Below are 72,089 nucleotides of genomic sequence, written 5' to 3'. Positions count from 1 at the left end.
CCTGTTGCTTATGCATTGTTAGTCGCCTGGAAAGAGATGTTGTTGTCTTGCCTATATACTGAGTTCTTTGGGGCTTACAGTCCCCAAGTGGGCATTTAAACATTCTGGTTGGTGTCTGGCGAGTTTTTCATGAGTAGATTGGCCGTTTTTTTTATTTTATAAATTATCAATTGTATTTTCTGATTTTTGTCTGTAGGGATGACTTTCCTATCAACAATATCTTTCAGGACCCTTTCCTCCGTTTAATGAGCCGTCAAAAAAAAGTTCCTGTAAAATAGTCTTATTGGGGATACAAGTGTTGTGTTCGTTGACTCTTCAGAAGTTGCATGGCGTTTTACCTTTCTTTTTATGATGTCTTCAACAAAACCGTTAGAGAAGCCGTTGTTGACTAGGACTTGCCTTACCCTACAGAGTTCTTCATCGACTTCTTTCCATCCTGAACTGTGGCTTAGAGCACGGTCGACGTAAGCATTGACAACACTCCTCTTATATATATATATATATATATATATATATATATATATATATATATATATATATATATATATATATATATATATATATATATATATATATAACTGAAAACTCACACCCCAGAAGTGACTCGAACCCATACTCCCACAACTGGTATGTACAGGGACGCCTTAATCCGCTTGACCATCACGACCGGACATAAGGAAGTGATAGCCGAGGCTATATGAACCACTTCCCCGCCGGCACTCGGATGGTAATCTTGGGCATAGCATTTTATCAAATCACCTCATTCTTTGGGGCACACGTGAGGAACACAAATGCAAACAAGCCTGAATGGTCCCCAGGACTATATACAACTGAAAACTCACACCCCAGAAGTGACTCGAACCCATACTCCCACAACTGGTATGTACAGGGACGCCTTAATCCGCTTGACCATCACGACCGGACATAAGGAAGTGATAGCCGAGGCTATATGAACCACTTCCCCGCCGGCACTCGGATGGTAATCTTGGGCATAGCATTTTATCAAATCACCTCATTCTTTGGGGCACACGTGAGGAACACAAATGCAAACAAGCCTGAATGGTCCCCAGGACTATATACAACTGAAAACTCACACCCCAGAAGTGACTCGAACCCATACTCCCACAACTGGTATGTACAGGGACGCCTTAATCCGCTTGACCATCACGACCGGACATAAGGAAGTGATAGCCGAGGCTATATGAACCACTTCCCCGCCGGCACTCGGATGGTAATCTTGGGCATAGCATTTTATCAAATCACCTCATTCTTTGGGGCACACGTGAGGAACACAAATGCAAACAAGCCTGAATGGTCCCCAGGACTATATACAACTGAAAACTCACACCCCAGAAGTGACTCGAACCCATACTCCCACAACTGGTATGTACAGGGACGCCTTAATCCGCTTGACCATCAAAGTCAAGTTTTCAGTTGTATATAGTGAGTTTTCAGTTGTATATAGTCCTGGGGACCATTCAGGCTTGTTTGCATTTGTGTTCCTCACGTGTGCCCCAAAGAATGAGGTGATTTGATAAAATGCTATGCCCAAGATTACCATCCGAGTGCCGGCGGGGAAGTGGTTCATATAGCCTCGGCTATCACTTCCTTATGTCCGGTCGTGATGGTCAAGCGGATTAAGGCGTCCCTGTACATACCAGTTGTGGGAGTATGGGTTCGAGTCACTTCTGGGGTGTGAGTTTTCAGTTGTATATAGTCCTGGGGACCATTCAGGCTTGTTTGCATTTGTGTTCCTCACGTGTGCCCCAAAGAATGAGGTGATTTGATAAAATGCTATGCCCAAGATTACCATCCGAATGCCGGCGGGGAAGTGGTTCATATAGCCTCGGCTATCACTTCCTTATGTCCGGTCGTGATGGTCAAGCGGATTAAGGCGTCCCTGTACATACCAGTTGTGGGAGTATGGGTTCGAGTCACTTCTGGGGTGTGAGTTTTCAGTTGTATATAGTCCTGGGGACCATTCAGGCTTGTTTGCATTTGTGTTCCTCACGTGTGCCCCAAAGAATGAGGTGATTTGATAAAATGCTATGCCCAAGATTACCATCCGAGTGCCGGCGGGGAAGTGGTTCATATAGCCTCGGCTATCACTTCCTTATGTCCGGTCGTGATGGTCAAGCGGATTAAGGCGTCCCTGTACATACCAGTTGTGGGAGTATGGGTTCGAGTCACTTCTGGGGTGTGAGTTTTCAGTTGTATATAGTCCTGGGGACCATTCAGGCTTGTTTGCATATATATATATATATTATATAAATTTATATATATTATATAAATTTATATATATTATATAAATTTATATATATTATATACATATATATATTATATAAATTTATATATTATATATATATATATATTATATATATATATATATATATATATATATATATATATATATATATATATATATATATATATATATATATATATATATATATTAATGCTTAAGTCAGGCCTTTATATTAATTTTACCCAAGTTCAGTAGTTGGCCTTACCCTGTATGAGTATTTGTGTGAGCCAGAATTATAGTATCCTCAGCATTACTCCTGCCTGACCTCAATCAACGGTCGGGTACTGTTACCCTGACTAGCAATTAATAAATTCTGAATTTGACAAAAAAAAATTTTTAGTTTGACTTGAGCTATTAGCCAAAACCTGGCATTTTTACGCCAGATTTTTGTAACTAAGTTAGTCTAATTCCAGATTTTATATTATCCTGTCGAGTACTGAATTCAAGTTAGCCTAGGCTTGATTATGCTAATATTTATTTCATTTGTTTCAGATGTCTGAATCTGATTTAATTAAAAAATAACTAATTTTAAATTAAAATAATATTGAGTTTTTATATAAGTTTAAGTACTCCTTAACTGGTGTGTATGGTTAATGTGTGCCTGTATTACCAGAGCTAGGAGTAGCCTATATTAGTTTGATTGATTATATAATTTCTAGCTATTTTAATGGGATGTACAATTAATTATTTATAGTTTTTATTTATTCTGTCTTTATAATAAAATTAGGAATAATATTTGACTTATGACATGTTTAGTTTTATATAGAACTTACTTGACAATTGTCTTGACATACAAGGTTACCATCCACTCACTGTAACATACAAGGTTACCATCCACTCACTGTAACATACAAGGTTACCATCCACTCACTGTAACATACAAGGTTACCATCCACTCACTGTAACATACAAGGTTACCATCCACTCACTGTAACATACAAGGTTACCATCCACTCACTGTAACATACAAGGTTACCATATACACACTGTAACTACTGTAAAGTGTTTTTGTACTTAGCTCATAAATAAGATTGATGTAATGTTGTTTATTTATCCAATACCACTTCTTTTGTGTGTCACCAAATAATTGTATTGTCATAATTGACAGTTGTTAATTAAAACAAAGACGAGAGAGTAATTATCGTGTTATAAAAGTTTCATAACACACTTCATATAAAAATTACCAATTAGCACTCAGTGGTCATTAAAAGATCATTGACTATGTAGCTACTGCATATATAATACTGAAGCATATCACTGGTCTGAATCCCTGCTATGCTTTATCACACACACACACTGTTCACTCCAGCACCAAAGCCTCCTAGCACCCTGAAATGGTTAGCACTGCACTCATTACATTGTAGATGGCATGCTGGTCTTGGAAATAAGAGTATCATTAGGAGACCTGGAGTATAAATTACGAGACCAATGTCACTTGGCCTGATGCTTGTGGACAAAAATCCCTTGAAGACGAAAGAAGGGGAGCAATACTATTGCTTAAATCTTTGTTATGGGCCACAAGGGGTAAAATAATTTAAATGTCCCAATAGTGACCAATTAGTTTCAATATATGATGAATATATTATTGCAAGTTTCATTTAAAAATTAATTAACATGGAAAATGTTACTATATTCAGTATCTAATGAGATATACTCCGTGCAAATTAAAGGGAACTCTTTGGAACACTCGCTGATGAATTAAAAAATTGTTCCACCCATTCCCCGTTCAAAGATAAAATAAAAAAGTACCTAATTTCATCCTCATAGTTTCCTACCTTGTGTTTCAAACTCTCACTGTATCTTGTATATATCCCTACCAATGTAATCACATCTTGTCAACTTATGTTGTAGTTATTTGTTGATATAAAAACCTTGCTACAATGTACCATTTCATCTTACCTGATGTGTTAGATTAAGGACCTGCCCAAAACGACCAACCCATTGTACCTTCTTGCAAATAAATTATTATTATTATTATATCCAGCCCTAATGTTTTACATAAATTTTTATCCCATTACAAAACGGCAAAAATTCTGTTGTGTTCCTTTTTTTTAAGTTAACATACAAAAGTTTACTATGCTAGATAAAAATATAACAATAATAATAATAATTCATTATGATGGGGAACAGGCAATCAGTGTATCCATCTTAAGAGGTTATCTTGAGATGATTTCGGGGCTTAGTGATCCCGTGGCCCGGTCCTCAACCAAGGCTCCTTTGTGTTACACATTCCCAGGAAGCAGCCCATAGCAGCTGTCTATCTCCCAAGTGAACATACTGCAAGGTGAACAGAAGCTTCAAGGGTGTAAGAAACTCTGCCCAATTGTTTCTGCCTGCACCAGGGATCGAACCCGGGGCCTCGGAACTACGAATCCCGAGCGCTGTCCAGTCAGCTGCCAGGCCCCATATACGTTAGGCTTATTTATTTATTTATATACAAGAAGGTACATTGGGTTTGTGAGAATATATAGCATAGTATTTACAATCTTGTAAAGCCACTAGTACTCGCAGCGTTTCGGGCGGGTCATATACTGAGGTCTCCCCCCCCCACCCCCCTTCTCATGGTCATACGGTATTACTTTTTTTTTTTTTTTTTTTTTTTTTTGAGATATATACAAGAGTTGTTACATTCTTGTACAGCCACTAGTACGCGTAGCGTTTCGGGCAAGTCCTTAATCCTATGGTCCCTGGAATACGATCCCCTGCCGCGAAGAATCGTTTTTTCATCCAAGTACTCATTTTACTGTTGTGTTAAACAGAGGCTACAGTTAAGGAATTGCGCCCAGTAAATCCTCCCCGGCCAGGATACGAACCCATGACATAGCGCTCGCGGAACGCCAGGCGAGTGTCTTACCACTACACTACGGAGACTGCAACACCCAGGGTGTTGACCTACTGACCTCACCCAGGGTGCAGCCCACAACAAGCTGACTGACAAAGTACCTACTTATTGCTAGGTAGTAAGAAATGTGCCCAACCATTTCTGCCTCACCCGGGATTCTTGATTGTGAGTCGAGTATATATTAGACCCTCTAATATAATGCCTAAGGAAATCATTTTTAATGAAATATAAAAATACTTTTTTATTTTGCAATACAAAAACATTATCAGGTGTATTATAGAACACTTTCAAGAATCATCGTCAAGGTCTAAATGAGACATTGTCTGAAACATCAACTTTGTGTCATGTCGGTATTGTAAACAATGAGGTTCATATAACATTATTATTTTCATAAGATCTTCAGCACCACAGTGTGGGTTAACACTCAGAGAAATCACATTATCGTGATGTATCAATGAACAAATCCGCAGGAGCCGTGATGAGGGTTCGAACCTATGTGGTGGGTGTTCCCAGATGCATGCTCTGGTTGACTGTACCACGACATGGTCAAAAGAATTGCAACCTGTGTATTGAAAGAGGGGCGTCAAAGGTGGAACTGTTGGATGACAGAGCCCTTGTGCATGGGGGAATTGTGTGAAATCTTGGTTTGGCTTCAGTGGAAGCCTCGGGATCCTTGTGGGTGCAGTAGTACCCCAGGTTGCAAGTCTTTTGACCATAGCAGTCGACTAGAGCGTACATATGGGAACACTCAACGCATAGGTTCGAACCCTCATCACAGCTCATGTATATTTATTTATTTATTTATTTATTTATTTATTTATTTATTTATACACAAGAAGGTACATTGGGTTTGTGACGATACACTTAATACCGTATCCAGGTCTCAACTCGCCTTCTCCTGGTGGCATCTTTAATAAAATATTAATTGAACTAAACTTTCTGAAGTGGGAGGTAATACTTTAATATATATGGTGCATTTCCCTCCATATTTGAAGTATTTATTTTTTTTTTTAGATATATCTGGCAGGTCCCTGGAATACGACCCCCCACGAAGAATCGTTTTCACAACCAAGTACACATTTTACTGTTGAGTTAAACAGAGGCTACAGTCAAAGATTTGCGCCCAGTAAATCCTCCCCGGCCAGGATACGAACCCATGACAAAGCGCTCGCGGAACGCCAGGCGAGTGTCTTACCACTACACCACGGAGACTAATATATTTTCTGTTTAGTTTGTATAATAATGTTGTATTATAATAACCACAACCTCTATTGGTAATACCTTGGTATGGAGGGGCTCGTGTGCTCTGTTAAACCTGAGGGCTGTTGAGTGTGGTTTATGAAGCTGTTCATCCCACCAGAGGTTGACAGGTAGGTAACTTCACCTACTTTTGGTATCCTTTGCCCTTCCCTGGTATACTTGGCCCTTCCCTGGTATACGTGGTCCACCCCTGGTATACTTGGTCCACCCCTGGTATACTTGGTCCTCCCCTGGTATACTTGGCCCTTCCCCTGGTATACTTGGCCCTTCCCCTGGTATACTTGGCCCTCCCCCTGGTATACTTAGCCCTCCCCCTGGTATACTTGGCCCTCCCCCTGGTATACTTGGCCCCTTCCTTGGTATACTTGGCCCTTGCCTGGTATACTTGGCCCTCCCCTGGTCTACTAGGCCCTCCCTGGTATACTTGGCCCTTCCCTGGTATACTTGGCCCTCCCCCTGGTATACTTGGCCCTCCCCTGGTATGTGGCCCTCCCCTGGTATACTTGGCCCTCCCCCTGGTATACTTAGCCCTTCCCTGGTATATTTGGCCCTCCCAATGGTATACCTGGCCCTCCCCTCGGTATACTTGGCCCTGCCTTGGTATACTTGGCCCTCCCCCTGGCATACGTGGCTCTCCCCTGGTATACTTGGCCCTCCCCCTGGTATACTTGGCCCTCCCCCAGGTATACTTGGCCCTCCCCCTGGTATACTTGGCACTCCCCCCTGGTATACTTGGCCCTCCCCCCTGGTATACTTGGCCCTCCCCCAGGTATACTTGGCCCTTCCCCTGGTATACTTGGCACTCCCCCCTGGTATACTTGGCACTCCCCCCTGGTATACTTGGCCCTCCCCTGGTATACTTGGCTCTCCCCTGGTATGTGGCCCTTCCCTGGTATACTTGGCCCTCCCCTGGTATGTGGCCCTTCCCTGGTATACTTGGCCCTCCCCTGGTATGTGGCCCTTCCCTGGTATACTTGGCCCTCCCCTGGTATGTGGCCCTTCCCTGGTATACTTGGCCCACCCCTGGTATACTTGGCCCTCCCCTGGTATGTGGCCCACCCCTGGTATGTGGCCCTCCCCTGGTATACTTGGCCCTCCCCTGGTATACTTGGTCCTCCCCTGGTATGTGGCCCTCCCCTGGTATACTTGGCCCTCCCCTGGTATACTTGGCCCTCCCCTGGTATGTGGCCCTTCCCTGGTATACTTGGCCCTCCCCTGGTATGTGGCCCTTCCCTGGTATACTTGGCCCACCCCTGGTATACTTGGCCCTCCCCTGGTATGTGGCCCTCCCCTGGTATGTGGCCCTCCCCTGGTATACTTGGCCCTCCCCTGGTATACTTGGCCCTCCCCTGGTATGTGGCCCTTCCCTGGTATACTTGGCCCACCCCTGGTATACTTGGCCCTCCCCTGATATACTTGGCCCTCCCCTGGTATACTTGGCCCTCCCCTGGTATACTTGGCCCTCCCCTGGTATACTTGGCCCTCCCCTGGTATACTTGGCGCTTCCCTGGTATACTTGGCCCTCCCCTGATATACTTGGCCCTCCCCTGGTATACTTGGCCCTCCCCTGGTATACTTGGCCCTCCCCTGGTATACTTGGCCCTCCCCTGGTATACTTGGCGCTTCTCTGGTATACTTGGCGCTTCCCTGGTATACTTGGCGCTTCCCTGGTATATTTGGCCCTCCTCTGGTATACTTGGCCCTCCCCTGGTATACTTGGCCCTCCCCTGGTATACTTGGCCCTCCCCTGATATACTTGGCCCTCCCCTGGTATACTTGGCCCTCCCCTTGTATACTTGGCCCTCCCCTGGTATACTTGGCCCTCCCCTGATATACTTGGCCCTCCCCTGGTATACTTGGCCCTCCCCTGATATACTTGGCCCTCCCCTGGTATACTTGGCCCTCCCTGGTATACTTGGCCCTCCCCTGGTATACTTGGCGCTTCTCTGGTATACTTGGCGCTTCCCTGGTATACTTGGCGCTTCCCTGGTATACTTGGCCCTCCCCTGGTATACTTGGCCCTCCCCTGATATACTTGGCCCTCCCCTGGTATACTTGGCCCTCCCCTGATATACTTGGCCCTCCCCTGGTATACTTGGCCCTCCCCTGGTATACTTGGCCCTCCCCTGGTATACTTGACCCTCCCCTGATATACTTGGCCCTCCCCTGGTATACTTGGCTCTCCCCTGATATACTTGGCCCTCCCCTGGTATACTTGGCTCTCCCCTGGTATAGTTGGCTCTCCCCTGATATACTTGGCTCTCCCCTGATATACTTGGCCCTCCCCTGATATACTTGGCCCTCCCCTGATATACTTGGCCCTCCCCTGGTATACGGGCCCACTCCTCTTCTTCTGTACATCAATTACTACCAAACGCCCCTCAATCCCTAAAGCCAGTAATGTTGGCTGATGACACAACCTTTTATTATTTTCTCCCATGTTGATCCACTTATTCTAAATGACTAAATATTGAAGTAAAAAATACTTTAATGGTTGACTACTAATAAACTCATCCTTAACACTGGAAATACGTATAACATATTTTTTATTGTTTAGAAACAAGTACACCAATCAACCTAATTAAGGATTAGCAGTACCCAAGTTGAGAGTAAAATAGATGGGATATTCCCTGCTGTTCACGTTGACAACAAACAGAATTTAATTGCCATATACAAAATATAACTAAAAAGTTTGTAACACAGTTGGCATTCTCTCTAACATTCGACGGTACAGTTCGTACCCCGCTCTGTACGAACGTAAAACTAAGTTTATATTAGTCCCCCGTGTACCCACATCCCACCTACTGTACCGGGGCGCATCCGATCCCACGATCGTCGTCGCCCCTAAATCAACAACACCTACTGTACCTGTGCCTGAGGATCTACAACCCATAATTTACCCGAGGACCAGCACCTGCCTAGTGGCCTTGACGGGAACATGGGGCGTGTCGAAGCTCCCCCCATTTTGTCCGGAGGATTTTCCGTCATTGAATTTTTAATTACAGTAATGTCTTGTCATTTACAACTACGGTGGGTAGTCGGTTTCAGGGGTTTATAACTCTGTGGGGGAAAATGCATCTTCTGTTTTCTGTCCTACATTGTAGTTTGTTGAGCTTGACACCATTGTCCCCCTGCTTGTGTTATGTCTCACCTTTTGCCCTCCTGCTTGTGTTATGTCTCACCTTTTGCCCTCTGCTTGTGTTATGTCTCACCTTTTGCCCTCCTGCTTGTGTTATGTCTCACCTTTTGCCCTCTGCTTGTGTTATGTCTCACCTTTTGTCCTCCTGCTTGTGTTATGTCTCACCTTTTGCCCTCTGCTTGTGTTATGTCTCACCTTTTGTCCTCTGCTTGTGTTATGTCTCACCTTTTGCCCTCTGCTTGTGTTATGTCTCACCTTTTGTCCTCTGCTTGTGTTATGTCTCACCTTTTGCCCTCCTGCTTGTGTTATGTCTCACCTTTTGCCCTCTGCTTGTGTTATGTCTCACCTTTTGTCCTCTTGCTTGTGTTATGTCTCATCTTTTGTCCTCTGCTTGTGTTATGTCTCACCTTTTGCCCTCTGCTTGTGTTATGTCTCACCTTTTGTCCTCTGCTTGTGTTATGTCTCACCTTTTGCCCTCTGCTTGTGTTATGTCTCACCTTTTGTCCTCCTGCTTGTGTTATGTCTCACCTTTTGCCCTCCTGCTTGTGTTATGTCTCACCTTTTGTCCTCCTGCTTGTGTTGTCTCACCTTTTGCCCTCTGCTTGTGTTATGTCTCACCTTTTGTCCTCCTGCTTGTGTTATGTCTCACCTTTTGCCCTCCTGCTTGTGTTATGTCTCACCTTTTGCCCTCTGCTTGTGTTATGTCTCACCTTTTATCCCTCTGCTTGTGTTATGTCTCACCTTTTGCCCTCTGCTTGTGTTATGTCTCACCTTTTGCCCTCTGCTTGTGTTATGTCTCACCTTTTAAAGACATGGTCTAATTAATATCCTCCAACTTGTAAGTATTTTTAAAGTTTTGGTGAGAACAGCCAAATAATAATTATTTCTGGCAATACAGTACGTGTTTATGTCAGTGAAACAGATTAGGTCAATACATGGTGTAAATTGCGTACTTCGCTGTACACTCGCACCTTGGATCACTATGTGCTAAGGTGTTTCGCTACCGCTTTGGCCTGGGTTCGTATCCTGGTCGGGAAGGATTGACCGGGCGCCAATCCTTAACTGTAGCCTCTCTTCATCCAGCAGTGAATAAGTACCTGTTGTTAAACGATTTGACAGGAAGTATTCAGGGAAAAAAATGGTATTAAGGACTTCCCGAAGCGTATCCATACTCTCTTCTCCTCTCTCCGGTCAATCCTACAGATGTTGTGTCCATCATTCACTCGCTAAAAACCAAAGCTGGGAACATTAGTGAAATACCATCGATGGAATACAGGAGTGCCTCCCATGCCCTTGCACCACCCATAGCGTTGCTGTTCAATAAATCGCTAGTGTCATACCTTCCCCGACATCCTTAAAAAAGCAAGAGTAACGCCAGTTCATAAAGGAGGTAACACGGCAGACATAAATAATTACAGACCCATATCGAATCTACCTTTATTATCAAAAATATTTGAAAAAAAATTATTTACAAACAGCTCTACTCCTATCTTGTAAAACTCAATATACTAAGTCCTTGTCAGTTTGGCTTCCGCTCCTAAAAGAGTACCAATGATGCTAGTGTTAGTCTGCTTGACTTAATCTACTCAGCCCTTGACAAAAGTAAGTTTCCGATTAGACTCTTCATCGACCTGAGAAAGGCCTTTGATACTGTTAACCATAACTACCTCTTACTTAAACTCCACCATTATGGAGTCCGCGGCAAGCTGAACTATATCCGATCCTATCTTAGTGACAGACACCAATGTGTAATATGTAACCATCAATGATATAACCTCTCCTACTCTACCACTAACCGTAGGGGTGCCACAGGGCAGCATCCTAGGACCCCTCATGTTTCTTATATACATCAATGATCTGCCTAATGTCTCTAACATGCTTAAACCTATATTGTTTGCTGATGATACTACTCTCATCTACTCTGACCCCAACCCACTCACGTTAAATACTGTTGTAAACAATTAATTAAAAAAGTCCACTTGTGGATGTCAACCAACAAACTCACACTAGACATAGAAAATACCTACTATATCTTATTTGGAAACAAATCAACAAATGTAATTCAGCTTCAGATAGATAGTGTAAACATTAGCAATAAAAATCATGGAAAGTTCCTTGGCCTGTACTTAGACAACAAACACCAATGCCCTGAGGAACACCAATGTTGATGGGTAGGGTGGGAGAAATTGAATTATTCACAGCAACATACTGGAGCCTGTCAGTAAGGTAAGACTGAAGATATTGGAGGGAGTGACCTCTGACTCCATAATGTTGTAATTTAAGAAGAAGGTTTTGATGGTTGACAGTGTCAAAAGCCTTACGTAGGTCAACAAATAACCCAACAGGGAACTCATTTTTATCAAGAGCTGCATGTATCAAGTTAATCATACTAATAATTGCATCGGTAGTGCTTTTTTGGGGTCTGACGCCCCTATTGACAAGAGCTAAGTATATTGTGTTTGGCTATATAAGAGTAGAGCTGCTTGTAGATCAGTTATTCAAATATTTTTGACAAGTTTGGCAGAATTGATAATAGGTCTGAATAAGTTGTTGACATCAATGAGATCACCACATTTATGGACTGGGGTTACTCTCGCTTTTTTTTAGAATATCTGGAAAGGTTTGGAGTTCAAGTGATTTGTTGTAGAGCAATGTAATGGCAGGAGCTAAAAATTTGGAGGCTTTTACGTAAACTAGAATTGGTATCTCCGCAAGAGCACTGGACTTGGTTTTAAGGGAAAGGATTATCTCATTAACATCAACGGAATTAGCAGGCGTTAGGTACAGAGACTATGGATAGTTACCTGTGTCCTGAACATTAGTACGGGAGGATGGAATATCATTTGCATGGGATGACCCAATGGAAGAGAAGAACCTATTGAATTCAATAGCAGTATCAGAAGTTGAAAGCAAATCATCATTATTGGACAGGAGTATTGGTTTTTAATTTAAAATCTTTTTAATCCCAATATTTGTGAAATAGTGCTCCATGTTTACTTAATGTTGCCCTTTATTTGGGTAAATTTATTTTCGTAGAAAATAGACAAAGCACTGGCTAAATACCTCCAGTCGAAAAACAAATTGGGCCACATTTATACTTGGCGCCACATTTATACCTTGCGCCACATTTATATCTGGCGCCACATTTATATCTGACGCCACATTTATATCTGGCGCCACATTTATATCTGGCGCCACATTTATACCTTGCGCCACATTTATATCTGGCGCCACATTTATACCTTGCGCCACATCTATATCTGGCGCCACATTTATACCTTGCGCCACATCTATATCTGGCGCCACCACCAGCCAAACACAAAAAACAACTGCCTGCCGCAGCACCAAGGATCAGCTGACGCCATAAACACATCCCGCCCTACGGTGCGGCAAGTCTCCCTCTAACATTACTGTTTTAGTCGCCGCTCCTCTATCTACAGCACAACGCAACAAGCACTTTTGAAGCTCTTATCATTCTCAACATAAACGCGTCTCCCAACATTTGTACTGGTGCAGTCATCGGGAGGATAAACCCTTCATGCAAGCTACATCTACTATCAAGAAGGACGTCGCCTCCGCCGGACCACTTGACTGGACATTACCCTCTTGGCTCTCGATACCACCGTCAGGCGTTCCTCTTCAACTGTCCGGATTGTTGCGACGCCTGGCGCCTTATCGCCCGGGGCCACAGGGAAGTTTTTAAGTTTTCCGGCTGGTTATTAGTGCGGGAAGACTGTCCGGCGGCGGCGTGGTGGAGTCAGGCGACGCTAATGTAGCCACACGGCTTTGTATTTTACCCTTCAAGGAAACGCCAGAGCACATCCAGCACCGCTGCCATCGTGGCTCCATAATCAGCAGCATTAAGGGAAAACCTTCACACAAACTGCACCTAACATAAAGATGAAAACTCACGAGTGTCCAGAGTGTAGGAAGAGGTTCAGTCGGCTTGAAAATATGAAGACTCACATGTTAATACATACTGATGATAAACCTTATGAGTGTCCAGAGTGTGGGAAAAGATTCAGGTTTATTGGAAATATGAGGAATCACAGAGTAGTGCATACTGATGAAAGGCCTTTTAAGTGTGCTGAATGTGGCAAAACATTTAAGAATCGTGGAGGTATAATACTGCACATGAAAGTGCATACTAATGAAAAGCCTTTCGAGTGTGCCGAGTGTGGCAAAACATTTAAGCATCGTGGAAAAATAGTACTCCATATGTTAGTACATACTAAGGATAAACCTCATGAGTGTCCAGAGTGCGGAAAGAGATTCAGTCAGCGTGGATCTATGAAGACTCACATGGTAATACATACTAATGAAAAACCTCATGAGTGTCCAGAGTGTGGGATGAGATTCCGTCATCCTGGGAGTATGAAGCGTCACATGTTAGGACATACTGATGATACACTTCATGAATGTCCAGAGTGTGGGAAAAGATACAGTCATCTTAGGAGTATGAAGCATCACATGTTATTACATATGTGATTTTCACACACACACACACACACACACACAAACACACACAGTACTGTATATGTTTCCGTCAGACATTTATATTAGTCTTACCTTAGTTTAGTAGTTATACTGTACAGTATTAGCATTACTCTGTAAACGTGGAATGTACATCAGGGAGTTCTTCTGGTTCCCAAGCCGGGCCTGGAGCCAGCCTTCACTTGTGATAACTTTGTTTAAGACCCCTTACTAGTATTTGTTCCAGCCAGAATTATGCACTGTATTACTCTGGCTATATGGTCGTTATGGCTTGGTACTTCCTCCTGGTAGTTACCTTCCCTTCTCGCATAATTTAAGCAGTTTGGTAATGTTACCCTGATTGGCATTGATTTTATTCTGAATTATGAAAATTATTTTAGCCTGACTCGAGGTATTATATTAGCCAAAACCTGGCACTTTTTAAACCAGATTCTTGCCATTCAATTAGTCTGATTCCAGAATTTTTATAACACAATGGAGTATTTCATTCAAGTTAACCCAAGCCTAATTACTGCTAATATTTTTTTCATCTCTTTATTAATGCCTGAATCTGACATTTTTTAATTAAAATATATTTGTTTATATTTTTATTTTTACATTTTTATTCTCTGGCCCCAGACATCACTCGGTACCCCTACTCAAATCTCTGAATATGTTAGACATTAAGTCACTGTACATTCTCTCATGTGTATTATACATATATAAAACGCTAAACTATAATGCCAATCCTGATCTCAAAAGCTTCATAGAAGGTTGTAACAGAACCCATGTGCACCACACCAGAAATAAATACAGTTTTGATATTCCTAGAGTACGACTTAATCAAACCAGAAATGCTCTACAAATCAAGGGGCCCAGAATGTGGAATGACCTTCCCAACCATGTTAAAGACTGTACCTCTCTCAACCAGTTTAAGTTAAAAACGAAGCTATACCTAATAAATTCCCTGTAACCTACCTTACCCCTCTGTTGTCAACCCATGTATGTTTTTTGTTGTTTTTTTCAAATCAACGCTGTTTGAATGTAATTTTCTGTAATAATTTGTAAGTGTATTTGTGCTGCTTTTTCAACAATGTTCCCCCCTCTTTTACCTCTATTTTTATTTGTTCTCAACACATTTTATTCTTTTTACCCATTAGTTTTAAGCTTAGTCATTAATGTTTTTCCTGCCCGAAACGCTTTGCGTAATAGTGGTTTTAGGCATTGTATGTACTAGCTCTATCTATAAAGCCAACAAACCTTGTAAAATCTCTTTATGTATGTACCTTATCTAAATAAAAATTATTATTATTATTATTTCTAATTTTAAATTAATAGTGTTTTTGAATGTTTATGTATAAGCCTAAGTTTAAGTATTCATTAACTGGTGTGTATGGTCATTATGAGCCTGTTTTACCAGGTAAAGTAGTAGCCTGTATTGCTTTGATTGGTAATATAATTTATAGTTGTTTTGATTAATGTACAGTAAATTATAGTTATTGTTTATTCTCTGTCTTTAAGTTATCTATAATAAAATAAGGAGTAATACTTGACTTTTATGACCTGTTAAGTTTTATATGGAACTTGTTTTTACAATTGTCTTGACATACAAGGTTACCATCCACTCACTGTAACATACAAGGTTACCATCCACTCACAATAACATACAAGGTTACCATCCACTCACTGTAACATACAAGGTTACCATATACACACTGTAACATACAAGGTTACCATCCACTCACTGTAACATACAAGGTTACCATCCACTCACTGTAACCACTATAAAGGGTTTTTGTAATTAGCACATAAATAAGATTCATGTCATGTGGTACTAATGCAATAATTATTCTTTTGTGTGTCTCAGAGTTGTTATAGTCATAATTAATAGTTATTAAAGAATTGGGGAAACAGTCAATATAATTGAAAACATAGATGAGGAAGTGATTACAGTATTATAATGTTCCTTAAATCACTTGATAGCAAAATTATCAGTAAATGAGCACTCTGTGGTCACTAAATGATCAATGGTTATACAGGTATATATAATCATGAGGCTTAATTATCACTGGTATGTATCCCTGCTAAGCACACACAAGATGGGAGTCTGTACTATGGGGGATCTAGAATAACATGGATGTAGGGGTAGTAGTTAGCATTAAGGGTTATCAAATAAGGGAGATCTCAAAGGCCCGGCCCCTACTATATAGAAATATATAGAAATAAACTTGTAGTGGCTTATTACAGCAATAGTCAGCCTAGAGGTTGATCATGAGTCTCCTACACAGGAAAAATGGATGCTCCTTTACTAACTTATTTATTTATTAACCCCTTAACAACCCCCCATATACATTCACACCAATAACAATAATAATAATTACTTTACCACACTATCTTACGTTAAAAGCCTTGGTCCACATAAGCAGGATACAAGGTTTACACTCAGAACAAGCTAGGGTAAAGTACTACTAGTGAAGAGCTAGAAGCTTGAGTCAGCTTAGGGTAGGGAGACCACGTGGTTCCACTTGGACCCCTTTCAGAATAACTAGTAATACAAACACTAGGAACACCTAATTCATACACGGTACACACACACACACACTTGATCGAGCCTTGCTTGATCTGATATTTACCCTAAATGAGTCGGATATAAGGGAAGTTAAGTTGGAAGCCCCCTTGGGAATGAGTGATCATAGTGTATTGAGCTTTGAGTACCTGGTTGAGCTGGGAATTATCACCCCCAAAAAAGAACTGGGAAACAAAGGGCTGGCGTACCGAAAGGGAAACTATGAGGAGATGAATAAATTCCTATGGGATATACATTGGGATACAGAACTCGGAACCAAGTCCATACAAGACATGATGAACTATGTCACCCAAAAATGTCAGGAGGCTGTAAGCAGGTTTGTCCCAGCCCAACAGGAAAAAACAGAGAAGCAAAGGAAGAATCCATGGTTTAATAGGGAATGTATGAAAGCAAAGAAGCTGAACAAAAAGGCATGGAGGAACTTCCGTAATAACAGAACACCAGAAAGTAGAGAGATACCAGAGAACCAGGAACGAGTATGTTAGTGTGAGAAGAGCAGCTGAGAAAATGTATGAAAATGATATAGCTAATAAAGCCAAGACCGAACCAAAGCTACTACACAGTCACATCAGGAGGAAGACAACAGTGAAGGAACAGGTGATGAAACTTAGGGTGGGCGAGGACAGGTACACAGAGAATGACAAAGAGGTGTGTGAAGAACTCAACAAAAGGTTCCAGGAGGTCTTTACAGTAGAACAGAGAGAAGTCACGGCGCTAGGAGAGGTGACAGCAAACCAGGTGACCTTGGAAAGGTTCGAAATTACAAGAGATGAGGTCAAGAAGCACCTATTGGAGCTGGATGTGAGAAAAGCTGTTGGGCCGGATGGAATCTCACCATGGGTATTGAAAGAGTGTGCAGGAGCACTTTGCTTGCCACTCTCCATAGTGTATAATAGGTCACTGGAAATGGGGGACCTACCAGAAATATGGAAGACTGCTAATGTAGTACCAATATTTAAAAAGGGTGACAGACAAGAGGCACTGAACTACAGGCCATGCAGTGTCCTTAACTTGTATACCATGCAAGGTGATGGAGAAGATTGTGAGAAAAAACCTAGTAACACATCTGGATAGAAGAGACTTCTTGACAACCCATCAACATGGGTTCAGGGAAGGTAAATCTTACCTTACAGGCTTGATAGAATTCTACGATCAGGTGACAAAGATTAAGCAAGAAAGAGAAGGATGGGCGGACTGCATTTTTTTGGACTGTCGGAAAGCCTTTGACACAGTACCCCATAAAAGGTTGATGCATAAACTGGAGAAACAGGCAGGAGTAACTGGTAGGGCGCTCCAGGGGTTTAAGGGAGTACCTAAGCAATAGGAAGGAGAGTTACAGTGAGGGGTGAGACCTCAGAATGGCGTGAAGTCACCAGTGGAGTCCCACAGGGCTCTGTACTTGGACCTATCCTGTTTCTGATATACGTAAATGATCTCCCAGAGGGTATAGACTCATTCCTCTCAATGTTTGCTGACGACGCCAAAATTATGAGAAGGATTAAGACAGAGGAGGACAGCTTGAGGCTTCAAGAAGACCTGGACAAGCTGCAGGAATGGTCGAACAAATGGCTGTTAGAGTTTAACCCAAGCAAATGTAATGTAATGAAGATAGGGGTAGGAAGCAGGAGACCAGATACAAGGTATCACTTGGGAGATGAAATACTTGAAGAGTCAGAGAGAGAGAAAGACCTGGGGGTTGATATCAGGCCAGACCTGTCCCCTGAAGCTCATATCAAGAGGATAACATCAGCAGCATATGCCAGGTTGGCTAACATAAGAACGGCCTTTAGAAACTTGTGTAAGGAATCTTTCAGAACATTATATACCACATATGTCAGACCAATCCTGGAGTATGCGGCTCCAGCATGGAGTCCATATCTAGTCAAGCATAAGACTAAACTGGAAAAGGTTCAAAGGTTTGCCACCAGACTAGTACCCGAGCTGAGAGGTATGAGCAACGAGGAGAGACTACGGGAATTGAACCTCACTTCGTTGGAAGACAGAAGAGTTAGGGGGGACATGATCACCACATTCAAGATTCTCAAGGGAATCGACAGGGTTGATAAAGACAGGCTATTTAACACAAGGGGCACACGCACTAGGGGACACAGGTGGAAACTGAGTGCCCAAATGAGCCACAGAGATATTAGAAAGAACTTTTTTAGTGTCAGAGTGGTTGAGAAATGGAATGCATTAGGAAGTGATGTGGTGGAGGCTGACTCCATACACAGTTTCAAGTGTAGATATGATAGAGCCCAATAGGCTCAGGAACCTGTACACCTGTTGATTGACGGTTGAGAGGCGGGACCAAAAAGTCAGAGCTCAACCCCTGCAAGCACAACTAGGTGAGTACAACTGAGTACACACACACACACACACACACACACACACACACACACACACACACACACACACACACACACACACACACACACACACAATCAGGAATCATTCAGAATCTTGTACACCACATATGTAAGACCAATCCTGGAGTATGCGGCCCCAGCATGGAGCCCGTACCTTGTCAAGCACAAGACGAAGCTGGAAAAAGTCCAAAGATATGCCACTAGACTAGTCCCAGAACTAAGAGGCATGAGTTACGAGGAAAGGCTGCGGGAAATGCACCTTACGACACTGGAAGACAGAAGAGTAAGTGGAGACATGATCACAACCTACAAAATCCTCAGAGGAATCGACCGGGTAAACAAGGATAAACTATTCAACACTGGTGGGACGCGAACAAGGGGACACAGTTGGAAACTGAGTACCCACATGAGCCACAGAGACGTTAGAAGGAACTTTTTCAGTGTCAGAGTAGTTAACGGATGGAATGCACTAGGTGGTGGAGGCTGACTCCATACACAGTTTTAAATGTAGATATGATAGAGCCCAGTAGGCTCAGGAATCTGTACACCAGTTGATTGACAGTTGAGAGGCGGGACCAAAGAGCCAAAGCTCAACCCCCGCAAGCACAAATAGGTGAGTACACACACACAGACACACACACACACACACTGCATTAGGAAGTGATGTGGTGGAGGCTGACTCCATACACAGTTTCAATGTAGATATGATAGAGCCCAATAGGCTCAGGAATCTGTACACCTGTTGATTGACGGTTGAGAGGCGGGACCAAAGAGCCAGAGCTCAACCCCCGCAAGCACAACTAGGTAAGTACACACACACACACACACACACACACACACACACACACACACACACACACACACACACACACACACACACACACACACACACACGGCTCACTTATGCACCAATGCCTCCTAGCACCTTGAATGGTCAGCACCACACTCAATACATAGTACAGAACATGACATTCTTGTCTATGAAATAGTATCACCAGGAGAACTGGTGATACAAGAGTGCCTCCCATGCCCTTGCACTAGCAATAGCTTTGCTGGTCAATAAATCTCTCGAGTGTCATACCTTCCCCGATATCCTTAAAAAAGCAAGAGTAACGCTAGTTCATAAAGGAGGTAACACTGCAGACATATATAATTACAGACCCATATCGAATTTACCTTTATTATCAAAAATATTTGAAAAAATTATTTACAAACAGCTCTACTTCCATCTTGTAAAATTTAATATACTATAAGTCCCTGTCAGTTTGGCTTCCGCTCCCAAAAGAGTACCAATGATGCTAGTGTTAGTCTGCTTGACTTAATCTACTCAGCCCTTGACAAAAGTAAGTTTCCGATTAGACTCTTCATCGACCTGAGAAAGGCCTTTGATACTGTTAACCATAACTACCTCTTACTTAAACTCCACCATTATGGAGTCCGCGGCAAGCTGAACTATATCCGATCCTATCTTAGTGACAGACACCAATGTGTAATATATGTAGCCATCAATGACGTAACCTCTCCTACTCTACCACTAACCGTAGGGGTGCCACAGGGCAGCATCCTAGGACCCCTCATGTTTCTTATATACATCAATGATCTGCCTAATGTCTCTAACATGCTTAAACCTATATTGTTTGCTGATGATACTATACTCTCATCTACTCTGACCCCAACCCACTCACGTTAAATACTGTTGTAAACAATTAATTAAAAAAGTCCACTTGTGAATGTCAACCAACAAACTCGCACTAGACATAAAAAAGACCTACTATATCATATTTGGAAACAAATCAACAAATGCAATTCAGCTTCAGATAGATAATGTAAACATTAGCAATAAAAATCATGGAAAGTTCCTTGGCCTGTACTTAGACAACAAACACCAATGCCCTGAGGAACACCAATGTTGATGGGTAGGGTGGGAGAAATTGAATTATTCACAGCAACATACTGCAGCCTGTCAGTAAGGTAAGACTGAAGATATTGGAGGGAGTGACCTCTGACTCCATAATGATGTAATTTAAGAAGACGGTTTTGATGGTTGACAGTGTCAAAAGCCTTACGTAGGTCAACAAATAACCCAACAGGGAACTCATTTTTATCAAGAGCTGCATGTATCAAGTTAATCATACTAATAATTGCATCGTTAGTGCTTTTTTTGGGTCTGAAGCCCCTATTGGCAAGAGCTAAGTATATTGTGTTTGGCTAGATAAGAATAGAGCTGCTTGTAGATCAGTTTTTCAAATATTTTTGACAAGTTTGGCAGAATTGATAATAGGTCTGAAGTTGTTGACATCAATGAGATCACCACATTTATGGACTGGGGTTACTCTCGCTTTCTTTTTTAGAATATCTGGAAAGGTTTGGAGTTCAAGTGATTTGTTGTAGAGCAATGTAATGGCAGGAGCTAAAAATTTGGAGGCTTTTACGTAAACTAGAATTGGTATCTCCACAAGAGCACTGGACTTGGTTTTAAGGGAAAGGATTATCTCATTAACATCAACGGAATTAGCAGGCGTTAGGTACAGAGACTATGGATAGCTACCTGTGTCCTGAACATTAGTACGGGAGGATGGAATATCATTTGCATGGGATGACCCAATGGAAGAGAAGAACCTATTGAATTCAGAAGTTGAATTATCAACAGTATCAGAAGTTGAAAGCAAATCATCATTATTGGACAGGAGTATTGGTTTTTAATTTAAAATCTTTTTAATCCCAATATTTGTGAAATAGTGCTTCATGTTTACTTAATATTGCCCTTTATTTGGGTAAATTTATTTTCGTAGAAAATAGACAAAGCACTGGCTAAATACCTCCAGTCGAAAAACAAATTGGGCCACATTTTACCTTGCGCCACATTTATATCTGGCGCCACATTTATATCTGGCGCCACATTTATATCTGGCGCCACATTTATATCTGGCGCCACATTTATATCTGGCGCCACATTTATATCTGGCGCCACATTTATATCTGGCGCCACATTTATATCTGGCGCCACATTTATATCTGGCGCCACATTTATATCTGGCGCCACATTTATACCTTGCGCCACATTTATATCTGGCGCCACATTTATATCTGGCGCCACATTTATATCTGGCGCCACATTTATATCTGGCGCCACATTTATATCTGGCGCCACATTTATATCTGGCGCCACATTTATACCTGGCGCCACATCTATATCTGGCGCCACATTTATATCTGATGCCACATTTATATCTGGCGCCACATCTATATCTGGCGCCACCACCAGCCAAACACAGAAAACAACTGCCTGCCGCAGCACCAAGGATCAGCTGACGCCATAAACACAACATCCCGCTCTACGGTGCGGCAAGTCTCTCTTTAACATTTCTGTTTTAGTCGCCGCTCCTCTATCTACAGCACAACGCAACAAGCACTTTTAAAGCTCTTATCATTCTCAACATAAACGCGTCTCCCAACATTTGTACTGGTGCAGTCATCGGGAGGATAAACCCTTCATGCAAGCTACATCTACTATCAAGAAGAAGGACGTCGCCTCCGCCGGACCACTTGACTGGACATTACCCTCTTGGCTCTCGATACCACCGTCAGGCGTTCCTCTTCAACTGTCCGGATTGTTGCGACGCCTGGCGCCTTATCGCCCGGGGCCACAGGGAAGTTTTTAAGTTTTCCGGCTGGTTATTAGTGCGGGAAGACTGTCCGGCGGCGGCGTGGTGGAGTCAGGCGACGCTAATGTAGCCACACGGCTTTGTATTTTACCCTTCAAGGAAACGCCAGAGCACATCCAGCACCGCTGCCATCGTGGCTCCATAATCAGCAGCATTAAGGGAAAACCTTCACATAAACTGCACCTAACATAAAGAAGAAGCACCACCATTGACCGCCAAGTGCTCACATCAAGTCTTAACTCTAAGAAACAACACTCAAGTCTTGCCTAACCCTCAACATTGACACTACCGTGACGCGTCTCCCAACATCACCACTCGTGGAGTTATCCAGGGAAGCAAACATAAGAACATAAGAACAAAGGTAACTGCAGAAGGCCTATTGGCCCATACGAGGCAGCTCCTATTCTACAAACCTTCACACAAACTTCACCTATCATAAAGATGAAAACTCACCAGTGTCCAGAGTGCGGGAAGAGGTTCAGTCGGCTTGGATCTGTGAAGACTCACATGGTAATACATACTAATGAAAAACCTCATGAGTGTCCAGAGTGTGGGAAAAGATTCAGGTTTATTGGAAATATGAGGGAGCACAGAGTAGTGCATACTGATGAAAGGCCTTTTAAGTGTGCTGAATGTGGCAAAACATTTAAGAATCGTGGAGGTATAATACTGCACATGATAGTGCATACTAATGAAAGGCCTTTCGAGTGTGCCGAGTGTGGCAAAACATTTAAGCATCGTGGAGGTATAGTACTTCATATGTTAGTACATACTAAGGATAAACCTCATGAGTGTCCAGAGTGCGGAAAGAGATTCAGTCAGCTTGGATCTATGAAGACTCACATGGTAATACATACTAATGAAAAACCTCATGAGTGTCCAGAGTGTGGGAAAAGATTCCGTCTTCGTGGATATATGAAGAGGCACATGCTGGTACATACTGATAGAAAACCTCATGAGTGTGCCGAGTGTGGCAAAACATTTAAATGTCGTGGAAGTATAGTGCTGCACATGGGAGTGCATTTAGATGATAAACCTCATGAATGTCCAGAGTGTGGGAAAAGATTCCGCCTTCGTGGACATATGAAGCGACACATGTTATTACATACTGATAGTAAACCTCATGAGTGTCCAGAGTGTGGAAAAAGATTCCGTCATCATGGATATATGAAGACCCACATGCTGATACATTCTGATAGTAAACCTCATGAGTGTCCAGAGTGTGGGAAAAGATTCAGGCTTATTGGAATGATGAGGACCCACAGCGCAGTGCATACAGATGAAAGGCCTTTCAAGTGTACCAAATGTGACAAAACATTTAAGAATCGTAATGGTATAATTCAGCACATGTTAGTGCACTTGGATGATAAACCTCATGAATGTCTAGAGTGTGGGATGAGATTCCGTCATCCTAGTAGTATGAAGCGTCACATGTTAGGACATACTGATGATACACTTCATGAATGTCCAGAGTGTGGGAAAAGATACAGTCATCTTAGGAGTATGAAGCATCACATGTTATTACATATGTGATTTTCACACACACACACACACACACACACACACACACACACACACACACACACACACACACACACACACACACACACACACACATACACATACAGTACTGTATATGTTTCAGTCAGACATTTATATTAGTCTTACCTTAGTTTAGTAGTTATACTGTACAGTATTAGCATTATTCTGTAAACGTGGAATGTACATCAGGGAGTTCTTCTGGTTCCCAAGCCGGGCCTGGAGCCAGCCTTCACTTGTGATAACTTCGTTTAAGACCCCTTACTAGTATTTGTTCCAGCCAGAATTATGCACTGTATTACTCTGGCTATATGGTCGTTATGGCTTCGCACTTCCCCCTGGTAGTTACCTTCCCTTCTCGCATAATTTAAGCAGTTTAGTAATGTTACCCTGATTGGCATTGATTTTATTCTGAATTATGAAAATTATTTTAGCCTGACTCGAGGTATTATATTAGCCAAAACCTGGCACTTTTTAAACCAGATTCTTGCCATTCAATTAGTCTGATTCCAGAATTTTTATAACACTATGGAGTATTTCATTCAAGTTAACCTAAGCCTAATTACTGCTAATATTTTTTTCATCTGTTTATTAATGCCTAAATCTGACATTTTTTAATTAAAATATATTTCTAATTTTAAATTAATAGTATTTTTGAATGTTTATGAATAATCCTAAGTTTAAGTATTCATTAACTGGTGTGTATGGTCATTATGAGCCTGTTTTACCAGGTAAAGTAGTAGCCTGTATTGCTTTGATTGGTAATATAATTTATAGCTGTTATGATTAATGTACAGTAAATTATAGTTATTGTTTATTATCTGTCTTTAAGTTATCTATAATAAAATAAGGAGTAATACTTTACTTTTATGACCTGTTAAGTTTTATATGGAACTTGTTTTTACAATTGTCTTGACACACAAGGTTACCATCCACTCACTGTAGCATACAAGGTTACCATCCACTCACTGTAACATACAAGGTTACCATCCACTCACTGTAACATACAAGGTTACCATCCACTCACTGTAACATACAAGGTTACCATCCACTCACTGTAACATACAAGGTTACCATCCACTCACTGTAACATACAAGGTTACCATCCACTCACTGTAACATACAAGGTTACCATCCACTCACTGTAACATACAAGGTTACCATCCACTCACTGTAACATACAAGGTTACCATCCACTCACTGTAACATACAAGGTTACCATCCACTCACTGTAACATACAAGGTTACCATCCACTCACTGTAACATACAAAGTTACCATCCACTCACTGTAACATACAAGGTTACCATCCACTCACTGTAACACACAAGGTTACCATCCACTCACTGTAACATACAAGGTTACCATCCACTCACTGTAACATACAAGGTTACCATCCACTCACTGTAACATACAAGGTTACCATCCACTCACTGTAACCACTATAAAGGGTTTTTGTAATTAGCACATAAATAAGATTCATGTCATGTGGTACTAATGCAATAATTATTCTTTTGTGTGTCTCAGAGTTGTTATAGTCATAATTAATAGTTATTAAAGAATTGGGGAAACAGTCAATATAATTAAAAACATAGATGAGGAAGTGATTACAGTATTATAATGTTCCTTAAATCACTTGATAGCAAAATTATCAGTAAATGAGCACTCTGTGGTCACTAAAAGATCAATGGTTATACAGGTATATATAATCATGAGGCTTAATTATCACTGGTATGTATCCCTGCTAAGCTTTATCACACACACACACACACATCGAGGAAAGGCTAAAGGAGCTGAACCTCACATCCCTGGAAAACAGAAGAGTAAGGGGAGACATGATAACCACCTGCAAAATTCTCAGGGGAATTGACAGGGTGGACAAAGACAAACTCTTCAGCACAAGTGGGACACGAATAAGGGGACACAGGTAGAAACTTAGTACCCAGATGAGCCACAGAGACGTTAGAAAGAATTTTTTCAGTGACAGAGTAGTTAATAAATGGAATGCACTAGGAAGTGATATGGTGGAGGCTGATGTCATACACACAGTTTCAAATGTAGATATGATAGATCCCAGTAAGCTCAGGAATCTGTACGCCAGTTGATTGACAGTTGAGCGGCGGGACCAAAGAGCCAAAGCTCAACCCCCACAAGCACAATTAGGTGAGTACACACACACACACACACACACACATTCCTGTGTACAGGAATCGTAGCAGACGTGTGGAAACAGGCTAACATAGTTCCAATCTACAAAAGTGGCAGCAGGGAAGACCCCCTCAATTATAGACCTGTATCATTGACAAGTGTAATAGTGAAAGTATTGGAAAAGCTAATCAAAACTAAATGGGTAGAACACCTGGAGAGAAATGATATAATATCAGACAGACAGTATGGTTTTCGATCTGGAAGATCCTGTGTATCGAATTTACTCAGTTTCTATGATCGAGCCACAGAGATATTACAGGAAAGAGATGGTTGGGTTGACTGCATCTATCTGGACCTAAAAAAGGCTTTCGACAGAGTTCCACATAAGAGGTTGTTCTGGAAACTGGAAAATATTGGAGGGGTGACAGGTAAGCTTCTAACATGGATGATAAATTTTCTGACTGATAGAAAAATGAGGGCAGTAATCAGAGGCAATGTATCGGAATGGAGAAATGTCACAAGTGGAGTACCACAGGGTTCAGTTCTTGCACCAGTGATGTTTATTGTGTACATAAATGATCTACCAGTTGGTATACAGAATTATATGAACATGTTTGCTGATGATGCTAAGATAATAGGAAGGATAAGAAATTTAGATGACTGTCATGCCCTTCAAGAAGACCTGGACAAAATAAGTATATGGAGCACCACTTGGCAAATGGAATTTAATGTAAATAAATGTCATGTTATGGAATGTGGAATAGGAGAACATAGACCCCACACAACCTATATATTATGTGAGAAATCTTTAAAGAATTCTGATAAAGAAAGAGATCTAGGAGTGGTTCTAGATAGAAAACTATCACCTGAGGACCACATAAAGAATATTGTGCAAGGAGCCTATGCTATGCTTTCTAACTTCAGAATTGCATTTAAATACATGGATGGCGATATACTAAGGAAATTGTTCATGACTTTTGTTAGGCCAAAGCTAGAATATGCAGCTGTTGTGTGGTGCCCATATCTTAAGAAGCACATCAACAAACTGGAAAAGGTGCAAAGACATGCTACTAAGTGGCTCCCAGAACTGAAGGGCAAGAGCTACGAGGAGAGGTTAGAAGCATTAAATATGCCAAAACTAGAAGACAGAAGAAAAAGAGGTGATATGATCACTATGTACAAAATAATAACAGGAATTGATAAAATCGACAGGGAAGACTTCCTGAGACCAGGAACTTCAAGAACAAGAGGTCATAGATTTAAACTAGCTAAACACAGATGCCGAAGAAATATAAGAAAATTCACCTTCGCAAATAGAGTGGTAGACGGTTGGAACAAGTTAAGTGAGCAACCCGTTCTCGCAAATTCGTAAAGTCAATATTGACTTATTAACTACGTGCATAGGTGATATACTAAACATAGTAGATACCCTTAAAAAGATTCATAGAAAACACCGACCTTACCTAACCTTGTTAGTATCTTAAGATAAGCATCTTATTGCTTCGTAATTACAATTATTACTTAACCTATACCTATTATAGGTTAGGTAATAATTGTAATTACGAAGCAATAAGATGCTTATCTTAAGATACTAACAAGGTTAGGTAAGGTCGGTGTTTTCTATGAATCTTTTTAAGGGTATCTATTATGTTAAGTATGTCACCTATGCACATATTTAATAAGTCAATATTGACTTATTAAATTTGCGAGAACGGGTTGCAGTGAGAAGGTGGTGGAGGCCAAGACCGTCAGTAGTTTCAAAGTGTTATATGACAAAGAGTGCTGGGAAGACGGGACACCACGAGCGTATCTCTCATCCTGTAACTACACTTAGGTAATTACACACACACACACACACACTATTATGTCTGGGTTTTCTTCTAATGCCCAAAGAATGGGCACTAGAAGAAAACCCAGACATAATAGCACTCACAGAAACAAAGCTAACGAAAACCATAACAAATGCAGTGTTTCCACAGGACTACTATGTAGTGAGGAAAGACAGAGACGGAAGAGGAGGAGGTGGTGTATCTTTGCTGGTAAGAAAAGCCTGGAGTTTTGAAGAGATGGTTGATCAGGGCTGTGAAGATTTCAGTGACTACATAACAGGTACCATAGTAATTGGAGGACAAAAAATTATAGTAGTAGTCATATATAACCCCTTACCAAATGACAGAAGACCCAGACTGGAATATGATAGAAACATCATGGCCACCATCAATATAATAGAGAGAGCAGCTTCTGTAGCTAGCAGGAACTCACCCTTAACGTTGACAAAACTTTCTATATTCTGTTTGGCAATAAATCCTCAAATCAAATATATCTCAGGATAAACAATACCCAAATTTGTAACAAAATAGATGGCAAATTCCTTGGCGTTCTCATTGACCGCAAGCTGAATTTCCAGGGACACATTCTAAATATATCAAAAAAAGGTTTCAAAAACAGTTGGCATTCTTTCTAAGATCAGATACTATGTACCTCGCCCTGCCCTGGTGACGCTCTATTACTCCCTCATCTATCCATATATCAACTATGGTATTTGTGCTTGGAGTTCTACTACCCAAAATCATTTACGTCCTCTAATTACTCAACACAAAGCTGCTATTAGGACAATATCCAACTCTGGCCCCAGACATCACTCAGTACCCTTACTCAAATCTCTGAATATGTTAGATATTAAGTCACTGCACATTCTCTCATGTGTATTATACACATATAAAACGCTGAACTGTAATGCCAATCCTGACCTCAAAAGCTTCACTGAAGGTTGTAACAGATCCCATGAGCACCACACCAGAAATAAATTCAGTTTTGATATTCCAAGAGTACGACTTAATCAAACTAGAAATGCTCTACAAATCAAGGGATCCAGAATGTGGAATGACCTTCCCAACCATGTTAAAGACTGTACCTCTCTCAACCAGTTTAAGATAAAAACGAAGCACTACCTAATAAATTCCCTGTAACCTACCTTAATTGCCCCCCTATTGTCAACCCATGTCTGTTTTCTTAAACAACGCTGTTTGTCGACCTAATTGTATTTGTGCTGCTTTCTCAGCCATGTTTCCCCCTTTTTATCTTTATTTTTATTTGTTCTCAACACATTTTATTCTTTATACTCAATTAGTATTAAGTTTTAGTCATTTATGTTTTTCCTGTCCGAAACGCTTTGCGTAATAGTGGCTTTAGGCATTGTATGTACTAACTCCATCTATATATCGATCAAATTACTTATGTAAAATCTCTTGTATGTATGTACCTTACCTGAATAAACATTTTATTTTTTTTTTATTTTAAATGCAAATCTTGCTCTGAAACTCTCCCTGGACAGATGTAATAGGACCCATTATCACCACACCAGAAATAAATATCTCTTTGATATCCCCAGAGTCAAACTTAATCTGTGTAAACACTCTATGCATATAATTGCCCAGTCTATGGAACTCACTCCCTAATGAATTGAAAAGCTGTCCAACTTTTACGTCATTCACAAACAATACTAAAAAGTACCTAATTTCATCTTTATAGTTTTTTACCTTCTTGCTTTAAAATTACACTGTATCTATTGCTACACAATCTCCCAACCTTTATGTACCCAATCTGAACATCTTTATCATTGTGATCATTGCTGTCTTCTTATATATGCTGTCAATCTGCTGCACGGTGTCTATTAATCTTGTTTAAATTACCAATCAAGCTGTCAATGTAATCAATCAGAGCCTTAATATACCAATGTGCTTTAATATACTTACTATAATCTCTCTCATCTCATTTTTTTCTTGCAATGTATTTGTTATCATTTTATTAATTCTGATAGAATTTACCTACTTAAAATTATCTATTTATTTATTTATATATATACAAGAAGGTACATTGGGATTGTGAGGATACATAATATAGTAATTACAATCTTGTAAAGCCACTAGTACGCGCAGCGTTTCGGGCAGGTCCTTAGTCTAAGAAAAATTTAAGTAGGTAAATACTTGCAGAATTTATAAAACATGATAACAGTTACAAGCAAGAAAAAAAATAAAAGATGAGAGGAAACTGTAGGTATATTAAAGCACATAGGTAGCTCAGATTGATTGCAATGACAGCTTGAATGGTAGTTGACAAAAATTGGTAGTCACAATACAGCATATGGCTAGCACATAAAAGAAGACAGCAATGAACACAATGATAAGGTTGTTTGGGTTAAGTACATAAAAATTGGGAGATTGGGTAACACTAGATACAGAGCAAATTTAAAGCTCAGTGTAGGAAACTACGAAGATGAAATTAGGTACTTTTTGGTTTTGCTTTTAAATGAGGCAAAAGTTTGACAGCTTTTCAATTCACTAGGGAGTGAGTTCCATAGACTAGGTCCCTTAATTTGCATAGAATGTTTACACAGATTAAGATACTTAATCTGTTAGATTAAGGACCTGCCCGAAACGCTGCGCGTACTAGTGGCTTTACAAGATTGTAAATACATAAGAACATAAGAACATAAGAACAAAGGTAACTGCAGAAGGCCTATTGGCCCATACGAGGCAGCTCCTATTCTATAACCACCCAATCCCACTCATATACTTGTCCAACCCGTGCTTGAAACACGGAAATACTATGCTATGTATTCTCACAAACCCAATGTACCTTCTTGTATATAACTAAATCAAACAAAATAAAAAATAATAATTAAATTTAAAATTAAAAAAATAACAGGGTGAGATTATATTTATGAGTAAAATTTTACTATGACACTGAGGTAGATTCTTACATAAATATTAAATCTGCTGTAATTAGAGAATTATATAATCAAGTGCCAAGTATTTATTCAGACGAGAACAGCAGCGAACACAAACCATGCGCATATACGAACGAGAGGGTATGAATGTATAAAATTCTCAGTGAACGAAGTTGTTTTCCGCAACTGCAGTCGACGACTTGGCCAGTCCCCGCAGCGGATCCCTTAAATCAACACAACAACACCGCCGCCGTGTGGACGCCGCCTCCGCCGGACCACTTGACTGGACATTACCCTCTTGGCTCTCGATACCACCGTCAGGCGTTCCTCTTCAACTGTCCGGATTGTTGCGACGCCTGGCGCCTTATCGCCCGGGGCCACAGGGAAGTTTTTAAGTTTTCCGGCTGGTTATTAGTGCGGGAAGACTGTCCGGCGGCGGCGTGGTGGAGTCAGGCGACGCTAATGTAGCCACACGGCTTTGTATTTTACCCTTCAAGGAAACGCCAGAGCACATCCAGCACCGCTGCCATCGTGGCTCCATAATCAGCAGCATTAAGGGAAAACCTTCACACAAACTGCACCTAACATAAAGAAGAAACACCACCATTGACCGCCAAGTGCTCACATAAAGTCTTAACTCTAAGAAACAACACTCAAGCCTTGCCTAACCCTCAACATTGACACTACCGTGACGCGTCTCTCAACATCACCACTCGTGGAGTCTGCCAGAGGAGAAAACCTTCACACAAACTCCACCTATTATAAAGATGAAACCTCACAAGTGTCCAGGGTGTAGGAAGAGGTTTAGTTTCTTTGGAAATATGATCAAACACATGCGAGTACATGCTAGTGATAAACCTAGTGATAAACCTCATGAGTGTCCAGACTGTGGGATAAGATTCAGGCGGCTTCAAACTGTGAGAAGGCACAGAGTAGTGAATACAGATGAAAGGCCTTTTGAGTGTGCTAAGTGTTGCAAAATATTTAAGAATCGTTGTGATATAATTCATCACATGGGCGTGCATGTGGATGATAAACTTCATGAATGTCCAGAGTGTAGAAAGAGATTCAGTCTTCTATCAAATATGAAAAGGCACATGATCGTACATTCGGTTGATAGGGTAAACATTTAGTGTGAGAGAACATTCAGAAGATGTTGAAATATAATAAGGCTTCTACAGTATTAGTATATTAACTTATCATTATTGCAAAATAGAGTTTGGAGAATGTGAGTTTCATCCCAAAAGTGCCCTACTTTCACTTTGTCAATTGGATGACTTAAAGGTCTATTTGTTTTGTGTGACAAATACGTTTCTCCCCAAAAGATAAACTCCACAGCACGAGGTATTCAGGTTTATTTTTATCTTCTGTTCTTTTTCGTTTGTATTAACTATTGTATTAAACATTGAAGCAGGGAACAGAAAATGGTTTTAGATGTATTCATATTGAGACTATATTTTATTGACATAAAATATGTAGCTTAATTTGTATTTAAGAACTAGAAGTGCATTAGTTTTTCTTACTTAGGCTAGGCATGTTTTGAGATATATAATATATATATATATATATATAATATATATATTATATATATATATATATATTATATTTATTTTCATATTCCTCCCGGCCTATTCCAACTCTTTATCCTGTTCTCCTCTTGAGTGCTATACTGTAGTCATAATGACTTGGCACTTTCCCCTGATAGTTCCCTTCCCTTAAAAAACTGGTGAATGAAATATTTTAATATTATTATACTATTTTGTAACATTATTTTATCATTAAATTTGATTAGGTATACAATGTTTTTAATGATTCATTATGTTTTTTTAATTAATAATGAAAACAGAACAATATAGGATTTTTTTTAAACTGTAGAGATATATATTATTTTAAAGATTATATTCATGTCACCTCAGTGGACAATTAAGCTTCTTTAAGATCAAAGCTGTAATATACAGCCGTTGTATGGTGCCAATATCTTAAAAAGCACATCAACAATTGAAAAAAGTTAAAAAATCATGCCCCTAAGTGGCTCCCAGAACTGAAGGAAAAGAGCTACGAGGAGAGGTAAGAGGCATTAAATATGTCAAAACTAGAAGATAGAAGAAAAAGAGGCGATATGATCACTATACACAAAATAGTAACACAAATCGATAAAATTGATAGGGCAGAATTCCTGAGACCTGGAACTTCAAGAACAAGAGTTCATAGATTTAAACTAAACTAAGCTGCCACAGAAAGAATTTAGAAAGATTTTTTTCAGTGTCATAGTAGACAAATGCATTAGGAAGTGATGTGGTGGAGGCTGACTCCATACACAGTTTCAAGTGTAGATGTGATAGAGCCCAGTAGGCTCGGGAACCTGTGCATTACTTGACAGTTGAGAGGTGGGACCAAAGAGCCAGAGCTCAACCCCCACAAACACATGATGATGATGTCATCATGTCAGTCTTCCTGCAAAGCAATAGCAGGGGCTAAAGATCTGGAGGCTTTTTTGTAAATTAAAGTTGGTATCTCCTCAAGGGCACCAGACTTGGTTTTAAGGGAAAGGATTATCTCATTGACGTCAGTGGAATTAATAGGCTTTAGGTACAGAGACTCTGGATAGTTACCTGTAAGATAGTCCTTAATGTCAGTACTGGAAGATGGAATATCATTTGCAAGGGATGACCCAATGGAAGAGAAGAACCTATTGAACTCAATAGCAGAATCTGAGGCTGAAAGCTGACCATCGTTATTGGACAGGAGTGTTGGTTTGTTATTTAAAGACTTCTTTGATCCCAATATTTGTGAAATTGTGCTCCAAGTTTGTTTAATGTTGCTCTTTATTTGGGTAAATTTATCTTCATAGTATTTAGTTTTGGCTCGTCTAATTATCTTAGATAGCAATAATGAGTAATTCTTTGAGAATTCTTTGGAGACAATTCCTAACCTATATTTCTTTTCAAGGTCATGTTTTTTATTAATGGATTTAAGTATTCCCTTTGTAAGCCAGGGATTGTTAAGCCTTTTGGTTGTGACTTGTTTTGTAAGCATAGGACAGTGGGTGTTATAAAGGCTAAGAGTTTTTTGAAGAAAAGATTGCACTGCTAGGTTGATGTCCTCTATGTCCTCTACGTCCATAGGCACTGGCTGTATAGTGTCAGCCTTATAATCCCTTCATTTGTTTTCCCTCTTTTCTCAAAAGAGGGTGGTCCTTCGATTATATTAATTCTCATAATTAAATAATTCCATATTTGAGTCAAAGCCCCAGATAACCAACAACCTGCACTGGGTCCGCCACAAGACCATATTCAAGACCGCCGGTCCTTCACGGAGGTGAAGAAGCGGCGAAATATCTGGAACGAACTTGCCCGCAATCTTGCGGATCTACTTCCAGATCTGCGGTAGAGGAGTATCGGACGTAACGGTGGAAACGAAAGATATCCAACTCTCACGCTTAGCTGTACGGATGGTCCTACGGGCCACCGCCCTTGCTTTCCGAAACAAAATAAAAGAATCAGCCGTCTGCCGGCGGCGGTGTTTCTTCCAGGCTGCACGCTTACAGCGGACAGCCCGAGCACAGTCCGCATTCCACTAGGAACCCACACTTCCGTGTGCCCCGGGAGGTAGAGTGAGGGATAGAATGGAGGGCAGCATCGAAGATGGTGTCATGAAGAAGGAAGAGGCAGAGAGGAGAGGTCAGAGAGAGTAGCACGGAGGGTGAATAGGTTCCAGTCAGCTTTGGCAAACTGCCACCTAGGGAACGAGAGGGGAGGGTGGAAAGAGAAAAAGGTAACAAGGATGGGGAAATGATCACTGTTATGGAGGTCATAAAGAACCCGCCACGTGATATCTAAGTAAAGAGACGACGAGCAGAGAGAAAGATCAAGACAGGAAAGGGTGCGAGTTCGAGAGTCCACATGAGTGGGTTCACCAGAATTCAGAAGAGACAGGGAAGAAGAGAGAACGAACGGTTCAAGAAGGCGGCCTCGGGTGTTTGTCAAAACATCACCCCAGAGGATATGTCGATAGTTGAAATCACCCAACAGGAGCACCGGCTCTGACAAGGAGTCCAGGAGGTGCTTAAGATCAGGAAGGGAAAGTGTGACATTTAGGGGGGAAGATAAGTGAAACAGACTGTACCCCATTTGTTCACAAAAACACGGGCAGCAGAACAATGGATAGGCGATGGAAACAGTAAGGGGACGAAGGGAATATCAGTATGAATCAAGAGAGCAGTAGAGTTATGGGTCCCAGCAAAAGCTAGGGGGAGGGGGGAAGAAAGAAAGGAATAACCAGGAAAGTGACCAGGACGAGCACCAAGCATTGGTTCCTGGAGACAAATACAAAGTGGTGTAAACTGTGTAATCAGAAGTTGGAGTTCATGGAAGTTGGCATAAAATCCACGAATATCCCACTGAAGAATAGACATTATCAAAAAGAAAAAGGACAGCAACAGAGAACAATGAAGAAACAAAGGTAAAGAAGAACACAGTATATTAAGTAAGCTCAAGATCAGTAAAATCAGGATTATGGGGCATGGGTAAACTGAGTAACGATTGAGTGAAGGGAGCGGGAGGACAGACCAGAGGCGGAAGAGTAGGGTCCGGAGGAGGAGACAACTGAGAGGGGAGGTCAAGGACAGCAGGAACCGGGGAGTGTAGCTCAGCAAGGACAGCAACTGAGAGGGAATCAGGGGCTAAAGAAACCTCCATAGCTGGGACAGGGGGCCCGACCACTGAAATGGAAGGGGACGGAACGAGAGAGTCAGAGGGAGGGGGCGAGGAAGAAAGCGAATGCCTTCTTACCTGCTGGGGAGGACGGAGGAGAGGAGCCAAGCTTACGTTTCTGACTCAAAGAGACAGGTGTTCCAGCAACAACGTACTGGGCGATAGACTCAATTGTCTCAACAGAAGATGAACGGGAGTGAACAACATGGAGATTACTGGGAGGGTGATGGACATCACTCTGGACAGAGAGGCAGCGTGGAGGGCCAAGAGACTGGGGAAAGGGATGGGAAGAAGGGAAAGAAGACACAGGAGACATGGCAGACTAGGTAGGAAGGGGGGGAACTTCAGATGGAGAACCAGGAGAGCCCCTTCGGGACAGAACGTAAAGGAACACGGGAGGAGGTGGTGGGCGTGTCCGGTCCAAGACCTGGAAACGGTTGAGACTGAATAAGGTGGGAAGGACGAGGAGAGGTAGAATGCGACACACGAGCGTAGGTATGTACTTTTTCTAAATAAATTATTATTATTATTATTATTATTATATGCCAGCGAAAGGGGTGAGACGGCGAATCTGGCGTGTCGCTTCAAGAAAAGGCAGACGATCCCGATGTTTCAGGTTGAGGACGGCTTCCTCAAGTTTGTAATGTATACACGAGCATGAGAAGGTAGGGTGCACCTCACCGCAATTGAGGCAGCGAGCCTGGGGAGAAGTGCAATCAGATTTAGAGTGATCATCGGCCCCACACAAGGAGCACAGATACACAGTACTTGAGCATTTGAGGACACCGTGCCCGAACTTCCAGCACTTACTGCAAAGTCTAGGAGAGGGAATGTACTCCTGAATGGAGCATCTGGCACCAGCAAGAATTATAGAGGGTGGAAGGGCCTTACTATCAAAGGTGATTTTCACAACTCGAAGGGGCTGACGGCGACGACCACGAGGGGGTCGAGTGAACGTGTCCACCTGGAGGACAGGATGGCCTTGGGCTTCGAGGATATGTTTCATATCCTCATGGCAGTCTTTTAGGTCCCTAACACCAGTTGTAACGTGGTGCGGGAGGAGAACAGTGCCAACACTGGTATTTAACAGAGTGTTCTTGGAGACCCGAACAGGGGGGTCTCTCCAATGCAGGACAATGCAGCTAAGCGGAGATGCATCCGGTGAAGGCGCAACGACGACACGTGTAACTAAACGGGTGGGGTTAAAAGTAACAGAGGCATCCACCGAATCAACAGGGTGTTAATGGAGTGAGAAATCGTCAGGTGTAGAATCCAGAGGGAGGAGATCAAAGTATTTAGCCCATGAAGCAGGACCAAACAAGGCTTGGGACGTATTAGTATGGGAAGGGATCGTGCGAGTGCGGCCGTGGCGGGGACAGCATTGATACCCCCAGAGAGAGAGAGGGGTTAAAAGGTGCAGTAGTCACAATGAGAGACTGAGCCATGCCAGGGGACGAGGTGGGTCACCGCTGGGGGCTGGAGGCTCGACCTAACCACAGAGGAGGGAGGAGAGCTGGGGGGAGTAGTCAGGAGGGTAAAAGGAGGAGCTAGGTCTGGGTCCAATGTAGCGGAGGCTACAAAGCCCGGTCTTCCAACACAGTCCGACTCGGGGGCTTGGTTGCCCACCCCACGAGCCTGAGAAGTCATAAGAGGAATGGTATTTATCGACATGAAAACGAGAGGTAAGACTTTCATTCACGAATGTGCCCCGGCCCACACCCACCATGGAGCCACAATTAGAGGCAGGACACCCAACAAGAAGCTATCGCCGATCATGCTGGGGCCCCCTAGGGGTGCGTCGTGAGTATACGCCCCACAAACGCCACCTTAAGAACCGTCAGTCTGTCGAGATCGGGTTCAGTGACGAAAGGAGGATTGACAATAAAAAGGTCCCCTCGCTCTCGACGTTGGGTACTACAGTTCTACGGGTGCAAGAGTATGCCTCCTCAAGCACCCGGGCGTCAAAATAGAAGAAGTCCAAAAGAATAACCAAAATTAGCAAAAGGTCGGCAGGAAACGACAAGTAGATAGGAGAGGGGGGGAGAAAAACGAAACATAAGGAAAGGGAAAAGCGATCCGGCATAATTGGAGAAGACAACAGCAGGAGTATAAGGCAACAAAAGGACAGAGGACTGTCCTATGGAGCATCATACTCTGGCAGCCGACCACCAAGCCCCCTCACGGCGTCAATGGGCTAGATGCAGAGAGGGGCTTTCCACCGTAACCAGCGATGGGAAACAGCTCTGGCAAGGCTGCGTATTGGCCATACGCACTTAACTCACAGACACGTAATGGAGCGCCACTCTGCTCCTTATTGTCCCTCTTACAGTCGTGCATATCTTTGGTGAATGTCCTGACTTCCACGACGACCGTGTATCTTGCTTTCCAACCATCCCCCGCGGTCACTTTTCCCCTCAATAGAATTCTCGGTGAATCAGTCTTCTGATATCGTTCGCCTTATGCGTTTCTGTTCTCGTATTGGCATCCTTGGTGATATTTAGCGCCCTCTGATTATTTCGCACATTTGATGGTGCTACATAGCCTTACCGGCTTGGTGCCTTCTTGCTCAAAACGCTATGCGTACTAGTGTACATGTATATATAACATTAATAATTTTGTAACTAGCGTAAAAAAAATTATTTGCTTAGCTAAACGAACTAGAGGGTTCAGTTCCTAAACCGATTATGTGCCTCTGTAATCCTTTACACCACGACCCACGGGATGGGTATGGGGTGCATAGTAAAGAAATTGAATCGAATTGTACAAGAATGTAAGAACTCTTGTATATATAAATAAATAAAAAATTAAAATAATAATTACTTACTATATAAGCCTAAGGTTTAAGAATGGTTTAAGTGGTATCTATGATTATTATTATAGGACTGTATCACAAGGTGTGGAGGTCTGTGTTGTTTTGCCTGCTTGTTTACTTTCTTGTTTTGTTAATGTGGTGTTATGTAAGAGCAGCTGCTGGCTTGGAAGAGGGGCCACGCCGTCTCCGTCCAGGTTTATATAACCTCGGCTCAATGCGCGCGCAGCTTGGGGCGGTTAAAGTCAGCTTCCAGACATACGTTCTCTTCCACTCAGAAAACCCACCGTTTTTGGGAAAAAGTGTTCTTTTATTTATTTATTTTTTATCGTTAATTTATATTATTTATTAGACAGATTAAGGTTTAATACTTGACTCTTACTTATGACCTGTTAATTATTATATAAAATGTACTAGTCTCAACATACAAGGTCTAGGAGCCTTTTAATTACACATATACATGAGCTTAATATAATAATTTATTGATCCCACCTATTTGGAGAATTTGGCAAGCATCAAAGAGAATTAAAACAGACGAGGAAAAGTAATTACAATATTGTAATATTTCAGATATCAATTGATTTCAAAATGACGAGTTAATGAGCACTTAAGAGGTAACAAAAAGATTAATGATTACATAGTTACATATAATCCAGAGGTATATCGCAGGTATGAATCCTTTTTATAGGCTATATCACCTGCACCAGTGGCTTCTGGCACCTGGAAATGGTTCTCAGTGCACAGAACATGACATTTTTAGCTAGGAAATAGACTTGATCAGCCAGAATAAGAACATGAATTAAGAAACCAATGTCCTTTTGAGACGATGAGTCACAATAACGTGGCTAAAGTATGTTGACCAGACCACACACTACAAGGTGAAGGTTCGAGGACGTTTCGGTCCGTCCTGGACCATTCTCATTCTCACAGTCGACTTGAGAATGGTCCAGGACGGACCGAAACGTCGTCGTCCCTTCACCTTCTAGTGTGTGGTCTGGTCAACAATGTCCTTTGGCTCCCTTCAAGACTCTCGTTATCTTCAGGTTATCCCGTGTCCTAAAATCCCTCAAGGCTGAGAGGAGAGGAGGAGAGTACTGGGTTAATCTTTCATTATGTTATGGGCTGCAAGTGTAAACCAGTTTAATAGAACTGCTAAATAGCTATTTAGCAGTTCCCGTGACGTAGTGGTAACACGCTCACCTGGCGTTTGGCGAGCGCTTTGTCCTGGGTTCGTATCCTGGCCGGGGAGGATTTACTGGGCGCCAATCCTTCACTGTAGCCTCTATTTACCCAACAGTAAAATGGGTACCTGGTTGTTAAACGATTTGGCATGGTCGTATTCTCGAGAATATAAGGATTAAGGACGTGTCTGAAATGCTGTGTGCTATAGTGGCTGTACAAGAATGTAACTCTCGTATATATACATAAAAAATAAAACAAAAATGTGTCAACAGCGGCCAGTAGTAGCTATGAAGAATACTTCATTGCGTGTCTTTTATATTAATAAAATTAACTGAGAATAATTATTGTACTGTACTTCTAATGAACACAGCAACAGACATGCACAATACTAATATAAATAATTCTGTCCCCTATGAAGTGTTAACAAAATGGCCCCATGACTCCCCCATTACAAATTCTTCATACTCATGTAAAATGTGTGTCACGTCTTAATGTTTGACAGCAGTTTTCGTCACATTACTAAAAATAAAATCCGGTGCGTTTTCTTCTAGGCCTGCACGCAAAAATATGTTTATTGTACTAGAATAAAAAATAAAATGGTCACATAAAATGGTGTGTACTATATAATCTTGCTAATTTGAATCATATGTCGGATGATGTTGACCAGAATCACTGAGAGATTCAAATTAGGAAAATTTCTTAAGACACACACTAGTCCTAGGGGCATGTCTAGTTGCTGACACACCAGTCCTAGGGGCATGTCTAGTTGCTGACACACCAGTCCTAGGGCATGTCTAGTTGCTGACACACCAGTCCTAGGGGCATGTCTAGTTGCTGACACACTAGTCCTGGGGCATGTCTAGTTGCTGACACACCAGTCCTAGAGCATGTCTAGTTGCTGACACACCAGTCCTGGGGCATGTCTAGTTGCTGACACACCAGTCCTAGGGCATGTCTAGTTGCTGACACACCAGTCCTAGAACATGTCTAGTTGCTGACACACCAGTCCTAGAGCATGTCTAGTTGCTGACACACCAGTCCTGGGGCATGTCTAGTTGCTGACACACCAGTCCTGGGGCATGTCTAGTTGCTGACACACCAGTCCTAGGGCATGTCTAGTTGCTGACACACCAGTCCTGGGGCATGTCTAGTTGCTGACACACCAGTCCTGGGGCATGTCTAGTTGCTGACACACCAGTCCTGGGGCATGTCTAGTTGCTGACACACCAGTCCTAGGGCATGTCTAGTTGCTGACACACCAGTCCTGGGGCATGTCTAGTTGCTGACACACCAGTCCTAGGGCATGTCTAGTTGCTGTGTCACTGCATCAGCCATGTTGGGTTTTGTTGCTTGTGGATGCAATCTCATTCCTTCATCTGGAATGAAGATAATTTAGTTACTCAAAACACTAAGAACAGCATTCACTATTATATACAAGTATAGATATACAAGTAAAAAAAAAAGTCAAGTTTTATACCTCGACTCATTTAAAAGTGACCATATTTTTAGCTGTCTGCACTAAGGGTTGAAATGACGCAGACGAATGAGAGTGGGGGTTTTGAAGAATGTACGAGAGGCAAGTGCGGGCGATGAGTTAAAATAACGTGGCTAAAGTAAGATAAATTCTCACAATCGACTTGAGAATGGTCCAAGACGAACCGAAACGTCGTCGTCCCTTCACCTTCTAGTGTGTGGTCTAGTCAACATACAAGAGCCAATTTTTGGTGTTCAAATTTAGAATGACGTGTCACTGCCAGCAAATGACAACATTGACTGGATCCACACACTTGGTGTGTGAGTCAGTTTACCTTCGTATACAATACATACAATACTACTTTTTAATATAATAGGATATATTAAAAAGTAATATTCTTTTTACCCATTAGTTTTAAGCTTTAGTCATTAATGTTTTTCCTGCCCGAAACGCTTTGCGTAATAGTGGCTTTAGGTATTGTATGTACTAGCTCTATCTATTAACCCAACAAACTTTGTAAAATCTCTTTATGTATGTACCTTACCTAAATAAACATTTATTTATTTATTTATTTATTTATTTATTTATTTATTTATTTACATGATTTTGAAAAACAAAAAAATCTAGATACCTGAGGCCTTCTCAGGTCACCTTTAACACATCCCATTACACATCTTCAGTAGCAAGAGTTTAAAAATATATATATATATAAAATTGCACAATATACAGCCTAATATGTTTTTTAGTTACGTATACACAAATGCTCTAGGCCCTCAAGCATGACATATGCAGTCTTGTGTTGTAAGTCAATCATCACAGCCACCGTACAAGGTGGTACACAACTGTGTAACACAACAAGGTGTTACACAGCCACCGTACAAGGTGGTACACAACTGTGTAACACAACAAGGTGTTACACAGCCACCGTACAAGGTGGTACACAACTGTGTAACACAACAAGGTGTTACACAGCCACCGTACAAGGTGGTATAAACTGTGTAACACAACAAGGTGTTACACAGCCATCGTATAAGGTGGTACACAACTTGGTTTTTTAATCATGAACTATATTTGTTCACGACTGAACACCAGTTCCAGAACTGATGATAAATTACTAATATTGACAAATACAGAGCCCACGCATACAGGGCATAGCGACACACATCACAGCTATCAAAAATACCTACCAATACCTACCATAACTATGAGGTACATTAATAACAATAACTAGTTTTTTTGGGCGGGGGGGGGGGGACAGGAAGCCTGTATATATTTACTGTACTTTAGGTTTATGTCAAGGTCATAAAAAAACGAACTACTGATCCTCCCCCTGGGTGCAGCCTCATAACAGTTCCTAACACCCAGGTACTTGTTTACTCCTAGGTGCACAGACGCATTAGGTGAAAGAAAACATGGCCAACTATTCCTGCCCACCCAGGGAAGTGAACCTGGGATTCCCGATTGCGAGTTGAGTCCAAAGTCAACTGCGCTACGAGACCCTTAATATGACGAAGAAAGGATTTATGATTTATCAGCCACTGAAAGTTGCTGTGGCTAAAGAAAAAAAAACATTGGAATACTCAGACTTTTGACATCCCGGAAGATAACGATTTAAACGATTCTTCGCGGCAGGGGATCGTATTCCAGGGACCATAGGATTAAGGACTTGCCCGAAACGCTACGCGTACTAGTGGCTGTACAAGAATGTAACAACTCTTGTATATATCTCAAAAAAAAAAGTTAACCAGCTGTAGGAGTCTCTGGTGCACCGCTATCTGGACTACTGTATCACAGCATGGAGAGCTCACTTTCAATATATCCAAATACAACAAATATTAAATGTATAGCGACAAAAATCCTCCCAGACCTTGGTCAACTCTCTCACTAGGAAAGGTTGCCGCTCTGAGGATTAATAACACCAAAGGTCAGAAATGGCTGGGTTAATCAAGCTCAATCGTTTTAAAACGGAACAAGTTGGAAGATACGGATCCAGAAAACCTCTTTTCAAGGTCTTATGTAACAGCATAAAGGTCAACAAGCCACAATATAGGACAAGCTGCCGGCTTCCTGTCCCGACGAGGCAACTCGTGGAGCACCCCGTGCTCTCGAGTGTTCATGTCACTAAACTGACATGCAGTTTACTGCACTAAACTACAGTCTCCGTGGCGCAGGGGTAAAACATTCACCCGGCGCTTTGTAAGCGCTTTGGCCTAGGTTCGTATCCTGGCCGGGGAGGATTGACCGGACGCCAATCTTTACCTGTAGCCTCTGTTCACCCAGCAGTGAATGGGTACCAGGGGCCAGATTCACAAAAGCACTTACGCAAGCACTTACGAACCTGTACATCTTTTCTCAATCTTTGTCGGCTTTGTTTCCAATTATTAAACAGTTAATGATCTCCGAAGCACCAGGAGGCTGTTTATAACAATAACAACAGTTGAATGGGAAGTTTTCATGCTTGTAAACTGTTTAATAAATGTAACAAAAGCCGTCAAAGATTGAGGAAAGATGTACACGATCGTAAGTACTTGCGTAAGTGCTTTCGTGAATCTGGCCCCTGGTTGTTAAACGATTTGGCGGGTTGTATTGCAGGGAAAAATTAGGATTAAGGACTTGCCCGAAACACTATGTGTGCTAGTGGCTTTACAACCATGTAACAACTCTTGTAAATATATAAATAAATAAAACAAATAATGATAATAATGATGAAGAGTACTGGGAAGACGGAACACCATGAATATAGCTCTCATCCTGTAACTACACTTGGGCAATAATGACATGGGAAGGAGTTCCAGCTTTCATGCAAGGAGACACTCAACCCAGCAGCAGTTTAAGCACAAGTCAAGCCTGGCCTCGGGCCGGGCTTGACTTGACTTGTTCTACTACTCTGGGAGTAGGAGAACTCCCACAACCCCATCAAGCAAGTAATCAATCAAGCAGGTAAACTATATAATTCTAGTCAGTTGAAGCATTAATTTAAAGTAAATTACTGGATATATATAAACCTTATGTTAAGGAGCAAATAGCATTATGATCATGTCTACTAAATGTTAAATATTTAACTAGTAAACAGAAGAAGAATAACTCACGTCTGTTAACGGACACAGCAGCCAAGTGACCTCATCATCCCATACGGTATGAGATTTGTGTCACCTTACGCATAGCTGCCACACTTAATTTGCGTCACCTTACGCATAGGTGCCACACTTAATTTGCGTCACCTTACGCATAGCTGCCACACTTAATTCATAACATTCATGGGCGTGAACTGCAGCACGAAGCTGGTGTATATGAAAGTGAAGTGGATATACAATAAGTGAATGCTGCTGCCAACATGTAATAAGCATATTAAGTGTTGCAGACGCATTAATATGTGTTTCCGCGGTGTTGTGTGTGAGTGAACATCGATGAATATCACGTGTGCATGGGGCTATGAGAAACCAATATATAATAATATTAATAATAATAATAGCATAATACAGGCAGTGCGCGTGCTAGTGGCTTTACAAGACTGTAATTACCATATTTGTATCCTCACATTCCTTATGTACATTCTTGTATATGCATAAATAAATAAATAAATAAATAAATAAATAAACAGAGACTATAACACAAGAGGCAACTGCAACACAATATAAAAAATAACTTGTTTTATTTACAAACAAAATATCCATACTAGTATACAAGAAAAATACACCCACTCAATACAAATAAAAAAGTATAATACTGTATTGAAACTGATCAATACTTATATAACAATTCCTGTCCCCCCCCCCCTCCCTCCTTTTTTTTAATTAAAACTTTATTATTTCACAGGAGTAACACCAGCATTGAGTGTCGTAAACACTCCGAATAAAAACTCGACTCTCCATTGAGCTGAGAAATGGCTCTTCACCAATAATAAAATTTTAAACTTCCATGACAAATATTAGTAAGAAATTACTGTTAATTGTAAAAATGTCATCACTACTGCCGTACAAAGAAAGTTTATAAACACAGCAGACAGGAATACACATTTAAATAATCAAAATCCTTTGGAACAATGTGGGGGAGGGGAGAGAAGACCACTGACAAGCCACCAGCTTCCTGTCCCCCCACCAAGGCCACTAAAGATAGTGGCCCCTAAGGTAACTAAGGGTAAATCCATATCTCAAATATTAGAGTGATTAATAAACTACTATTTTCCGTATAAGAACTTTAAATAAACTCTCAAGAATCATGATAAACTCTACATATGTATGTGACACTCTTGTCACTTTGTACTGATATACCTGGACACTGGGACAATCCCATGGTAACATTTTGTACTGTGGCTTACAGGTACACTGAATGCCAGGCTTTGTACTGTGGCTTACAGGTACACTGAATGCCAGGCTTTGTACTGTGGCTTACAGGTACACTGAATGCCAGGCTTTGTACTGTGGCTTACAGGTACACTGAATGCCAGGCTTTGTACTGTGGCTTACAGGTACACTGAATGCCAGGCTTTGTATTGTGGCTTACAGGTACACTGAATGCCAGGCTTTGTACTGTGGCTTACAGGTACACTGAATGCCAGGCTTTGTACTGTGGCTAACAGGTACACTGAAAGCCAGGCTTTGTACTGTGGCTAACAGGTACACTGAAAGCCAGGCTTTGTACTGTGGCTAACAGGTACACTGAAAGCCAGGATTTGTACTGTGGCTAACAGGTACACTGAAAGCCAGGCTTTGTACTGTGGCTAACAGGTACACTGAAAGCCAGGCTTTGTACTGTGGCTAACAGGTACACTGAAAGCCAGGCTTTGTACTGTGGCTAAAAGGTACACTGAAAGCCAGGCTTTGTACTGTGGCTAACAGGTACACTGAAAGCCAGGATTTGTACTGTGGCTAACAGGTACACTGAAAGCCAGGCTTTGTACTGTGGCTAACAGGTACACTGAAAGCCAGGCTTTGTACTGTGGCTAACAGGTACACTGAAAGCCAGTCTTTGTACTGTGACATAAAGGTACACTGAACACAAGACTGTATTGTGACATAAAGGTACATTGAAAGCCAGACTTTGTACTGACATACATTTTCACTGAACGCAATACTGTACTGTGGCGTACAGGTACACTGAATGGATTGTGTACTGTGTACACAATAATGTACATCATGTTTAAACATACATTTGCATGTGTACATATATTTATAAAGTTATTCACCAGAGGAACTGTGTGACAGCACCTAGGAAAAATGTATATATCAACACTTATACACAAATAATGCTTACCCTTTGGATAATATTGCACAGTAAATTGAAAATATAAAATATCCTTCAATCCAGGAACTTATACATATGAAAAAGGCATGCAGTAATCCCCCTTATAAATAATAATATACAGCCTTCACACTGAACAAACAGATAACATGTGCACTTTTTTACAAATAAACTATCCTTATCTGAGATTGCAAACGCAGACATTCATTTGTTTTAGTTTTGTTTTGGAAGAAAAGATGTGAGAAAGCTGGATGATGTTTATGGTTCTGTTGGCCTACTGTTAATTATTATTGCACAGGTATAAAATGCGCTAATTTCGACGAAATGTTTGTCAAGATTGCAAAAGTGAAACAAAACACTTCACAATATTGGCTCACTTTGGTAAATAATGAACTGTCTCTATATTAATAAATTAAATGGTGTTTCAACAATAAATACTTTCTTAATAACCCCCCACCGACCCCAACACACACCCCACACACCCCCACACACACACACACACACACACACACACACACACACACACACACACACACACACACACACACACACACACACACACACACACACACACACACACACACACACACACACACGTTCTGACTCCCAATTTTTCAGTTATATCAACATTTGTACATAAAAAGCTGTCAGTAAACCAGCAATTCTGACTTGTCTTGGGATAAGGCGGAGTAGACGAGACTTGTGTTCTGCATTGTTTTGCCCCATTATCTTCCTGGTAGGACAGTGTGTGTGTGTATGTGTGTGTGTGCGTGTGCGTGTGCGTGTGCGTGTGCGTGTGTGCGTGCGTGTGTGTGTGTGTGTGTGTGTGTGTGTGTGTGTGTGTGTGTGTGTGTGTGTGTGTGTGTGTGTGTGTGTGTGTGTGTGTGTGTTGAGGATAAAATCTACTCAAAATATACGTTTTGTATTTACAGCATATTATGATCACTTCTATAAATAAGTGCTACATGTAAATGAACATCCATTATTGCCACGCCCAACACTCTATCACATCTTTTCTCTCAAGTCTATTGACAAAAATGTTAATAGGTTTTCCATAAAAAATATACACATCATTCGCAACACAAGTCACACACCTTCAAGTTATTTTCTAACATGACGCCACCTCAAGCTTTCAAGGTCAGCTTACTTTTATGTGGCATTTCTTTGTCACACACACCTCTAATGCCACAGCTTCTATGCAGCCGATGAGACCTCTTTGCCGCACTCAATCTTGCACACTCCCTGATAGCAGCCTTGACACAGTTGCCTGTTGTGGTGGGCAAGAGGTTGGCCCAGACGTCGCGTGCGGATGTACTGGGGAGTCACCAGGTTGTACACATGGGCCGCTATCTTGTAGTACAGGTTCGTGATCACCTGTGACAAAAAGCTCATTACAATCCACCTCTCTACTATTTACAGGACATTTATTAGGCTGCTATTACTACTACTACTATTAATATTATTAATACTAAGAGCAATACACAAAGAAATCGCAATGGTACGAAATATCAACGAAGAAATCAGTTGAATCCGGAACCTTGTGTAGCTTCCGGGGAGCAACGGTTCCGCGAAGGCCCGGTCTCCGACCTGGCCTCCGTGCAGGAATTTGAACCAGCGACCCCTGGTCAGTACCAGACACGTGCCTCACCCCACCAGGGGAATGTCTCTGGCATGCACCACGACCCCTGGTCAGTACCAGACACGCGCCTCAACCCACCAGGGGGATGTCTCTGGCATGCACCGCGACCCCTGGTCAGTACCAGACACGCGCCTCACCCCACCAGGGGGATGTCTCTGGCATGCACCACGACCCCTGGTCAGTACCAGACACGCGCCTCACCCCACCAGGGGGATGTCTCTGGCATGCACCGCGACGTTGGTTCAACTCCCCGCACTGCTCCAACTAATCGTCTTAACAGTAATAATAATAATCAACAATGGATGGTAAAATAACATTCCAGGTTGGCAGCATGATGCTGCTTCTGGACACTTTCCTTATGAAGACTACTCGGTGGATAGAGCTTCGGCCTCACATGCGTGGGGTCCAGGGTTCGAGTCTCCCAATAAGTAATTATCAAAGAAGGCACCAAGCCAGGAAGGCTATGTAGCACCATCAACTGTGTGGAATAATGAGAGGGCGCTGAATATCACTGAGGATGCCAGGCCGGGTAACTGGAGTGAGGGATGGTGATAGTGATGGTGGTCGTGTACAGGGAAATGTGGCCTGTCACTCCAGCAACATGGGAGGGGGGAAGGTACTCAGTCTAGTAGTAATAGTAATAATGATGATATATACACACAGAAATCACAATAGTGTAATGCATCAATTGAACAAATCCACAAGGGCCATGATGAGGGTTCGAACCTACGTACCGAACCTACGTACCAAACCTACGTCCCGAACGTATATTCGAACCCTCATCACGGCCCTTCTGGATTTGTTCAATGATGATATCTTCTTGAGATGATTTCGGGGCTTACCGTCCCCGAGGCCCGGTCCTCGACCAGGCCTCCTTTTTGTTACACACCACCAGGAAGCAGCCCGTAGCAGCTGTCTAACTCCCAGGTATCTATTTACCGCTAGATGACCAGGTACATCAGGGTGAAAGAAACTCTGCCCATTTGTTTCCGCCTCCGCCGAGGATCGAACCCGAAACCTTAGGACTACGAGTCCCGAGCGCTGTCCACTCAGCCGTCTGATAATATTCATACAGTTTACCAAGAATATGTTAGAATTGTTACTAGAGAGGAGTACTTACACCGGTAAATTACACAAGACATATTTGACTAAAAGAAGCACATAGTTTGTTTACTTTTGTTGGGGATAAAAGTCCGTAGAGTACTGGAGTTTGTTTAGGTCTTCCCCGAGGCCAAGCAACAGTCCCCCAGGATGCAACCCACAACAGCTGGCAGAGTCCCGAGGACTGGATTAGTAGGTAAAGAGAAGCATCATGTAATGATCCGATGGACAGACCAAGCTTTTCCCCTTCTCCCCTTCTCCCTCTTTTGTCTCCCTCTTCCTTGTTCACCCTCCCTTCCCTGTTGCCCTTCCCCTCCGCCCTTTCCTGCCATAAAACTCGAGTGTCCTTAGGCAAGCGACACTGCCCTTCCATCGCCGGCCAACCGTATTCCCTAATCCTCCTCCCAATCCCCCTACCCAACCGTCTCCCGTCTCTCACCTTGTCTCCTCTACAGCCATTGACAAATTGAGGCGAAATAAACTCAGCTGGTGCCATATACCTCCTGCTCCGGTTTCAGAGTCAGAATTCTGCGGGAGTAAAATATAACTTTCAGGCAGGCCTATAGCTTAGCCAGGAGCCTTGATTGGTGGAAGCCATGGAGGCCTTGAGGGCGGAGTTAGTCAGGGCACTGGTTGGCTGGACCAAGGCCTAGAGCCAGACTTTTGAATTCATTGGCTCTAATGGAGGTTTCTTTGGCCCCCGCTTCCCTCTCGGTTGCTGCCCTTGCTGAGGTGCGCTCCCCTCTTTCTGCTCCGCCTCTTCCTGCTGCTGTCCTTGACTGCTCCTCTCCGTTGTCTCCTCTAGACTTGGAGAGGCGAGGTTTATTGTGCCTAAGGAAATAGTGTGGGTGGAGTTTCCTTGACTGGTTAGCTTGTGAGTCAAATTTGGGACAGGTCCAAGGACCTGAGGGCAAAGCCATTCAACATCTGTGGCTGGTGACTGCAGGAGTAGGGTAATGTGTGTGTCTGAGTTTTGGTACATCATATTTGCACTCCATTTATATTGCCTCTTAGGGATATATTTACAGTTAGGATATTAATTAAACGTATCTCTTGTTAAATAAAGTGTTTATGAATGTATTTTTGTTGTTTAGATGTTTGTCCCTCCTTTTTATTAATGCTGAGACATTTTTATGTCGTGTTTATGTGCTATATTGGAAGTCCCTGTCTCCTCAATAAGTAAAGTAAGTAAGTAATTATCAAAAGGAGACAACACGCCGGGAAGGCTGTGTAGCACCACCAAATGTGCGGGATAATCAGAGGGCGCTAAATATCACCAAGGATGCCAATAAGAGAACAGAAACGCATAAGGCGAACAATATCAAAAGTATCCGAGTCACCAAGAATTCTATCGAGGGACAAGTGACCGCGAGAGGACGGTCGGAAAGCAAGACACATGCTCGTCCTGGAAGTCAGGACATTCAACAAGGATATGCACGACCGTAAGAGGGACAATGGAATTTGGACAATAAGGAGCAGGGCGGCGCTCCATTAAGTGACCGTGAGTTAAACGTGTATGGCCAATACGTAACCTAGCTAGAGCCGTTTCCCACTGCCGGTTACGGTGGCAGGAGGAAGGACACGGGGACACACGACTTTTAAGAGTACGCAGTTTCTTACCAGTAACAGAAGACCACCAACCCTGCCAACAGGAAAGGATGAATGAATGAATAACTGGGTAAATGTCGGAATAAGGAATACCTTTCGGGAGATGGGACAAGTATGGATAACTTTCTTAGCAGCAGCATCAACACGCTTATTTAAAGACGCCAACATGGCTGGGAATCCAGCAAAACTCTACTGACTTAGATTTACTGGAGATAAGAAACAGCCAATGTTGAATCTCTATGACCACCGGGTGGACCAGATTAAAGGACCCCAAAGCCATGAGGGCACTACGAGAGTCAACTACTACCAGGAAGGGGGATTGACAACGAGAAAGCAGGAGATGAAGAACATAGAGAATAGCATAGAGTTCTGCTGTGAAGATGCTAGTCTCTGGAGGAAGGCGACACATATAAGTGTGGTCAGTAAAAACAACAGAGTAACCCACGCCGTCAGCAGACTTTGACCCGTCAGTGAAGATGGGAACGGAGTGGCAGTGTGAAAAAAGTGCTCAAGGAAGAGGCGTTTCAGAACTGTAGGAGGGGGTAAAGGCTTTAGTGATGCGGGTCAGGGAAGTACAAAATTTGGGAAGGGGACCCTCCACGGGGCCAAGGACGGAACAATACGAGGAGAAACATTGGTAATACGATCCGAAAGAGAATCTTGTAAGCGAGACAAATAAACAGAAAGAGGGAGGTGGTGAAGAGGAAGGTGGGGAAGAGGAACAGGAACTACAGGAGAGGTAAAAGTCAAAGCACGATAGAGGCGAGAGTGAGGATGCTGTAAGGACCGCGCAAGATAGCGAAGGCTGTAGCGATCACGGCGATCCTGGAGAGACAGAAAGCCAGTGTCAGTGTACAAGCTGAGGGCGGGAGTTGAACGAAAAGCACCAGAACTGAGGCGCAACCCAGTATGGTGCAAAGCATCAAGACGGTGAAGAGTAGAAGGAGAAGCAGAAGAGTATGCAGGGCAACCATAATCGAGCTTAGACAGGACGAGAGAGGAGTGCAAACAGAGGAGCGTGCACCTATCCACTCCCCAAGAAGTATGGGACAAAACCTTAAAGTAAAGATTTCTATAAATAATTCCCAAGCATTATCGTCAAGATTCCTACACCCTTCGAGTTCATGCTTATTGTTCACTGTTCTTCCTGGGAGATCAGTAATACATTCAGGTTTCGGGAAGGTGGTGGCGGCTGGAAGTTTAAGTTCTTATTAATTATAATAAATTCATAACCCTTCATTTTGTTGCTTCCTCATTTAATATTTCAGTTTAATATATTAGCTGGGAGTTCAGTGAGGGTCACAGTGAGCGTGCAAGCAGTGTTAAGCTGGGGGGTTAAGTGATAGGGTGGAATAGCAACGTGGAGGTTTTACAGTCAGATGAAAGGAAACCATTTCTATCCTGCCCAACCATTTCTGTCCTACCCCCCCCCCCCCCCCTCCCAGGGACTGAACCAGGGTCCCTCGACTATGAGCCGACGAAGCAACCCTACATATTTATTATGGACACTGGTTACTGGATGGGAACTACGTTCATGGTGTCCCGTCTTCCCAACACTCTTTGTCGTATAACGCCTTGAAACTACTGAAGGTCTTGGCCTCCACCACCTTCTCACTTAACTTGTTCCAACCGTCTACCACTCTGTGAAAGACAACTTTCTAATGTTTTTGTGTGTGTGTGTGTGTTTGTGTATATGTATGTATGTATGTATGTATGTATGTATGTATGTATGAATGTATGTACTCTTACTTCGTTAAAATATAATTACTATTGTTATTATATTTTGTATTTATGTATACAAGAGTTTTAACATTATTGTAAGAACTTAAATTCTTTAATTTTTGTACAGATAATTAGGTGATGATCATTATTATTTTGTTGTCCACAATACACATCAATGAAGGCTTAGAAGCAGATTGAGAGACCAACACACAACCCAACCTTACCTTCTGGGCTTCCTCTGGGTACCACATCGGCACCTCGAAGTCGTTGGGATTACAATTGCCACATTTCTGTCCGGGGATCTGGTAGAAGATCTGGCCGCGGAGACAGTTGCGATCCCACCTGTAGTAGAAGACCACTACGCCGTACATGCTGGTCCAGCCGTCACTACACTTCTGAAGGCAACAGTTGACGGAATACAAAGTCATTTTTTGTTGTAAGCAAGTTTTAAAAATGCAGACGAGGAGTCACAATAACCTGGCTGAAAAATGTTGACCAGACCACACACTAGAAAGTCAAGAGATGACGACGTTTCGGTCCGTGCTGGACCATTCTCAAGTCGACTGTGTGTGTGTCACAATCCACTTGAGTAATGGTCCAGGAAGGACCGAAACGTCGTCGTCTCTTCACTTTCTAGTGTGTAGTTTGGTCAACAAATAAATTGTTCAATTGTGATAGAAATTACCTCCTTAAAATTATCAGTTACATTAAGGACCTGCCCGAAACTCTATGCGTGTTAGTGGCTGTGCAAGAATGTTAAAACATCAATGTACTCTCATAAACCCCATATAACGTCTCGTATATATATAAATAATAAATAAAAAGTAAATATGTAAGTAATAGTAAATATATATTTCCTTCGTAACAACCCGCCAAACACACACCGAAACTACGACGTTGGTACAACGTTCGAACCAGTTTTAACACCTCCTAACCAGTTATAACAAACAATATAGCAAGTTGTAACAGCGTTCTAATACGTCATAAACACGTTAAGCCAAGATGTGACAACTTTATTACAAGTTGTAACAAGCGGAAAATAGAGACAGTTTCGGTTTGTGTTTCCAGGGAAGACGTAAGGGGTAAGCTTGTCTAATTCTCAGCAGACTTACAATGTATTACTCTACACAGATTAATCTGTGTATTACATTTAATAATCTTAAATGTTAATTTTTGATGTTGACCAGACCACACACTAGAATGTAATGGCTCAAAAGGGCCACCACTTACGGGCTATTCATGCCCGTGCCACCTTTTGGGTGGCTTAATCTTCATCAATCAATCAATCTCCTCATCACAATCGACTTGAGAATGGTGCAGGACGGACCGAAACGTCGTCGTCCCTTCAATTTCTAGTGTGTGGTCTGGTCAACATACTTCAGCCACGTTATTGTGACTCATCGCTTAAATGTTAAATCTGAAGTAATCTTTTATACATTTTCCATTTTCATGCGGAAGGGGAAAAGGCATCACAGGTCCAGAAGTTCAATAATTACCCATAATTACCATTAATAACGTATAAGATAAGTTATTTACCCTGCAATAGAAGCGGACTTTAGCCAGATCCTTAAACATGTGCCAACTGGGTCCAAACTTCTTGGCGGGGTGGGCGCTGCTCAACACCCAGTCGTCGCGGAAGTTACGGAACAACACCAACATGTGCTTCTGCCACAGCTCCTCAACACACCTGTTGAATGTTATCAGCAGTTTCAGTGTGTTGACATATAAATATATATATACCTGCTTGATGGGGTTCTGGGAGTTCTTCTACTCCCCAAACCCTGCCTGAGGCCAGGCTTGACAAACTCTGTCTGTTTTGAGTTTGGTTTACCAGGCTGTTGCTTGGAACGGCCCCAGGTCCTCATATACCTGCTTGATGGGGTTCTGGGAGTTCTTCTACTCCCCAAGCCCGGCCTGAGGCCAGGTTTGACTTGTGAGAGTTTGGGCTAGCAGGCTGTTGCTTGGAGCGGCCCGCAGGCCCACATACCCACCACAGCCCGGTTGGTCCGGCACTCCTTGAAGAAAGCCGCCTAGTTTCCTCTTGAAGATGTCCACGGTTGTTACGGCTATATTTCTTATACTGGCTGGTATAGACAAGAAGGTTGTGTAAATACAGATTTTTGTACAAAGGTGGATGTATTGAAGAGGCATTTGGACAGGTTCTTGCAAGAAGTGCCGGACCAACCAGGTTGTAGTGGATATGTGGGCCTGCGGGCAGCTCCATGCAACAGCCTGGTGGACCAAGCTCTCACAAATAGATTAAGGGGAGTAGAACTCCCAGAACCCTCTCCCAGGTATGTTCTAGGTAATTATTAAGTGGTGAATCAGTCTTGCAAATTCATTAAAGGCTAATGTTTGAGACTATTCACCAATCTTGCAACTTGCCTACATAAACAAATGATGCATTGGTCCTCATGACTACACTGCAATCATGTTCATGCAATGTCAATGTGAAACTCTGACATGTTATCTGCAAATATAACAGTTTTGAGGCTGTAAACTGTCTAAAGAGTATACTCCTAGTGCAGGCATCATACTAAGAACATATACACACCAACCCAGTATACTCCTAGTGCAGGCATCATACTAAGAACATATACACACCAACCCAGTATACTCCTAGTGCAGGCATCATACTTAGAACATATACACACCAACCCAGTATACTCCTAGTGCAGGCATCATACTAAGAACATATCCACGGTAACTCACAGTTGGCCATCTTTACGGAGAGTGTGTAGGAGTCGAGGACGACCCAAGATGTTGGTGGGAAGGTCGAGGTGATGATAGAGGTTATAGAAGGGAAGAGGGGTACTCTTGGAAGGCTGAGGCCTTGGCTTTTGTAGTCTGGAAAAGGATCTCGTGTCGGTGACCGAGGCTGGTGTTCTCCGAGACAAGAGAGAGGGGTTGAATGACGCCGGCCTTTTCCAAATGTTATACTGCTGGCACTCCTGAGGCTGCTTTCTCAACGGCGGCTCAGACTGGTGGAAGGACTCGGGTGTGGTCACGTCCACGCCGGAGTCGTTGGCGGAGAGGTTAACAACGGGATACCAACAGCCGTCCACGCCAAACACCCCGATATCACGACTGTCTGTTTCTGGCTTGGTTTCATGACTGCACTCGTCCCCAGACGTGACCAATAACCCATCATCACTAACTTTGGGGAACAAGTTTGTGACAATGGATGGTGGAGAGGCGCTTTCGTTCACAGATTTCTCAAAGCTCTCCTCTTCCCGTGACACGAGGAGGCACGATGGCGCGGCATAATTGGGCATGGGGCACAGCACCGGCTCTGGGTACTCATACTCACATGCCATGGATTCATCAGCCTCTTTCTGGAAGCCGTTGGACGACTCGCTACTGTTGTAGTTCTCCCCGTCTGAGGGACTTGACAAGGGGATGGGCACCACAGGGCACATGGTATACATGACACATTGGTAAGGAGATGTGTACCCAATGTATGTATTACAATATATTGGAGAACTCGGACTCATGGCATCTGAAGTAGTGGGCTTGCTGGTGTCGTCTCCGCCGGCGGGCAAGACCGTATCATTTGGAGAGTAGACTATAGGCACTATGGACGTGATGGGGCTGAGTGGACTAGAAGGTGGAGAGGAGAGAGGGTACGTAGGTGTCTGCACAAAGCACCTAAACACTTGAGGCAGTTGTTGTGTCATGGTGGGCGCCCCATCCGGCTGCATCCCGTCCGGCTGTCCGCTTACCTCCTCCAACATTGTCCCTTCTGCGAGAGGCAAACATATTTATAGACTAATCTTTTAGCAATATATTGAAGTCATGCCAAAGGTTCAAACCCACATCCCGGGCCTCCCCAGCTAAACACACCTACTGACTGTCACCCATAATGCTATTATATAATTCTTGCTGTAATATTAACAGATCAAGTTACGATATACATGTTTAGATTAAGTAAGAGTAGAGTCACTTAGGTTAAATTAGGGTAGTAATTAAGAATGCTTTAGGTATACTTAGGGAGAGTTAAAGCATGGTATGCTGAGGCTAAGTTAGTGGGGCATGCCTTGGTTATGTAAAGTTAGGAGACGTCAGCTCAAATAAAGGCCCTGTAGTACAGTTGGCTTCGTTCTCGACTCACAATCAAGGATCCCCGGGAGGGTTGATTTACCAGGTGGGACTGTAAGGGTTGGGCATGTTTCCTTTCACCTAATACCACTCTTCATCTAGCAGTACAGAGGTACCCAGGAGTTAGGCAAGTGCTATTAGGTTGCATTCTGGAGATCGGCTAAGCTCGGATAAGTACACTTTAGTTAAGTAAAAGTTCAGATTGGTAAGTTTAATATAGCAAGTTATGATAGGATACTGGTAGCTAGGCTTAATTAGCTCTGGTTTAAGTATGCATGCATGTATTTACATAGACAAATCATACAGCATGTATACTGGCCTGGTTATGTTAATACATCCTCCGATATAGGTGGTACATATAGTAACATGTGCACTATCGTACATATTGATGTGTGAGGCAACTAGAAAGTAGAAATCGGTACTACTGAATTTGGATAAACAGGAAAAGGTTTTCGTACTGATGTTGCAAAGAAAACTTAACCTTTTTAGGCCTAATACACGGCTATCTGAGGCCTAATATAATACATATATGTGATATACGAGGCCTAGGAATATTTCAGTTTTGTAGTGTAAATTGTGACGTAGACCGTGCGCGACACCTGTGACAGGTGTGTGCCAGGTAAGGCACACCTTGTGGCAGGTGTGTGCCATGTAAGACACACCTGTGACAGGTGTGTGCGGGGGAGGGGGTCTCGTCTTAAGAGGTGAGGGGCGCCCCGCTCGCTCGATTCTGTCCTCATATGTCTTTAATGGCGTGTGTGCTTAGGTTAAGGAGAGTTTGTAGGCAGGTGTGTAGCAGGTATGTAGGTGTGTAGCAGGTGTGTATCGTGAAAGTAAGGGTGAGTGTTAAAAGTGTATGTATTTGGGAGCGTAGAGTTGTACAGGTGTGAATGCTTAGAGCATTTCTAATGCCTTAAGCATGTCAAAGCCACTTAAGGACCTGTCCTTAATCCAACAGATAATTTTCAGTAGGTAATTTCTAGCAAAATTTACCAAAATGTTTACAGGAAAATTGGAAGATAATTTGAAATACATTAGTGGGGTATATTACGAGTGAAATTCAAGTATATTCCTACACTAGCTAGAAATAGTTAAATAAAGGTATGTTTATTTTATATAAGTTGTACAGCAAGCTAGGTATGCTATGATAAATGCAGCTATAATATGCTGGATATATTCACATTATATTAAGTTATAATATGCTAGACACAGCTGATACCACATGCACAGCTGACACCACATGCACAGCTGACACCACACAACACAGCTGATACCACACAACACAGCTGATACCACACAACACAGCTGACACCACACAACACAGCTGACACCACACAACACAGCTGATACCACACAACACAGCTGATACCACACAACACAGCTGATACCACACAACACACCTGACACCACACAACACACCTGACACCACACAACACAGCTGACACCACACAACACAGCTGACACCACACAACACAGCTGACACCACACAACACAGCTGACACCACACAACACAGCTGACACCACACAACACACCTGACACCACACAACACACCACACAACACAGCTGACACCACACACACCTGACACCACACAACACAGCTGACACCACACACACACCTGACACCACACAACACAGCTGACACCACACACACACCTGACACCACACAACACAGCTGACACCACACAACACAGCTGACACCACACAACACAGCTGACACACCACACAACACACCTGACACCACACAACACAGCTGACACACCACACAACACAGCTGACACCACACAACACAGCTGACACCACACAACACACCTGACACCACACAACACACCTGACACCACACAACACACCTGACACCACACAACACACCTGACACACCACAACACAGCTGACACACCACACAACACAGCTGACACACCACACAACACAGCTGACACCCCACAACACAGCTGACACACCACACAACACAGCTGACACACCACACAACACAGCTGACAACACCACAACACAGCTGACACACCACACAACACAGCTGACACCACACAACACAGCTGACACACACACAACACCTGACACCAACACAGCTGACACCACACAACACAGCTGACACCACACAACACAGCCTGACACACCACACAACACAGCTGACACACACACACCTGACACACTACACAACACAGCTGACACCCACAACACAGCTGACACACCACACAACACAGCTGACACACCACACAACACAGCTGACACACACACAACACAGCTGACACCACACAACACAGCTGACACCACACAACACAGCTGACACACCACACAACACAGCTGACACCACACAACACAGCTGACACACCACACAACACAGCTGACACACCACACAACACAGCTGACACCACACAACACACCTGACACCACACAACACAGCTGACACCACACAACACAGCTGACACCACACAACACAGCTGACACACCACACAACACAGCTGACACACACACAACACAGCTGACACACCACACAACACAGCTGACACCACACAACACAGCTGACACACCACACAACACAGCTGACACACCACACAACACAGCTGACACACCACACAACACAGCTGACACACCACACAACACAGCTGACACCACACAACACACCTGACACCACACAACACAGCTGACACCACACAACACAGCTGACACCACACAACACAGCTGACACCACACAACACAGCTGACACACCACACAACACAGCTGACACCACACAACACAGCTGACACACCACACAACACAGCTGACACCACACAACACAGCTGACACCACACAACACACCTGACACACCACACAACACAGCTGACACCACACAACACAGCTGACACCACACAACACAGCTGACACCACACAACACAGCTGACACACCACACAACACAGCTGACACACCACACAACACAGCTGACACCACACAACACACCTGACACCACACAACACAGCTGACACCACACAACACAGCTGACACACCACACAACACAGCTGACACACCACACAACACAGCTGACACACCACACAACACACCTGACACCACACAACACAGCTGGACACCACACAACACAGCTGACACACCACACAACACAGCTGACACACCACACAACACAGCTGACACCACACAACACAGCTGACACCACACAACACACCTGACACCACACAACACACCTGACGCACCACACAACACAGCTGACACACCACAGCTGACACCACACAACACAGCTGACACCACACAACACAGCTGACACACCACACAACACAGCTGACACACCACACACACCTGACACCACACAACACAGCTGACACCACACAACACAGCTGACACCACACAACACAGCTGACACCACACAACACACCTGACACCACACAACACAGCTGACACACCACACAACACAGCTGACACACCACACAACACACCTGACACCACACAACACAGCTGACACACCACACAACACAGCTGACACACCACACAACACACCTGACACCACACAACACAGCTGACACACCACACAACACAGCTGACACACCACAACACAGCTGACACACAACACAACACAGCTGACACACCACACAACACAGCTGACACACAACACAACACAGCTGACACACCACACAACACACCTGACACCACACACCTGACACCACACAACACACCTGACACCACACAACACACCTGACACCACACAACACAGCTGACACACCACACAACACAGCTGACACACCACACAACACACCTGACACCACACAACACAGCTGACACCACACAACACAGCTGACACACCACACAACACAGCTGACACCACACAACACAGCTGACACACCACACAACACAGCTGACACACCACACAACACAGCTGACACCACAACACAGCTGATACCACACAACACAGCTGACACCACACAACACAGCTGACACCACACAACACAGCTGACACACCACACAACATAGCTGACACCACACAACACAGCTGACACACCACACAACACAGCTGACACACCACAACACAGCTGACACACCACACAACACAACTGACACCACACAACACAGCTGACACCACACAGCTGACACACCACACAACATAGCTGACACCACACAACACAGCTGACACACCACACAACATAGCTGACACCACACAACACAGCTGACACACTACACAGCACACCTGACACCACACAACACAGCTGACACCACACAACACAGCTGACACACCACACAACACAGCTGACACCACACAACACAGCTGACACCACACAACATACCTGACACACCACACAACACAGCTGACACCACACAACACAGCTGACACCACACAACACAGCTGACACACCACACAACACAGCTGACACACCACACAACACAGCTGACACCACACAACACAACTGACACCACACAACACAGCTGACACCACACAGCTGACACACCACACAACATAGCTGACACCACACAACACAGCTGACACACCACACAACATAGCTGACACCACACAACACAGCTGACACCACACAACACAGCTGACACACTACACAGCACACCTGACACCACACAACACACCTGACACCACACAACACAGCTGACACACCACACAACACAGCTGACACACCACACAACACAGCTGACACACCACACAACACAGCTGACACAACACACCTGACACCAAACAAACCACACCTGACACCACACAAACCACTTGACACCACACAAACCACACCTGACACCACACAAACCACACCTGACACCACACAAACCACACCTGACACCACACAACACACCTGACACCACAAACCACACCTGACACCACACACACACACACCTGACACCACACAAACCACACCTGACACCACACAACACACCTGACACCCCACAAACCACACCTGACACCATACAAACCACATCAGACACCACACACACACATCTGACACCAAACACACCTGACACTGCAAACCACATCTGACACCACACCTGAACCACACAAACCACAACTGACACCACACAAATCACACCTGACACCACACAAACCACACCTGACACCACACCTGACACCACACAAACCACACCCGACACCACACAACGCACCTGACACCACACACACCTGACACCACAAACCACACCTGACACCACACAAACCACACCTGACACCACACAACACACCTGACATCACACACACCTGACACCATACAAACCACATCTGACACCACACCTGACCACACAACCCACACCTGGCACCACACAACACACCTGACGCCACACACACCTGACACCACACAAACCACACCTGACACCACACAAACCACACCTGACTCCACACAAACCACACCTGACACGACGCAAACCACACCTGACACCACACACACACCTTACACCACACAAACCACACCTGACACCACACAAACCACTCCTGACACCACACAAACCACACCTGACTCCACACAAACCACAACTGACACTACACACACCTTACACCACACAAACCACACCTGACACCACACAAACCACTCCTGACACCACACAAACCACACCTGACACCACACACACCTTACACCACACAAACCACACCTGACACCACACAAACCACTCCTGACACCACACAAACCACACCTGACACCACACAAACCACACCTGACACTACACAAACCCCACCTGACACCACACAATCACACCTGACACCACACAACACAGCTGACACCACACAACACAGCTGACACACCACACAACACAGCTGACACACCACACAACACAGCTGACACACCACACAACACAGCTGACACCACACAACACAGCTGACACCACACAACACACCTGACACACCACAACACAGCTGACACCACACAACACAGCTGACACACCACACAACACAGCTGACACCACACAACACAGCTGACACACCACACAACACAGCTGACACACCACACAACACAGCACACCTGACACCACACAACACACCTGACACCACACAACACAGCTGACACACCACACAACACACCTGACACACCACACAACACAGCTGACACACCACACAACACAGCTGACACCACACAGCACAGCTGACACACCACAACACAGCTGACACCACACAATACAGCTGACACCACACAACACAGCTGACACCACACAACACACCTGACACACCACAACACAGCTGACACACTACACACACACCTGACACCACACAACACACCTGACACCACACAACACAGCTGACACACCACACAACACAGCTGACACACCACACAACACAGCTGACACAACACACCTGACACCAAACAAACCACACCTGACACCACACAACATACCTGACACACCACACAACACAGCTGACACCACACAACACAGCTGACACCACACAACACAGCTGACACCACACAACACAGCTGACACACCACACAACACAGCTGACACACCACACAACACAGCTGACACCACACAACACAGCTGACACACCACACAACACAACTGACACCACACAACACAGCTGACACCACACAGCTGACACACCACACAACATAGCTGACACCACACAACACAGCTGACACACCACACAACATAGCTGACACCACACAACACAGCTGACACCACACAACACAGCTGACACACTACACAGCACACCTGACACCACACAACACACCTGACACCACACAACACAGCTGACACACCACACAACACAGCTGACACCACACAACACAGCTGACACCACACAACATACCTGACACACCACACAACACAGCTGACACCACACAACACAGCTGACACCACACAACACAGCTGACACACCACACAACACAGCTGACACACCACACAACACAGCTGACACCACACAACACAGCTGACACACCACACAACACAACTGACACCACACAACACAGCTGACACCACACAGCTGACACACCACACAACATAGCTGACACCACACAACACAGCTGACACACCACACAACATAGCTGACACCACACAACACAGCTGACACCACACAACACAGCTGACACACTACACAGCACACCTGACACACCACACAACACAGCTGACACAACACACCTGACACCAAACAAACCACACCTGACACCACACAAACCACTTGACACCACACAAACCACTTGACACCACACAAACCACACCTGACACCACACAAACCACACCTGACACCACACAAACCACACCTGACACCACACAACACACCTGACACCACAAACCACACCTGACACCACACACACACACACCTGACACCACACAAACCACACCTGACACCACACAACACACCTGACACCCCACAAACCACACCTGACACCATACAAACCACATCAGACACCACACACACACATCTGACACCAAACACACCTGACACTGCAAACCACACCTGACACCACACCTGACCACACAAACCACAACTGACACCACACAAATCACACCTGACACCACACAAACCACACCTGACACCACACAAACCACACCCGACACCACACAACGCACCTGACACCACACACACCTGACACCACAAACCACACCTGACACCACACAAACCACACCCGACACCACACAAACCACACCTGACACCACACAACACACCTGACATTACACACACCTGACACCATACAAACCACATCTGACACCACACCTGACCACAACCCACACCTGGCACCACACAACACACCTGACGCCACACACACCTGACACCACACAAACCACACCTGACACCACACAAACCACACCTGACTCCACACAAACCACACCTGACACGACGCAAACCACACCTGACACCACACACACACCTTACACCACACAACACAGCTGACACCACACAAACCACAACTGACACCACACAAACCACTCCTGACACCACACAAACCACACCTGACACCACACAAACCACACCTGACACTACACAAACCCCACCTGACACCACACAACACACCTGACACCACACAACACAGCTGACACCACACAACACAGCTGACACACCACACAACACAGCTGACACACCACACAACACAGCTGACACACCACACAACACAGCTGACACCACACAACACAGCCGACACCACACAACACACCTGACACACCACAACACAGCTGACACCACACAACACAGCTGACACACCACACAACACAGCTGACACCACACAACACAGCTGACACACCACACAACACAGCTGACACACCACACAACACAGCACACCTGACACCACACAACACACCTGACACCACACAACACAGCTGACACACCACACAACACACCTGACACACCACACAACACAGCTGACACACCACACAACACAGCTGACACCACACAACACAGCTGACACACCACAACACAGCTGACACCACACAATACAGCTGACACCACACAACACAGCTGACACCACACAACACACCTGACACACCACAACACAGCTGACACACTACACACACACCTGACACCACACAACACAGCTGACACAACACACCTGACACCAAACAAACCACACCTGACACCACACAAACCACTTGACACTACACAAACCACACCTGACACCACACAAACCACACCTGACACCACACAACACACCTGACACCACAAACCACACCTGACACCACACACACACACACCTGACACCACACAAACCACACATGACACCACACAACACACCTGACACCACACAAACCACACCTGACACCATACAAACCACATCAGACACCACACACACACACACCTGACACTGCAAACCACACCTGACACCACACCTGACCACACAAACCACAACTGACACCACACAAATCACACATGACACCACACAAACCACACCTGACACCACACAAACCACACCTGACCACAAACCACACCCGACACCACACAACACACCTGACACCACACACACCTGACACCACAAACCACACCTGACACCACACAAACCACACCTGACACCACACAAACCACACCTGACACCACACAACACACCTGACACCACACACACCTGACACCATACAAACCACATCTGACACCACACCTGACCACACAACCCACACCTGGCACCACACAACACACCTGACACCACACACACCTGACACCACACAAACCACACCTGACACCACACAAACCACACCTGACTCCACACAAACCACACCTGACACGACGCAAACCACACCTGACACCACACACACCTTACACCACTACAAACCACACCTGACACCACACAAACCACTCCTGACACCACACAAACCACACCTGACACCACACAAACCACACCTGACACTACACAAACCCCACCTGACACCACACAACTCACCTGACACCACACACACCTGACATCACACAACTCGCCTGACACCACACACACACACCTGACACCACACAACTCACCTGACACCACAAACCACACCAGACACCACACAACACACCTGACACCACAAACCACACCTGACACCACACACTACACACCTGACACCACACACACACACACCTGACACCACACAAACTACACCTGACACCACACACACCTGACACAAACGCATTAAAACAAAAATTTACATAAATAATAGACAAAAATAAACCTAAAATCAGCCCCCGAAAATAATAAAAATTTCGGGTAGAGTGAAAAACTGTTGTATAAAGAATCTAACCAAATACACATTAATACACCACTGATGTATAGTGTATTATACACCCTTGAGGCGACCCTCGCTCCTCCTCCACCAGCATAAATGACCAAATCCAACGAAATAAACCAATAAATAAGCGGCCATGAATGGAGACTTGGGTGTGGGTGGGTAGAAACTCCATATGTCCTCATATTTCACTCACCTGCGGCCCAATGAACCGGTTCCAGCTGATCAAACCGGTTGCGCGGGAAGCGCCAGACTCCCCTTAACCTGGTGGGGCGAGGGTTTGTGGACAGCAGACAGCCTGGGAAGTGAGGAACTTCCGGAAAACCGGTTGAGGAAGGGTATGTTGTAGGTCCCCCGGCGGGGAGTTTTGGCGCCACGCTGTCTGTTATGGCGGGTAAGACGGTCAACCCCCGCGCGCCGGCCGCTTGGTTCTTTTCTCGCTGGCAGGGCTTATTATATACCCGGTTATAGGTCTGGGGGCTCTATAATGGCTATAATGGTGGGGAGTTAATGGTTTTGATGGGTTTTTATTGCGGGGGTGGTGTTTGAAGCGGGGCATTGGTGTATTTTCGTGAGGGAGAATTTTGGTCTCTATAATCTATAATATGACTCTATTAACATGTTTGGGCTCTCTATAATGTCTATAATGATGGGGGTTATCAGGTTTTATGTTGTTTTTTAGTGTGATATTGGTGTTGGAGATGTGATGTTGGCAGGCCAGTATATGTGATGTTGGCAGGCCAGTATATGTGATGTTGGCAGGCCAGTATATGTGGTGTTGGCAGGCCAGTATATGTGGTGTTGGCAGGCCAGTATATGTGGTGTTGGCAGGCCAGTATATGTGGTGTTGGCAGGCCAGTATATGTGATGTTGGCAGGCCAGTATATGTGGTGTTGGCAGGCCAGTATATGTGGTGTTGGCAGGCCAGTATATGTGGCGTTGGCAGGCCAGTATATGTGGTGTTGGCAGGCCAGTATATGTGGTGTTGGCAGGCCAGTATATGTGATGTTGGCAGGCCAGTATATGTGGTGTTGGCAGGCCAGTATATGTGGTGTTGGCAGGCCAGTATATGTGGTGTTGGCAGGCCAGTATATGTGGTGTTGGCAGGCCAGTATATGTAATGTTGGCAGGCCAGTATATGTGGTGTTGGCAGGCCAGTATATGTGGTGTTGGCAGGCCAGTATATGTGGTGTTGGCAGGCCAGTATATGTAATGTTGGCAGGCCAGTATATGTAATGTTGGCAGGCCAGTATATGTAATGTTGGCAGGCCAGTATATGTGTTGGCAGGCCAGTATATGTGGTGTTGGCAGGCCAGTATATGTAATGTTGGCAGGCCAGTATATGTAATGTTGGCAGGCCAGTATATGTGGTGTTGGCAGGCCAGTATATGTGATGTTGGCAGGCCAGTATATGTGGTGTTGGCAGGCCAGTATATGTGATGTTGGCAGGCCAGTATATGTAATGTTGGCAGGCCAGTATATGTGGTGTTGGCAGGCCAGTATATGTGGTGTTGGCAGGCCAGTATATGTGGTGTTAGCAGGCCAGTATATGTGGTGTTGGCAGGCCAGTATATGTGATGTTGGCAGGCCAGTATATGTGGTGTTGGCAGGCCAGTATATGTAATGTTGGCAGGCCAGTATATGTGTTGGCAGGCCAGTATATGTGGTGTTGGCAGGCCAGTATATGTAATGTTGGCAGGCCAGTATATGTAATGTTGGCAGGCCAGTATATGTGGTGTTGGCAGGCCAGTATATGTGATGTTGGCAGGCCAGTATATGTGGTGTTGGCAGGCCAGTATATGTGATGTTGGCAGGCCAGTATATGTAATGTTGGCAGGCCAGTATATGTGGTGTTGGCAGGCCAGTATATGTGTTGGCAGGCCAGTATATGTGGTGTTGGCAGGCCAGTATATGTGGTGTTGGCAGGCCAGTATATGTGATGTTGGCAGACCAGTATATGTGGTGTTGGCAGGCCAGTATATGTGGTGTTGGCAGGCCAGTATATGTGATGTTGGCAGGCCAGTATATGTGGTGTTGGCAGGCCAGTATATGTGATGTTGGCAGACCAGTATATGTGGTGTTGGCAGGCCAGTATATGTGATGTTGGCAGGCCAGTATATGTGGTGTTGGCAGGCCAGTATATGTGATGTTGGCAGACCAGTATATGTGGTGTTGGCAGGCCAGTATATGTGATGTTGGCAGGCCAGTATATGTGGTGTTGGCAGGCCAGTATATGTGATGTTGGCAGACCAGTATATGTGGTGTTGGCAGGCCAGTATATGTGGTGTTGGCAGGCCAGTATATGTGATGTTGGCAGACCAGTATATGTGGTGTTGGCAGGCCAGTATATGTGATGTTGGCAGGCCAGTATATGCTACCTTAATACTGCCCCTTGGGGAACTGTGCTACTTTACTACTGCCCCTTGGGGAACTGTGCTACCTTAATACTGCCCCTTGGGGAACTGTGCTACCTTAATACTGCCCCTTGGGGAACTGTGCTACTTTAATACTGCCCCATGGGGAACTGTGCTACCTTAATACTGCCCCTTGGGGAACTGTGCTACTTTACTACTGCCCCTTGGGGAACTGTGCTACCTTAATACTGCCCCTTGGGGAACTGTGCTACTTTACTACTGCCCCATGGGGAACTATACTACCTCTCTACTGCCCCTTGGGGAACTGTGCTACCTTAATACTGCCCCTTGGGGAACTGTGCTAGTTTACTACTGCCCCTTGGGGAACTATACTACCTCACTACTGCCCCTTGGGGAACTGTGCTACCTTAATACTGCCCCTTGGGGAACTATGCTACCTTAATAAAGTCCCTTGGTCAACTATACTAACGTTTTCACCTGTGGGTGAAAAAGCATCTCCAGTTCTCAATCCTCCAGTGTGGCTTGTTGAGCTTGAAACCGTTGTTCCTTGTTTGTGTTACATCTGACCTTCTGAAGTTGTCCAGATCAACATCTTCCAAATTGTTCAGTATTTTAAAAGATTTCTGTGAGATCTGCCCCGACATGCCTGGTTTGCAGTGTTGTTAGCCCTTGAGACCCTCAACCAACTAATACTCTCGGGGGCTTTTAATGTTGACCACTGCGAACCTAATAACCCTCAAGCAGCTTTACTTTGATCTAGCAAAGCAGAATATACTTAGCTTTTGCCAATATGGTTTCAGACCCAAAAAAAAGCACTAACGATGCACTTATTAGTATGATTAACTTGATACATGCAGCTCTTGATAAAAATGAGTTCCCTGTTGGGTTATTTGTGGACCTACGCAAGGCTTTTAGACAGTCATCCACCAAAACCCTCTTCTTAAATTACATCATTATGCAGTCAAAGGTCACTCCCTGCAATATCTTCATTCTTACATTAATGACAAGCTCCAGTATGTTTCCGTGAATAATTCTATTTCTCCCACCCTACCCATCAACATTGGTGTTCCTCAGGGCAGCATACTTGGCCCTTTCCTTTCTCATCTACATTAATGACCTTCCAAATGCCTCCCAACACCTCAAACCCAATCTTATTTGCTGTTGACACAACCTTCATTTTCTCAAGTCCTGACTTGATGTCACAATGAATACTGAACTAAATAAAGTCCATCTTGGGCTAACTGCTAACAAACTCACCCTCAACATTGACAAAACTTTCTATATTTTGTTCGGTAATAAATCCTCTGATCAAATTAATCTAAGAATAAAAAGAGAGAGAAGAGAGAAAGCGAGAGAAAGAGAGAAAGCGAGAGAGAGAGAGAGAGAAAGCGAGAGACAGAGAGAGACAAAGTGAGAGAGAGAGAGAGAGAGAGAGAGAGAGAGAGAGAGAGAGAGAGAGAGAGAGAGAGAGAGAGAGAGAGAGAGAGAGAGGAGAGAGAGGAAGGGGGTGAGTGGGAGGGGAGGGGAGAGAGAGATATAGAGGGAGGGGAGAGAGAGATATAGAGGGAGGGGAGAGAGAGATATAGAGGGAGGGGAGGGAGAGATATAGAGGGAGGGGTAGGTTACCCAGCCTTGTCTGGGTATCCCTGTATAAAATAATTCTACAACTACTGTACTGCATAATGGTTACTGATATAATGAAATATTTAATAATATTTATTATTATATTAAACAGTTTACAAGCGACATAATTGTCCATCACTTTATATACAGCAAATGTCACTCCCTTCCATCTTTAATCTAGCGGCTCGAAGGTGTAATGAACTGCCGTGCCTTGAGGATACTGCTTTGGAAGCTGCAAAGACAAAATGTAACCATTAAAACTTCTATTAACATGTACTTTCAAACCAAACATAACAAAAAACTGCTGCACATACACAAGTCTAGATGACAAAAATACTTTTTACATGACAAAAAATACTTATTTTATTGACAGTGCTCCGCAAGTCTTTCCTTCTTTGTATACAGTTACGCGAGACTAGGTGGAAAAATGCTGTTAACCCTCGACCCCTGAGCTGCGGTTACCTTGCCTTGCAATGATGTCGGAGCTCAACGTCCCCGCGGCCCGGTCCTCGGCCAGGCTGCACCACTGTTTATACCATTTTTATAAACGTTTAATACCGTATACTTTCTTTTATACACTGTTTCCCCAGCGGAGGTGGAAACAAATGGGACGAGTTTCTTTTACCCTGATGCTCCTGTTCACCTAGCAGTAAATAGGTACCTGGGAGTTACAGATGCTACAGGCTACTTCCTGTGGGTGTGTAACAATAAAGGAGGCCTGGTCGAGGACCGGGCCATGGGAACGCTAAGCCCCAAAATCATCTCAAGATTACAGTGCAACACCCGTGATTCACATAAAATTACAATTATAAAAATTATTCTACTTCTAATATTGTTAAACTGAATTCCCTGATCACAGACAAATAATAAACAAATTGTGTGCGACTTGAACAATGAAATCAATGCCATACACACATTAGAAAAAAAATTTTTAGTGTCAGAGTAGTTAATAAATGGAATGCATTAGGCAGTGATGTGGTAGAGACAGACTCCAAACACAGTTTCAACTGTAGATATGATAGAGCTTAACAAGTTCAGGAACTTGTACACCAGTTGATCGAACACTTTGAGAGGTGAGAGGTGAGGGGCCAAAGAGCCAAAGCTCAACCCCTTGCATGCACAATCAGATGGGTACAATTAGGCGAGTTAACTGCTCAAAGAACTAAAGAGAAATAAAGCCGTCTGGCCCAGGTGAGGGTCTCGTCATGAGTTCCAAGGGACCGTGCATCCAAGATTACCACCCCAATACAAATTGCCTTCCAAACATCCTTACAGACATGAAACCATGCACATGTATTAAAAAAGAGAAACAATTTCAATCTATAAAAAAACAGAAAAAGAAGACCCTCTGAATTATAGAACTGTACCACTGACATGTAGTAAAATTGGCCGGAAAAATAATACACAGTAATAAATAGAGGAAAATAAAAAAAAAAAAAACGAATGGGAAGATCCTGCATAACAAATCATTTTGGCTTTTACAGTAGAGCTACATTCACTGTAGCTCTTCTAAGAGAGGCTACCTACCTTGAGGCTACCTTGAGGTGCTTCCGGGGCTTAGTGTCCCCGCGGCCCGGTCGTCGACCAGGCCTCCTGGTTGCTGGACTGATCAACCAGGCTGTTAGACGCGGCTGCTCGCAGCCTGACGTATGAGTCACAGCCTGGTTGATCAGGTATCCTTTGGAGGGTTGGGCCAACTGAATTCTATCAGGAACTAACAAAGACCTTTGACAAGAGTCCCACACAAGACGCAGTTCTGGCAAGTAGAATATACTGCAGAGGTGAGAGACAGACTACTGATGAACGAAATATTTTTGTAACAGACAAATGCAAGCAGCAGAAATGTATCCCACTGG

General features: G+C 43.6%; 4 protein-coding genes across 4 annotated transcripts in view; 1 reads left to right on the top strand and 3 right to left on the bottom strand.

Moving 5' to 3' along the window:
- Window positions 1–12,120: 12,120 nt before the first annotated feature.
- LOC123766901 (uncharacterized) lies at window positions 12,121–22,769 on the bottom strand. The gene is made up of 4 exons (XM_069305265.1): window positions 22,752–22,769; window positions 21,826–22,258; window positions 12,663–12,806; window positions 12,121–12,212 (listed from the first exon to the last, which is right to left on the bottom strand). Exons 1-4 carry the CDS (start codon window positions 22,767–22,769, stop codon window positions 12,121–12,123), a joined length of 687 nt encoding a protein of 228 aa, XP_069161366.1.
- Window positions 22,770–23,078: 309 nt separating this feature from the next.
- On the top strand, window positions 23,079–24,170 carry LOC123765091 (zinc finger protein 493-like). Its single transcript, XM_069305258.1, has one exon. It carries the CDS (start codon window positions 23,079–23,081, stop codon window positions 24,168–24,170), a length of 1,092 nt encoding a protein of 363 aa, XP_069161359.1.
- Window positions 24,171–44,866: 20,696 nt separating this feature from the next.
- Window positions 44,867–66,630, bottom strand: LOC123765096 (uncharacterized). The gene is made up of 5 exons (XM_045753544.2): window positions 66,432–66,630; window positions 55,253–56,282; window positions 54,077–54,227; window positions 52,765–52,935; window positions 44,867–47,844 (listed from the first exon to the last, which is right to left on the bottom strand). Exons 2-5 carry the CDS (start codon window positions 56,272–56,274, stop codon window positions 47,665–47,667), a joined length of 1,524 nt encoding a protein of 507 aa, XP_045609500.1. The 5' UTR covers window positions 56,275–56,282; window positions 66,432–66,630; the 3' UTR covers window positions 44,867–47,664.
- Window positions 66,631–70,313: 3,683 nt separating this feature from the next.
- The window catches only part of ND-ASHI (NADH:ubiquinone oxidoreductase subunit ASHI), a 17,824-nt gene continuing 16,048 nt past the window's right edge, over window positions 70,314–72,089 (bottom strand). Inside the window, exon 4 of the mRNA XM_045753558.2 lies at window positions 70,314–70,465. Coding sequence (XP_045609514.1) covers window positions 70,406–70,465 — 60 coding nt within the window. The 3' untranslated portion in view covers window positions 70,314–70,405. The remainder of the gene's footprint in view (window positions 70,466–72,089) is intronic.

Source organism: Procambarus clarkii, chromosome 5, assembly GCF_040958095.1.
Source record: "Procambarus clarkii isolate CNS0578487 chromosome 5, FALCON_Pclarkii_2.0, whole genome shotgun sequence".
Taxonomy (NCBI): domain Eukaryota; kingdom Metazoa; phylum Arthropoda; class Malacostraca; order Decapoda; family Cambaridae; genus Procambarus; species Procambarus clarkii.
This window is presented reverse-complemented; position numbering and strand designations above follow the sequence as displayed.

Bases quoted from the DNA above. Each gene is read 5' to 3' on its own strand.
- LOC123765091 (XM_069305258.1), top strand. From the start codon at position 23,079: ATGAAAACTCACCAGTGTCCAGAGTGCGGGAAGAGGTTCAGTCGGCTT.
- LOC123765096 (XM_045753544.2), bottom strand. From the start codon at position 56,274: ATGTTGGAGGAGGTAAGCGGACAGCCGGACGGGATGCAGCCGGATGGG. The intron at 54,228-55,252 runs GTGAGTTACCGT...AACATTCAACAG, and splicing joins CTCCGTAAAGATGGCCAACT to GTGTGTTGAGGAGCTGTGGC. The intron at 52,936-54,076 runs GTAAATAACTTA...TGTTGCCTTCAG, and splicing joins AAGTCCGCTTCTATTGCAGG to AAGTGTAGTGACGGCTGGAC.
- LOC123766901 (XM_069305265.1), bottom strand. The intron at 12,807-21,825 runs GTAAAATGTGGC...ATGTGGCGCCAG, and splicing joins AGATATAAATGTGGCGCAAG to ATATAGATGTGGCGCAAGGT. The intron at 12,213-12,662 runs GTATAAATGTGG...CCAAATTTTTAG, and splicing joins AGATATAAATGTGGCGCAAG to CTCCTGCCATTACATTGCTC.